At 41.7% G+C, this 67,674-nt stretch overlaps 1 protein-coding gene across 1 annotated transcript; it reads right to left on the bottom strand.

Moving 5' to 3' along the window:
* Positions 1-2,402: 2,402 nt before the first annotated feature.
* On the bottom strand, positions 2,403-49,534 carry ANKRD17 (ankyrin repeat domain 17; the record flags this gene model as incomplete). Its single annotated transcript, XM_010012162.1, has 33 exons — positions 2,403-2,574; positions 4,229-4,393; positions 4,721-4,896; positions 5,973-6,221; positions 6,917-7,114; positions 9,013-10,661; positions 11,145-11,294; positions 11,530-11,685; positions 12,387-12,837; positions 13,503-13,674; positions 14,506-14,622; positions 15,674-15,769; positions 16,470-16,632; positions 17,261-17,436; positions 17,870-18,083; positions 18,777-18,919; positions 20,616-20,761; positions 20,913-21,024; positions 22,581-22,729; positions 30,148-30,903; positions 32,468-32,570; positions 33,137-33,280; positions 33,752-33,879; positions 34,584-34,671; positions 35,461-35,570; positions 35,925-36,116; positions 36,498-36,735; positions 42,192-42,286; positions 44,252-44,485; positions 45,567-45,714; positions 46,501-46,648; positions 48,633-48,789; positions 49,381-49,534. Coding segments are annotated over 33 exons (7,437 nt in total), but the record flags the coding sequence as incomplete, so codon positions are not given.
* Positions 49,535-67,674: the final 18,140 nt, after the last annotated feature.

Raw genomic sequence — 67,674 nt, forward strand, 5'->3', positions numbered from 1 at the left:
AGGGCAGGAAGAAGGGCAGAGCCAACAAGCGCCTTTTGGCAATTAGCGTCTCGTAATTAGCGGGTGCGCTGGGCGGGCAGGGCACCGCACGGTGCTGGGATCCCTGCGCGGGGTGAATCCTGTCTGCGTACCCCTGCCACGGTAAGGAGAGGGGAAGAAACGCCTCAGTGTGCCGAGGCTGAGGGAGCCACTGTAGGCACTCCTAAGCATGGTTTTCTTTCTTTCTCTGTAATGAAGACGCCCTCCCACGTTCCAGAAAGAGGCTGTACCTTATTGGTCAAACAAAAAGCATTATAGTTAAGTATTTTAAAAAAAAAAAAAAAGTGTCTGAGGGAAAAGAAATCACAGCCCAAAAAGGCAACAAAAAAACCCCAAATAGAACTCCCAAATGTTCTTCACACAACTTCCAGATCCCTTCACCTCCCCCGAACTTCCATGTATCCAAACCAACACCACAAACAGGTACTATCCACCCTCCATTGGCCTGGCCCTTTTGAATTTTCAAGCCAACAAAACACACTCTCCCTTTTCCTGACCCCCCAAATCCACGGTTATAATAAACACTGGGCACTATGTCTCCGTGGGATTATCTCAGAGTAACACCACAAATAATCCTACAAAGCACTGAAGCCTTAAGCAAAATATTCTAGCTGTGGAAGGGCACTATTCCCCACAGAAAAGGAATTTGAACTGTTTCTCTTAGCCTTTCTTCAGTTTGGTATCCATTTTGCTACAACCGGGTCTTTACATAGTGTATGTAATTCACATGATCTGACAAGTGGAAAGAAGAGCTTACTTCTACTTAGAGCATCACCTTAGGATATGGACCTGGACATGGGTATGGACCAGACCTTCTGGACACCTGAGAAGTACCACTGTATTTAAGAGGTTCTTCGGACAAGTGTTTTTTTCTTCTGGCCTTTAAAGGAGTACCATAATAAAGACAAAAAGAGCACTTAGTAGCAGCCTATATAACTCATCCGGGCTATTTCTCTCCTAGATCAGGTATCTCAAGATAGTAACTTACACAGAAGGGTTGACTCCAAGTGACAGGGCAAAGAAAAGACAAGCTTTCCTTCAGCCTTCCTCTGTGCAGAATAACCAGCAACAGATGATGCTGGTCTCACCTTGTCCTGCCCAACTATACATTTGATTTGTACCTACAGTTTAAAGTAGAGCTACACAAACCGTACAGGTTTCCTGAATGGCGCAGTCTGTCCCTGCTGCCTTGGTGTTGCCTCACAGAACCCCTGAGAAACCCTCCTGGTCCTGCCATTCACTCCAAGCAACTCCAAGTTGTTGAGTTAGAGCTGGTGAGTGAGAAAGTGACAGCTCCCTACAATGACTGTAAGGGAATTCACACTTGGACTCTCCCCATAAATCTCCATGGTTCACTGGGATGTTCGGAACAAGGTTTGGATCAAAACAATCTACTAGAACAAAGACACTTGTTCCAAAATAAGCTTTCCTTTGGAGCTGACTTTACGAGCTCATGCTAAGCTGCACCCTCAAAGCCTCATCATTGATGAGACTTGTGGTGAACACATCAAGGATGTACCTTCTGAAATGACTTGTAGGCAAAGGGAGGAGCCAGACGAACAGGAGGTCTGGGAGCACTCCTGGAACAGAACACACCTTGCTGCACCAAGCCAAGTGCAACAATAACTTTTTTGCTGCAGTGTGGTACATTGATGCCATTTACGGGGCAAGTAGAGGAGGAGTTCAGTGTGGAAATGACAGCATGTGCCAAAAGGCTGTTTCCTTGGGTGCTTTTTGCTGAAAAGCCTTTCATGGAAGGAAAATGGAAATTCTCAAAAGATCTGGTTCCAGCTGCTGCATGCCTTCTCAGAGAATCCACCACACACATGGGGAAAGCCCTCAGAGAATGCCCCTTTTTCTTTATAATGTACTTAAATTACGCAAGTAGAAAAGTTATGCTTATTAATAGTTTAATGTATGAAGGAAACATCCAGATTTCTGAATATGAAGGTACATATCTCACATTAATTTAAGTCTACATAAAGTAGAGCCTCTATACTGACATATTGAAATTTACTTTCTGCTTAGCCATTTGTTATGTAAACAATTGTACATTTATTTGCCATTCTAAAACTTCAGGATCAAGTTTACATAAGTTTTGCTAAATTTCTGTGTTTGCTCAGAAGCAGTTTACAGTACTAAAACCAACCAGCCAAAGAACAGCTTCAACAGAAAGTTATGTCAAAAAACAAAACAAAGAAAAAAAAAAAGGAAAAAAAAAAACCCAAACCCAAAACAAAAAAAAAAAAGGGGGAAAGAAAAGAATAAAGGCTAACTAAGTTGAAACGTATGATTGTGGGGAATGGGCGGTCACAATGTTCACAGAAAAAGGTCAGTTAGTAAGTTCTTCTGCAAAAAGCCTACACACTTCAGTCAAGCACATCAGTAGAATGATCTGGGAGCACATAAACTGTTTCTGTCACTTGTGTTTTCCTCTGCCAAAAAGGAATCTCAAGGCTAGCAAGTTGATCCCACTCAGCCCAGTTGGTTCATATGCACACTGTTCATGTGAGGTGTCCAAGTTCCAGTCCACACCTGAAAGAGAAAGCTTCATTTAACACCATGCTTTTGGATCACTCAAAACAGAGCAGCAGTCAAAGTTAAACTGCAGTGCTTACGGTTTTCTCTGCACCCAAGCAAAGCCTGACATCAGACAACATGGCAACACATCAAACCACACAGAGTTCCTTTCCACACTTGTTCTATCCTGCTGTAATTCAGGTGAGAAAACAGGGAAATGGGACTTTAATTTTTCTGCCTGTACTTTTTCACCTTGGCCCATCTTCCTCTTCCCTCTTATTTAGTGCAACAAAGTACTCCCACCCGGCCGAACTGCTTCCCTTCATCCCAAAATCAGAAAGAGAAACCAACGCTATTTATGCCCACTAGTTCCCCCATCACAGCAACACTAATATGTATTTTACTGTTCCCTTTAGACCCAGGAAAACAAGTGCTTCCTCTAAACTGCCAAGGAGAAGTAAAAGGACTTTTCATGTGCAAAATTCTTGGCAAGGAGAATGCTTGAAGACTTCCAGCAAGAGCAAGAGACTATCTTTCCTCTTTACTTTAGATTGTCTGAATTTCCAAGAACTTGCTTTCTGGCACCCTGAACTGTTTTCCCCCAGTGCACACCAACACCCTCAGCTCTGGAGAAACCCAAAGACAAGCAGCTAAAGCTTTCTTTGAGGGACAAGGTCTTCTCCCTAAACCAGAAGTAGCCTCATACCAGATATGAGCCACTTCAGTACAATGCATGAACTGTAGCTAAAACCAGACTGCTTCGTCTGCACACTTACCTGCAAGTGCTGAGAGCTGCTCTTAGCAGCCTGGAGGGCTCTCAAGGAAATTAAATCCAGAAATATCTTTATTTAGCAACAGAGCTCACCGGATATAATGTAACAAGAGCTACTGAGGAGCCATTATATTAGTTGTTGGGTATGTACCAACAAGAGATTTAGGAGAACATAATCCCTATACATAAATAACCTTCAGTGGACAAGCCTATAACCCAGGCAAGATCAGAGCAGCAGAGAGAAGAGCTACTTCTCCCTTCCCACGTCAACTGCTACCACAGTGAAGACATCAGACCTTTCAAAGCCTGGCAACAATCCCTCAGAACTAATGCTGTTTGCCCTTCTGGGGAAGGGAAAACTTACCTAACAGTAAATAAATAAAAGCAAGCTGATTGTGTTTTCCCAAATGCAGAACTGCATAGAGAGAAATCACAATCATTTTATACACAATATACAGTGTAGAACTATCTTTTCTATCCAGACTTGCTTAAAAAACATCACCAAGAAAACTGATCAGCAGTAATTAACCAGGTGCCTACCCTGATAAAATAGGCAGCTTCGCTAAGCTCAGATGGAAGCCAACTTCCCAATCCTCCAGCAAACAGGTATTCACTGAAACAAACAGCACAATCCTTAGAACTGCCTTAACTTAATGACACTGATTTTTCTTGGGACACATCTTGGAGAGGTGACTGAAATTTAGAAGTTGTCACTAAACACTGACAAACAGTGCTGTAGTGGTGGGAGGGAGGGGGGGCCTGTATCAGCTGCTTAAAACCAAGAGCAAAACAAAGAAACACCACGGTGTATTTTCATACTAACCATTAAGATCTTATCTTCCCCACACTGTTTCTTAAGTCAAAACAAAATTGAGAACATAAAAACTGAAAACTTACCGTCTGAGGCCCGTTATTATCTGTGGAATTTGAAACCATCTTTATCAGTGAGTTCCAAGATGGGTCAGCAGCATGAGGCCCATTGAATATAGGGCCTCCAGTACCATCTGTGATGGGGGCTACAGGAGGAATCATTGCATTCCCATACACAGAAAAAGGCAGACCCTTAGGGGAGGAAAAAGCAAGAATCAGCTAAGTGTTCATAAACATTGCTACTATAGCACGCGCAGAATGACAAAAGGGGATACCAGTTAGAGAAACTCTGTCTTAAAGCAGTAATGAAATGCCTGAATTTAAGAAAAACCTTTCTATGGATCTCTTTACTGCATCATGGACAAGTTATTTTTTTATTAGCTTGGTGCTTCTGCAGTACTGTGAAGCCCAATCAGCATTTTAGCACAGAAAATGATACCTCCGTGTAGTTCATCTGCCTCATGTGCCAACATGGAAATGGTGTAGTACCACAAGTATCAAGTCCAAGAAGGTCCTTACCCCAACTTTTGGGAAGTCCATGTATCCTGCAGGAACGGGCTGATGGAATGTACCAGAAGGCGTTACAATTCCCGTGCTGTCTCTCTCCATGGCTTGGTGTGAGAACACCCCAGGATCAGACATGGGCCTGTGGATCATGTGGCTCCCCATCCCGCTGTGACACCAATCCACTTTATCTAGCAACACAGAAGAGAGCAACAACATTAAATGACATCTGCTAATCAGCCGTTTTCCAGTCTAAATGCATACTTGAATGTTTCCTAAAGTGGCATTTGCTCTGCAGTTCCTCTGCATCTACTTACATTAAAACTTAGGTGTGCATGGGATGGAGAGAATCAGAAATGGCACCTGCACACCCCCACTGAGCCAGTGCGAGGCATTTTCAACGGCTATATGCAACCTAAGTGTCACCTCTGTGCTTTTTCCTTCATTTGAACGGGAAAGCTGGCATTTGTGCTAACTCTTCCTCCTCTAAAACCTTCAATCCCTTGTGATATTTGGTACTGTGAAAAGGGTAGGTATAAGCTAGCAAAGTCATTTGCTCCACTTCATTAAATAATTCATGAAAGAATGGTAATGAACTAAGAGACAGAGAAGTACTTTTGAAAAGCTAACCCAGCAAATAACCAGCTGGAAACATGTGCTCATGTTCTAATTACACAAATTCATTAGAGGCAGCTTGGTATTGTTAGTACACTTCAAGCCTCAGACACCCAGAAATCCAATTTTTCAAAATAAAACAAGGAAATTATAATTGGAGAGGCAGAGAAAGAATAGAGAAACATTTCTGAAGCCATTATAATACTCAACAAGAGAGGAAAACTGAAATCCCATTTTGTGCAGGCTACTAATTCACGTTAAATATTAGCTTCCGTTGCACAAAATAATCTGTTCACCTACAGAGATAAAATGCAGTTATCTTGAGACATCTTCACTTCCCCTCTTCCTAAATCCAGTGATTCACACTCAGTTCAACCCTGTGGTTTTATTTTCCCTGTTACTTCTTGCTTGGAGTAACAGATCTTCACAGCCAGGGTGTTTCACAACCCCTGAGGCTTTCGGAGACCTTGTTACAACACAGTTACGTGGGAAGAGAGCAAACAGAAGTCCCTGCTCCAACTCCTCTGTCAACAGCACTCCTACATTTTGAGGCACTCACTTCTGTGCCATCTTCCAGCTCCAAAGACAAGTTAGGAAAATACAATATTGGGGTCAAACACAAGCATAGGGACATCTTGTTCCCTTTACATACCTTGATTGCCACCTATACCCTCAAAGGACCAGATCCCACTATGTCCCACTGGAGCTGCTAAGTTGCTCCCAATAACAGATGGAGTAGATGTTCCAGTTTGCCTAATACGTGCAGACCGTTCAGTCCCAATTGGAACAGGAACTTTTCTGTCCTGAGAAACGTTACTGGGTTTTTCTGATCCCAAGGGCACTGCTGAAGGTGTGGGAGATGGTGCTCTTACTCCAGAAGACACCGACTGAGCAGGAGATTCTGCAAGAAGAGCAATGAAAACACTTAGTAACAACAACCAGAATGTCTCAAGTCACCACAAACCTACGCTTAAATGTCAAGCCATATATCGAACAACTGAAACCGGATAGTTTGCTAATACCAGATTCATACAGCAAACAATTCGGGATAATTTTAATGGTTTTACTTTCGGAGCAAAGACACATTCACCATCAATTTACTCTTTTACACTAAACGATTATCCTGCCCTGTCAGCTCAGCTACTGGACACACACCAGAACTGACGACAAGAGGCAGTTCAAAACCTTAACTAAGCCTTACTGTGAACAGCAGTGGAGGACTGAAGGATTATATCCAAAAGCATAGTAAAATAAACCTGTGTTATTGTTGGTTTGGGGTTTTCTCCTGGGTTTTGTCATTTTTCCCAGTAACAGATTAACTTGTTCCCTGAATAAGCCAACACTCAACAGCTTAATTGGGTTTTGTCCAAAAACTCCAATGTGTAGCCAAAACTGCAGAGGCAACATGGGGAGGAAGGTACCAGAACTTGCCCCAGGTATTTTCTCCTGGACACTAAGCCATCGCCATTGTATGCTGGCTTTAGTAAAACATCATTACAAGGTTTACGCAACTCACACTTGGAGTATTACCTTCACAAACCAAAAGCCCAACCTTTTATTTGCAAGGTGACTGAAAGAACACTGACTAGAACTCACCATTTGATGCTGATGAACATGGAGGCAATAAACTAAGTGGGGAAAAATGCTGTCTGTTAAAATTAGCAGCTGCAGGTGCTCCACCAAGAGGAGTCCCAGGTGCGTAGATCTGACCTCCCGAGAGGTTGGAGGCAAAATTACCCAGGTGGGTAGAAGAAGGTGTCACAGAAGCATAGGGTGAATCCATACTGACAATACCTAGGAGAGAAATGGGCACAGGTGACTCCCAGAACCCCAAGATCTCTGCAAAGAAGTCACCCATATCATGGAAATAATGGAGAGAGAAGGAAAACTTTTACCCAGTCAATTGTTGGGAGGGAGTGGGGAATTGTTACTATTTTCCCCAAGGGAACTGGGTGTCTTAAGCTTCATACTCTGTGAGTCTTGTCAGCATGTGGCAGTTGCACTACATATATAAATCAAGAATGATTCTCATGTTACCATGCAGGCACCTTGAATGCAATTAAATTAAGGGAATATAATACACAACTGGACACTGGAAAAGTAACTGGGCATTTTGTTGACCTGGAATTTATATTCTGTATACTTAGATAATATGATTCTGTAATGAGAATGGCGCAAATACTACTGAAGATTTAAAGACTTTCTCCCTTTTTTTTTTTTGACAGAATGCTGTCTATGTACACCATGATCAACATTCCAGTGTTCCTTCCCCCAAACCATGAATAAGTTCTAACTTACTTAAGAAAATGATTTTTTATTAAGACCCCATAGTACCAATTAGCCAAGGTACTCATAATACAGCAATTACTATCCCCTTAATATTAAATCATAGAATGATTTGGGTTGGAAGGGACATTAAAGCTTATCCAGTTCCAACCCACTACTATGGGCAGGAACACCCTCCGTAGACTAGGTTGCTCAAAGAAAACAAGACTTTGATCCGTCTATGAGCAGTTTGTACCCTAACAAGGGTTTGGGGCATAAGAAGTTGTCTTTCAACTCCAGAATCAGAACTTTGGGACCTAAAACTGAAGTCTGAGCCCTTCAGGAGGGGTTTGGACACTCAAGAGGCTGCTTGGACCCTAAAGATGACACAAAGGATCCTGAAGATGACATGCTGGAATCTGAAAAAGAGACTTTGCAAACTAAGCCCAAGACTTTGGACCCTAAAAATGAGCCTTTGAAGCCTAAAATGAGGTTTTAGAAGCAAAAACTAAGCCTTCGGAAAGACAAAAGGAGGCTTTGGACACTATAAATCAGGTTTTGGGCTCGGAAGGCATTTGACAAAAGATTTACATTTGTAGTATTAGTTACAAGAAAAATAATAAATCCCTTCATCAGTGCCAGGCAGAAGAATGAAGCAGCACAGCACCTGCCTCCTCTGCAATCAAGATCCAACCTTTACTTTTGGTCAAATTTCTCAGGCTTTCAGAGGTTACTTTCCTATAAACTAACACACCACTCCCTACAAAACACCCCACAGGTCCTACCTAGAACAGGCACAGATGGTACAAAACTGTGTGTATTCTTTCTGGAAGCTTCACAGAACAAGATCTGTGACAACGCCTTGGCTTCTGTTTGTGCAGAAGTCTCAACAAAATTCAGGAAGTCAACGCAATGAAGCTTTTCTGATCAAATTTAGTAGTTAAGAGAAAACACCTCTTAGTTTAAGTTCACATGAAAACAGCTCTTTTATCATCTTAACACTTTGAAGATGCTGCATATTTTCTTGCAGCCTCAGGACAAGAAGTAGGTTATCACAAACTGGAATAGTTATTAGCTAGTGGTTGGGAAGGGAAGTTGAAACCACAACGAAGTGTTTTTATTATCTGTGCTATGGCAGAAGAGCAAACTGGATGGCAAGAAGAATGCTTCAGCTTGACTTCTATCAGGTCATCAGCTGAGAGAGAAACAGTTATTACATTTGAGAGGTGTTACTTAAAAAGGAAGCTGAACTCAACTTTGCTTACAGAAATAAACTATTATTAGAGCGGCCTTCCATTGCACATTGGACAGTGATTTACTCTAAATGACCACAGAAGCTTAGGCAGAACACGTAAGCGTTCAAAATAAAAACATGCAGCAGTTATTTGGGTGTATTATTAAGGTATGAACACAAAACAGAGGCTCACCTGAGGGACTCGGAGCTGGCCTCTGTAATGGTGGCCTAAAACCCGGGGCTTTGGAAGTATCAGACTGATGTAAAGGATCTGAATTTGGCAAAAATGAAGACTTTCCTGACAGCATCGATTCTGGTGTTGTCTGAGATGACACAACGGAACCACCCCAGAAGGCATGCGCAGACGTTGGGCTGTTCTCAAACAACGTACTAAAGGGCCCAAATGGTAAAGTAGCACTGAAATTGTTACCCATGGACTTGTTTGCTGGGTGGGCTGAATTCTGAGAAGCACTTTGTGTACTTAAGGTAGAAGGGAGCTGCACCGACGAAGGAACACTGTGGGGCCTTTTGATGTGGTTAACGTTGAGGACTGCGACAGAAGAATTTTGCACAGGAGCTGGATTCTTATGGACGCTACCGGTTCCATGGACAGGTGGCCTGATAGCCGGGCTTTCCATCTTAGCTGCAGGCTGAGAAGACCCTATTGATGTCTGAGACATGGGATAGGTCATCAGGGCATTAGCTGGACCTGCCACGGGAGCAGATGAGCTAGTTGCTGCTAAATTCGGAGGCACAACCATGCGAGGATCTGGTGTGGGAACCTGAGGTTGCTGAAGAGGGGGTCTTGCCTCTGGCAGAGGAGCTCCTGAAGGCTGCTGATGAGCAGGGTGCACGGATGAGCTGCCAGTACTGGAATTGGGCTGCCTACTGCTGGTTGAGTTGCTTGTTTCCACTGCTGGAGGACTACCCACTTCGGGATCAGATGAAGGCGCACCTTTGTTGGGAGAGGCTGCTGCACAGTCGGAAGGACTGTTTCTGGAAACACCTGCTGGCTGCGCAGGAGGAGAAGGAGATGAGGGGGAAGATGCAGGGTAGTGTTCTTTGGCAGTAGGAACTGGATACGTGGCGTTCGTAGGCGCTGTGCTTGTGTTGCTTGCTGTGGTTGTCACCGTGGTTGTCGTGGCATTCGATGTCTTCACCACCGTGACGAAAAGCTGTCTTCTGACTGAAGGTGAACTTGGACTGCCATTTGCAGAAGAACCAGGCACAGTAGAAGCCACTGAACTTGTTGTAGTCGTTGGACTAGTTGTCAAAGAACTTGCTGAATTCACCTGAGAACCGCCACTGTTCTGACTGTTATGGCGAGGCACCATGTGAGGTTTTGGTGAGTTGGTAGCTCTTGCAGGGCTCAATGGCCTAACGGGAAACGGGCCCCATGTGGACTGAGCTGGTGGGAAAGTACCTCCAAAGTGTGTCATGGGCAACCGAGGTGGACGGATTTGCTGGAAAGTCTGAGCAGCAAGTAATGCGTGTGCAAACTGTGGAGGAGGATATGCTAATGGAAGAGAGACTTGGAAACCAGGCCGAACGTTATTCACCGGGTTCTTGATGGTTTTGTGAGTGGATGCTGAAGAAATTGCAGGCACGGTGAGTGCGGAGGCAGTCTGAGATGTTGACGAAGCAGCTACAGTGGTCACTTTGATGCCCACGAGAGAACTGTTAGCAGCTGTACTGGCGGCAGGTGTCGATGACCCCATTTTCGAGTTTGCGGCCGAACTTTTCAACCGGTTCTTTGGGATAAGTTCATCGATTTCTTTATCTGGATCCTTAATCAGAGCGTTGATCAACTGCGTGGCCTGCCTTGTTGATTCTGTGCCACCCCTATAAAATGAAGGGAAAAGGGAAAGTGCATCTAAAGCATTTACATACAGTATAGCCAAGTAGCTCCAAGACATGATCCAGCCTATCTTCTGTTGCGCTAACACAGAAAGAAAACCACGCTCCATCTGAAGACTGAGCTCATCATGTTCTTGCTGCTGACAATTATTTAAGCAGCCCCAAACCCCAAAACTGTTAAAATATCTACTTCCCTAAATACATGTTCATGTTTAGCAACATCTAAATAAGTCTAAATGCAGAATCCTAACATTTATGCTCATCTCAAGTCTTTTGTACCAACACGATGGTACCAACTGGCAATTGTTTGCAGTTTCCCCACCCCATTTGTCTCCCCTCAAAGAACTGACTGTCCAGAAGTCATCTTTAAAGGGACAATGAAGTCAAGCCTTTTCATTTTTCCACACAATAAAGTGTTCTACAATGGGTAACCCCGTGCAGAACCAGCAAATCAAGCAGCCTGCTTACCTTATTGTTATTATTCTATCTCCAGTTTTGTCCTTCTGTTTGTCAATGTCTATGTGTGCTCCTGTGCACTCACGGATTGCATTGATGTTACATCCTCCTCTGCCAATGACTCTGGAGATTACAGTTGATGGAACAGAAACCTTCTTGGACCTACACAAAAAAAAAACCAAATAAAGTGGAAAATCCTTCCAACACATGAGGAAATGGGCAGGTTGGTCAAAACAATGTTATAACTCATGATTCAACCTCTTCAGCAGTAACAATCATGAATTCTATCAGGTCTGGTTAAGAAGGTTGTTCAGTAACCTCAGAGAAGGCTGCACTAGAGAAACCATTCTGAAAAAGGACATCAATAAGGAGGAAGTTAGTGGAATATTTTGCTCACCTTCTCACAACTTCCTTCCATCCTTCTTCCCTTTTCTGACCACGTTTAGGACTAGCAATGGTGAGCTTGCCATTTGGAGAAGAAAGGGGAGAAGGACCAGACTTTGTGCATGTAGACAAGGAATTACTCGCCACTTCACTAATAACTTCTGGCAACCTTTAAAAGAAGTCAGATGCCATCATTATGCAGTAAAAAAACCAAAATACATTCTTCAACCCCCTCCCCCATCCCATTTTTGTCTTTCACCACAAAAGCACTATGCTACGAAGAAGTTGCTGAATTGAGACGCTTACATGTCAAAATACTCCAGTAATTCCTTAATTCCACATCCACAGTCATGTTTCATAGCATCACAGAACCATAGGATGGTTTAGGTTGGAAGGGACCTTAGAGTTCATCTGGTTCCAAGTCCCCACCATGGGCAGGGACACCTTCCACCAGACCATGCGGCTCCACGCCCCCTCCAACCTGGCCTTGAACACTGCAAGGGATGGGGCAGCCACAGCTTCTCTGGGCAACCTGTGCCAGGGCCTCACCACCCTCACAAGGAAGAATTTTTCTCTTATGTCTAATCTAAATCTCCCCTCTGTCAGTTTAAAACCATCCCCCCTTGTCCTGTCACTACATGTCCTTTAAAAGTCCCACCCCCTTATATTTCTTGCTTCAGTACCTGTTACCTAAGCTCAAGTTCATACTACAATGTTTATACTCCTCGTACACACTAGAGCAAGGATACACTGCCTCACGCACTTCCTGACAATGGATTAAGGAAAGCAAGTCTATGAAGACAAGGGCACAACATTCACACATAGGGCAACAACTACCTTAAGGCAGCATGGATGGTCACAGCAACTTACTTGATGGATGATTTGCCAGTAGTAACTGCTTTCCTCTCATCCTTTGGACAAGTGACAAGAACTGACGGTTGCTTTTTGTTACTCTGTGTGTTAGTAACGGCTGTGGAAGAATGATTGTCACTTTTGTGGCTGCTGTTGCTATTACTGCTTTCATCACTACAGCTGGAGATCCTCATATTGTCACTGTCACCACTCTCACTAGTACTACTGCTCTTGGATTCACCGTTCACTTTTTCCGGTTGGCTATAGGAAATTGGGAGTTGATCATCAAATATAATCTGAACATTATCAGGAGTCACTTTGTTTTTCCTGTTTTTTCTTTTGGAGCTTGTTGTGGTGATAGTGTTGTTCCTCTTCCCATGGGAACCTGCTAATGTTGTCCAAGTTGCAGATATACCTATGGTGGTTGTAGTGGTAGCACTTGGAGGCTCCATCAGGACCTCTGGATCATCTGATGGAAAAGTTAAAAAAACATAGTAATTTAGTTGGCTTGAGGAAACTTAAGTGAGTTTGTCTTCCAAATTGCACCTGTCCTATCAAATGACTCACAAGTTAACTTTACAACAGCTCAAGAAACATGCATAACCACTAGCTATGGGGACATCTATCATACCATGGAGCCTCTCCCCTTGTTTATCCTGATATACAATTTTTTTTGAACAAATGCAGCAGCAATTTAATAACTGTGAAATGGAATTCAGACATGGGAAGACAGACACAAGCAATAAGGGTACAAACATACGAAACAACAAAATAATTGTCACATCCTCCCTTTCTTTCAGCATGTCAGAGTGAGGGAGTGATCAGTGAAAACCATTTCTCAGTACGTGACGTGAAACTCATTACCACAAGATGCAGAAGAAGCAGTTTTCTATAGATAAGAGACTGATATGGAATTTCCATATTGCCAGTTTTTCATCTAATCATTATTATCATTCTGTTTGTAAGCTTATAATTGACCTGGTTTTAAGTATCGGGACCATTGTGCTAATCTACAAACTTAAAAGAGAAGGTGAACAAGAGCAAAACTCAGGTCCTAAGAAAGTTTACATTCCAGTTCTGACAAGAAATACCAGGAATACAAATCAAGGCTGTGTTTAAAATATTTCAAGTCACCTTCTGCTTTTAGCTTCTCTTTCTCCTGAGCAGCTTGAAGTTCAAAATTCTCTTTATTTTTTGCTTCTATTTCTTCTAGTTTTCGTCTCTGCTCTTCTTTTTTCTTCCTCCTTTTCTCCTTCCTTTTCTCTCTTTTGGCAGCCAAAGCCAGTCTCCTGCTTTCTTCCCTTAGCTACAAGTCAAGCACATGGAACAGCATTACAGCACGTCCCATCCATTTCAAGAAATGTTTTCCATTTCCCCAGGAAGCTGAACTTCCATTTTAGATTAACGTATTTACAAAATACAAGCTAAATTCTCTACCATACCATGTTTTTAGATATTTACTTCTTCCAAACAGATTGCTTGCTCATGTTAACAGAAGGTTAGTGTAGAAACAGAGAACAGACACCATCTAAACTGAAGTCAGAGTTTGCCATGGTATGCATTCAGGATTCTTTGTGTCTCAACAGGGTAGTCCAAACACCACCCACCTCCCTCTCAAAGACCAGACATGAAATGGTTTCACCTAGGTTGAATATGAAGCATGTGTCCATTTAATGCTATACTTGTACTTTTAAATTTTCCCATTAGATTTCTAAATCAATACTATGGTTCTATTAACATTATTAGTATATTATTTTTAATATTTAAGACACAAAATAGGGTTTAGACTTAAAATCCATACCAGTGTGTCTGCAAAATGCCCATCTGTCAAGCACTTGACAAAAGAATACACTCTTTTCAAAAGAAAACTTCTTTTGGTGTGTATTCTTCTTCTGGAATAATATTATCCCAGAAGAAATAGTTTTATTGGACTTTCTTAATCCAATTTATTCAACTCATAGTAAAAGCAAAGTTCAAAGCTCACCTGAACAAGATGCTCAGCTCTACACTCCAATTACAGTACTCACACACACTCCACACTTTAATATGTATTTTCATCGATCTTACAAGCTTGTAGAATTGTGAAATCGGAATTTTATCAAATAAATATTCACAGCTCCAAACTCTTTAAACTTGCCTTCTCCAAGTCCAGTTCCTCCAAAAGAATGCTTGCATTTTTGTTGGCTTCAGCAGCTTGTCTGTCTTTGGCTTGAACAATTGATTCCATGCACAGGTGGCATTTCTTCAACATCTCCTAAAATGATGAAATATTTCAAACAGAGAGCTGATTCCCTCCAGTAAGCTCCTCTTCAAGCCCAGCCTTACAAACTGATATTCCAGTCACAGATGTGATGTACAAAGGCCATTCATAACATATGCCCATAATCAAAACCAAAAATTTTAATGATATATAAGGCTAAGGGTCTGAAAGGTGAAGCAACTGTAGAAATAAAAATATATCATCAAGCAAGGTCAGGGTTATTTAAAACACCTGGGAAATAGGTGAATATTCTAGTACTGCTCACAAACCTGTACTAGCAGTATGCCAGTGAAGGTATGTTAATTCAGAGGCTGCCTAGAATCATGGAAGCAGACAGTGATCACAACCACTGGCAACATCACACATACCAATTTAAACATTAGCACCTCTTCAGCCTCAACATTCTCGTCATAATTTGATGCCCAGAAAGAAGACAACTCAACTGCAGCACAGCAGGGCAGTGAAGAGATAGAAGCATTAGGACCATATTTTTGCACCAGCTGCTATTCTCCTTTGCCCTACTACAAAATAGTTTTTGCCTAGTTCATGTGGACTGAAGATAAACCAAATAAACCCGAATCTCCACAGCAAAAAGCAGCATATGAAGTAAGAAACCACTTTACTGCCAATCATCTTTTTTCTAATACAAGCTTTTCATACAAGTTTGTAAATCTTCATACTGAAGCTCACAAGCACTCACAGCCTAAGTTAATTCTGTAACCTCCAGCCCACTGCAAAGCCACATAAATTCAGTATAAACTTGCTCAAAAGGGAGGAATGCAGACCAGAGTGAGGTAATGGCTGGGAGAACACTTGAAGCAGAGATAAGAAGCAAAACCTCCTTTACTACTATTCTGACACCACAGAAGTTTTGTCGGTGCGTGTTCCTATTTTTTGCAACATTTTTTTCTGAAAAAGCCCAATGGGATTCATCATTTGGCTGAAATCCGGTGTGCCAGGAAGCTAAAGACCATTCATAACATCAACTCTAAAGGTGAGTCGCAGCACTAGTCCTTCACAAGTATTTCCCTTCTTACAATCTCACCTTATCAGTAATGGTTGCTATGTATCTCATGCATTCCGAGTCCGATGGGAACTGGTTTACTTCTTTGACTAGGTAGCGCACCACTTTCACATGACCCTGAAAAACAGATTTCAAGGACAACATTTTGTTTCATGCCAGCTGCTTCTACTTTACTAATAAACACTTTGTTCCAAGTACTCTTTGTAAAATATTTATTTTTGCCTCCTTCAAACCATGTCCTCAACACTCACTTTTTAATCTTCATCACCTCCTAAACTAGGGAGAAATGTCTCTTCATACAAAGGCAAAGAATTACAGTACCTGTTGTCAGGTTGTCCTTGCTCCAGTCATATTTTCACAAACTTGTGCCTTTTATTTTGGTACTCATCAAATGCCCAACTCTGGTAATTAAATACCTGCAGGCTTCTGCAGTCATCTGCAATTTTTCAAATACCGCAGTACTTGAACCGAAACAGGCTAAGCCACAGGGTTTTTGACAAAAGAGCTCATCATCTCTTGCGTAAGAAACCAATCCCATTGCCCCCCAGTTTCATCACATATTCTCCCACTTCTGCACAAATACACTGCAATTTTCACCTCTCAACAGACCCAGAAGAACCAGCCTATAAAGCCAATTTCTAGACAACTTTAACACAGGTGTTCCACTGGTGACAAACGTATCTATTTTTGAGGATTCAATGCCAAATATTCAAATTAGTTGATGTATTTTTAAAGATGTCATTCCTGTCAGCTACATTCTATTTATAACAACTGCATAGGGATGATTCAGACAACACGTGTAAGACCAAACCCATACCTTTCGAAAGGCTGCCATGAGAGGAGTTATCTTCCTGTTATCAGCAGCATCCACATCAGCTCCAGCTTGAACTAGCAGCTGGACAACATCTAGATGGCCTCCGTTGGCTGCCAGCCACAGTGGAGTGTTCCCCTTCTTGTTACGCACGTCGATGTGAGCTCCTCTACAAAAACAAAGACTCTCAATCAGAACTCTGGACCAGACTTTTATTTCTTGTATCAACTGGACTGATAAACTGGATATGCAACATAAGAACAATAGGGTAAAACTCAGTACTCCTTTTTGTATCAAGCATATGCATTCAGCTCCCAGAATTGCTTTTGTTTCTTCTGATGCTGTCAAAAGCCTCTACTCAGCCTAAAAAGCTGCTCAGGAAACATGATTACACTGAATGTGCTTCATGATCAAGCTAGAAAAAAAACAACCCAAAACATTAAGTTGCATGCTTTGTGTTGATTAAGGACTTTATGCTACCATCTATAATGGCTCTGCCTCATGATTACGAGTACCATGTCTGTAAACTTCACAAGAAGTTGTTTATTTCTAACATTTATGATTCAGTGAGACAGAAAAAAATTAGTCAGTCCATTTGGGCGAGGCACTCTAACATCAAAGAGAACTGATCACTTCTGATGGATAAAAGTACATAGTGATGGTCAATACACAGAGAACCCTTTCCATTTCTTACCCTGTAGCGTAGAGTGGAAAATACTATTGTATATCGGTAAAGATTAGTCTAAGGTCAAATTCCAGATGTTTTTCTTCAAGCAGCACACTTGCAAATACAATACCTGCTAATGAGGAGCTCACAGAATTTGTAGTGCCCTTTGTCTGCTGCAATAGTTAAAGCTGTATCTCTTGAAGAAGGTACTGGAGGAGCATTTACATCTGCACCCTTGTCCAGCAGAACTCTGCCCACTTCTGCATATCCACCAGAAGCTGCTTCCATTAATGGTGTGAGACCAGTCTTAGATAAGCAAGCAAGAAAAATAAGCAATTAGTTGGGTGCTTACTTGAAAGCAGGATTTATTTCAGCTTCCAGCAACATATTTCTACCTCTGGTGTACAGACTGCAATTATTACCTATTTTTGAATACACTGAAGCCTTCTCTTTTTTTTTTTTTAAGTTAGTGGATTATTCTTCTTACATTTGTATTAAATGTAAAATTAATTAAGGCTTCAGAAGAAATACTTATTTTTTGACAAACCACCAAAATACTAAATATTTTGTACACCTTAAGTACATTAATACAGCCATGATTTTCTTTACAATATATGGTTCCAACTGACCTAGAAGAAGTCAACCTGCACAAAAGGCAAGGAAAATCAGATAACCCCAGAGAAGTGATGACTTTGCAAGTATTTGTTTTTGGACACTTATTCAGCCATTTGCTCCTTACCTTAGCTCTATGTTCCACATTAGCTTTTCTATCAAGCAGCAGGCTAACCACTTCAGTTCTCCCCTGGAAACAAGCCAGAGTCAGGGCTGTGTTCCTGTTGGTCTCTATCTGGGCATTTATATCAGAGCCCATGTCCAGTAACAGCTTGACAGCAGCAGTGTGTCCATTCATGGCAGCCAGCATTAAGGGAGAAATGCCCAGTTTACTACCAGTTCTGAAAGAGAAGGAAGGAAAACCAAAAAACTCCATAAAATGCTCATCACATTTCTAAAATGACTTTAAAAGAGGTAACGAAGGCAGAGTACTTATCCAAGAGCAAAAACTCAGCCACACAGCAATTATTACTGAAACTGCAAGAGGTTCTCCATGGTATCACCGCTTAGGACAAGCATTTCTGTTTGGAGATACTACACATTTCTTTTTCATTGTTTTAAATTTAAAGCCATCTCTCATGAAGTACGTAAGTTTTGCTTGAACCTTTCATTTGACTTGTGCAGCACGGGGCAATTTTCTAGCTCACACTGAGTGCACACACACACAGAGCAAAAGCTTTCCTTAAGCTACAGAGGAAAACCAATGGGATAAAACACAACCTTGATCTAACTCTGAACTAATTCCAACCCAGGTGGCCAACCAGACTAAGAAGAAAGACTTTTATCTTTAACAAAAGATGATTGATTGTATGGTATAGGAAAGAAGCTCACAAAATACAGAGGGAGATGGAAGTTAGAAGTTCATCAAAACCTTTCATTTCCAACTTAAAAGAAGCCTGCTACAAATTAAACAATATCTTGGTTGTGACCAGGTAGGAAGAGTGAGATTTTGCTCCAGAGAGTTTAAGAAATCCTTCTAGAAAGGGCAAAACCACTACAAAAGCCACAAGAGAAGTGGTGAAAAGGGAACTTGCCTGGAATTTATTTCTGCCCCAGCATTTAGCAGGATCTTAATAATGTTCACGTAGCCACCTGACGCAGCGAGGCTTAAAGGTGTGTAATCAGAAACATTCCTGTGCTCCTTGTTTGCCCCTCGAGCTAGCAGCAACTCCACCACCTGCAGCATCGTAAGACATAAAATCTGGTTTCTTGCTTTTTGTCCTCTCAATGTTCACTATTAATGTTAACAACATCCTCAAACCAAAGCTGTGGAGCAACCAAGAAACCAGTTCTATCTTGGTTGCTCCACAATGCTTCTGAATCTCACATTCTCTGTACACACCACTACATCAAGAAGCATGTCGATTGTCCACAGGTATCTCATGCAAGAGCCATTAGTAAAATCAACATTTGCATCCCTTGCTGGTTTGCTCTTTGCATTACCAAATCCAGCACAAATACGTCTTACATTAATTATTCCTTCCTTACAGATTCATTTACAGCCCAAGCAATTCATAGCTTCCCGTAGTCTACAAGAAACTTGCATTCTGTAATGAAGTTTCTACAGATCATTTGACAAGAACCTAAAGTGACTTAAAATCAAAGTGAACACCAAGATGACAACCCACTGTCTCATCTCCAGTGCAACGTTTAATTTGCTCCACTTTCAGCTTTTAAGCTTAAAACATGTTTAGATTAGACCTGTGCAACAAAAGCCAAGGGCTTTTCACTCAGAGTATGTTCCTGTAAAATCTCTGGACAAACATAGTATCCAAAACAAAAACTGGGGGAAAAGGGCCTGCTAACTTCATCTCTACTACCCAACGTCCAGCATTTTCCCATCTTTTTCTCAAAAAAGTATGAAAAAAAACCCCATTCCTCAATAACAACTGACCTGTTTGAGAAACACAGATCAATTAACTCTCTAAAACAGTAGGCTTCAATTCACCTCTACTGTATGAGCCTGCAAGGACAGAGTTACTAAAAGGGATGCCTCTCCCTTCCCCAGAGAGCATGGGATTCTCATTGTAGCTCATTCCCCCAGTGCCTAAAAGCTTCTGGATGGCACTAAAAACAGGGCAGAAGAGCTCCAAGTTTTCAGTAAGGTTTTGTCTAGGGAAGTAATCACCTTTTAAATACAACAGTATCACTGTTCAGAAAATCTGTAGAAGCAGGAGAGGTGTCCCCAACCTCATTAATTTCCAGATGGCCACGGAGGAAAATGACTCTGCACCAGATTATACAGCTTCCACTGTGGCTTTTGCAATTCAAATAGTACAAGCATTAACAGAATTATACACTTAAGATCTGTTCAGCAACCATCAGGAAAAAAAAAAAAAAGAGAAAAAAATCTGCATTTCGATTAAGTCACATAAATCAGTTTTTCACCCTACATTTACTGTTGATCAGTCACTTGAGAAGCTATTTTTGTGGTTTTAGTGAGACACACTGGAGTCATCTGTAGTATTCCAGTATCCTATGGCCTATACAGGATCACTAGAAAACCCTCTTAGCTCATATAGGGATCTGATTCATGTGTAACTCCAGCTTCTCAACAAGAACACTCCTCACACTCGCTTTCATATCTACATTTAATTATACTGATAAGAGTCCCTTAATGAGCCACTGGTGATTACAGTCATGAGGTCATCTGTATAGCATCAGTCCAGTTTAGCAACCGAGAAAAGCAATCTCTAAAGACAGGCTGCAATCTAAAACTTGGACAATGTGAAGCTCTGCATCCTTTTTAAAGCAGACCATCCTGAAACAAAATGGTGAATTAAGTTATTGTAACTTTTCTTGCAGACTGCTTCAGTACACTGACACAACCTGTGATATACAGAAGGCTTTTGAAGACTTAAGTTTTACTTCACCTCTTGTCTCCCTCCTGAACAAGCCAAAGACAACGGAGTGTCCTTAGTTCTCTCAGACTGGGCTTCAATATCAGCTCCATTATCCAGTAAGATTTCAACAACACCCACATGGCCAGCTGTAGCAGCCAAAATAAGCGGAGTAAACCCTGAAATGAAAAAGGATGTCTGAAGAGTCCACATTCACAGCATAAAAAGCAAGTCTAACAGCTTCACATGAAGACTATGCTTATTGTGTGTTTATTTAATATGATACTAGAATACCAGACAGGGTCTATATTGCCACAGTGAGGTACCTACCTTTCTTGTCCCTGTGTTCAATATTAGCTCCTCTCTCTAGCAGTGTTTGTACTAGCTCTTCATGGCCACCAGCACAAGCAAGTGTCAACGCTGTGTCATGATTACTCTCAGTCTAAAAGAAACAGACATCAGATACACAAAATAAGTATTTCCTTTTCCAAATACAACCCCTTCATATTGCACATTAGCCCAAGTAAAACTATACCTGACACACAACAAAAAGCTTCTGTAAGCTTAAGACACGTCTATCGATTACTTCTCAGTTATCTTTTGTGCTCAAGTTGGTAACAGGATTCTAGTTCTCACATCTCTCAAAAGAACTGATGTTAAGAACAACTCCTGATAAGAACCAAGGTTCTTCAAGAACAGACATCTCATGTGTGCTTTGATAACTAGATCAACTTCTTTACCACTGCTCCAATGGGATCATTAGATGGTATAATGAAGATAAGAATTCATCTTTAGTTCTTTTTTCTCTGTTGACTCATACACAATCTCCAAGTGACCACTTCTAGTGGTATATAGCTCTCGATAGTGGCACAGAGCCTCTATCAACCTTGACTCTGCATGTGGAACACTTGCAACCCAGTAACTTGCATTTCATTTCTCAGTGTTGCCAGAACCCATATAAATGGCCACCATCCTATTTGAAAGAGCAACTGAGAAATTTGGAGGACTCCTGGCACTGTTAGTTATAGCACAAGGACTGACTAAAATGGCACTTCTCTGTTCTTAAACAACAAGCACTGAACAACAAAACCACCCCAAAGCCCATAAACACACACACACATTTCTTAACTGCTCTGAGAACTTACTTTTACTTTACTCTGTTATGACCCAGGGTAGTTGGCAACTTATCACAACCTTGATCTGCACTGGTGTCTACCCGCTAACAATGAGGCCGGTCAGGTTACGCCAAGAGCTCCTGGACATGGTCACAGCAGAGGCCAAGCCAAGTGCCACAAGCAGCTGAAGTAGCCAAGACGCTTTTCTAGAGGCTTCTTTCCCTTACTTCACAATCTCACACCTTTCCTCTTCTCCACACTGCCCACATGTTAGCCATGTTACATGTAGTTTAGACCTATGCATACACGTATGCTAGTTAGTATATGCAACTGGTTTGGGATTTTTGACGGCCAGCTAGCTGCAAGTCAACATTAAGTAGCCCTTTTTATAATCACTTGCAGTAAGAAAAAACCTTTTCTTTAGTGGAAATGAGAGCTCGCATTACTTCCTCTTGCTAATAGCTTCAATACTTTCCTACTCCTGTCAAGCTGAGTGATCAATGGCCAACAACCTCAAGCACAACTGGAAAAACATGTGCCATGTTTTAAGGTTTAGTTTTTTTGTCTTAGGAGATCAGCACAGAAAAATATTTCATTTCTTTCAGAAGACAACTTTGCTATTTCTCATAATCAGCCTGACAACAAAGAAACAAGAAATGCAAGTGTTCAGTCATTCAAAGACTTTCTCTTGTTCAGTGAGAGCATGGAGGAAAATGGGTTGCAACTCTCCAGGGAGTCAGAGAGGCCTTCTAAAAAGCAGCAAATCAAGTTTCTAGAACCCAATTCATTAAAAAACAGAGCTGGTGACTGGTGCTGAATTTTTCAGGCCACAGAAGCAGAACAGCTTTGTGTCTCTGTGCCACAGGGACAATTGTGGGCTTACCTGTGCATCAATATCTATAGCAGGGTAGATTGGTAGCATGGCTGAGGGAGAAATGATAGGACTCGGAGTTGGCGTCTGAGGTTGGGAGACAGAAGTTGCAATGCTGTGGGTAGGAGTGTTTGACATTGCAGATGCTCTTCCGCTCACTGCTGTTGAACAGAATAATTACACTCAGTAAAAGCAAAACACTTCAGTTCTGAAGCTGAATGTGACAAGTGGACAGTGGGACAGAACTCCCACTGGCAGACAGAGCTCTCTACAAAATGTTCCACAAATACTTATTTTCCACACATTTAACCCAATCTTTGGACCTTTAACTCTTCCAATTTAACAACTATGAAAAAAGTTAATTGCATGCAAAGAAAACAGTGAAGTACCAGATTGGCATGTGTTCCAGAAGCCCACTCTGTGTGTGTGTATATATATATATATATACACACACGTGTGCGTGTATGTGTGTATATATGTATACACACATACACACACACGTATATGTTTCTTTTCAATTCAAATATCTTTCCTCCAACAGTTCAGTTAATTGGACCAGGAGTTCCATACCTTGAGAAGCAGGACAGCAGAGCAAGTCCAGTCAATGGGTATCTATTCAGTTTTTCTTAAAACAGTTTAAAGATACTCATATAAGGGTCTGTCCAACCTTCACCCCCCATAACATTGGAAAAAAAAAAGAAAAAGAATAGAGGGAGAAAAAGAAAAAAAAGAAAAAGGAAGAAAAGGGAAAAAAAAAAAAAGAAAAGGGGGAAAGAAGAAAAAAAAAAAAGAAAAAAAAAAAAAAACCAGAAAAAAAGAGTGCTAGTGTCAGGATGCTCACACGGCAGAACTGGTCGAAACCAGAGCAGTGAAAGCTTCTTAACAGCCATTTTGCAGAAACTCTAGTCATGGTTGTTAGGAGAAGCAAAAGGTAATACCATTTTACAGTTGCTGACAGCAAATGGACATAACACGAAATAGCACTGACTGCCACACTTCCCTGAAACTCATTTCATATATACAGTGTTTAAGAAGAGAAAGAAACTTGAACCTAAAGCAGCCTTTGAGGAAAACCTCTCATTTTACTCCTCTTTTCTTTTTCTTCCCCCCTCTGTAAAATAACTCCATGGTTTTCTCCCTGACTTTTCTCCAGGTCTTTATCAGGTGTGATCAGCAAAGGACAAAGTGAAGTACAGTTCCCTTCTGGTTTTCCTGTTCCCCTTCTCCTGTTGAGTTGATAAAAGCACCTTTAACTGCAAAAAGAAAGACAGGCACTTCCCACACACTCTCAGTGTTCATCTAGTACATACCAGTGAGTATCCTCATGGAACATGAAAATAATGCCTCTTATCCCCCAAATCTTCAAGTCCTGTTTTTTCAGGTTTTTTTTCAAACAGGTTTAATAATCCCTAACTACCAGCCACTGATAAATACCTTCTATATCTCATGTGAATAAGTTTTTGAACAAATGCTACAAAAATTATATCCTAACACACCAATTTGTGTACTTCCACCTCTGCAAGGTTTTTCATCTATTACTGATTTCATTTCTAGACTTCCCATACCAAACCCCAGAAAAGAAGCTAACAAATGTCACTGGGAGAATCAAAGAACCTTCAACTTATATCATAAAAATCACAACCTTATATTTAAAAGTAAACAAAAATTCAAACTCTTTGATCTCTCTATCAGATGTCTTCTGAAAACTTTTCTCCTGTTACAGGACAAATCACACTAGGTATGGATTAAAAGAAACACAGAAGCTAAGGCAAAACACTGTGACATAAGGTGAAAAACTATGGTCTAAGGGAGTTACTAACTAAAGATTAGAGTGAAATATCCTTCAGGGGAGCATCTAATTGAAACTGGTCTCATTCCTTATCCTGACTGTAAATTAGAGATATAACCTGAAATCACAGCTTCAAATTGGTCTTCAGACCAATTTTCAGAAGTTCCCAGCTTCAACTCATGCTCTCTGCTTTACATCTATGGTCATAAAAAGTAGCTGAAAAATAAGCATATCACCCTTCTTCAAGTACAAAAAGGAAGTTAAAGCAGCATAAACCAGCAAAGGAATAATAAAGGATCATGATTCTTGACTGTCACATGTAGTCCAAAAGAACCTGATAAAGACGGTAAAATGGACTGGAAACTAAGCAAGCTTGCTTAGCTTGGACGAGAGAAAAGCACAATCATCAAATAATCCACATATGGACAAAGTGAACCATGCAAAGTAAAAAAAAAAAAAAAAAACCAAACCAAAAAAAAACCCCAAAAAGTAGTTCAGAAGGTCTCAAAAGTCAGGTAAAGTCTATTTTTTATGCCAGTGGTGTTGCAATGATAGGGAGGGAAAAAAACCCACAAAAAACCCCCAAAGCAGAGACCTGTTTAAAAGCCACCCTCCCCTACTTTCTACAAGGAAAAAAACCTTTATTGTACAACCCATATATAAATGTTTTTATGTATGCTAGTAGAGAATATGTATGTTGAGTTACAGCTCTCAAATTAAATGTATTTCAAGTGTGCTTATAGCAATAACTCACAGACAAATATAGTTCATATCCCCGTAGCACATGTCACTGAGACAAGATATTAATTTTGATGGGTGATGCCTTGCATTATATTGACTTCACCATCACCAGGGCAGAATTCAGATTGATAATGGAGGGCAATGAACAGAATCTTTACTGTGTCCAAACAAAAACAGGGAAGTTTTCAATAAGCCAAAAGATTTTTGCAACAGTCTTGAGCAGCAGAGAGAGTAACCAAGTAGCCTTAATCATCCAACCTAATCACATTGACAGCCAACAAGTATCATTCCCCTCTGTCCTCCATCTACCCTAATGGACCAGTGGTAACTGTTAGCTAGAAGTCTGTACTTGAACATAAAGACATCATGACTTCATGCCTGGGATAACAAAGTGTTCAAAGCTAGTGCACCACTAGAATATCGTAGTACATACACAGCTTCATATGGGACCAGCTACTAGTGTTAATCACATTACAGAAAAAGGACAAGCTTTGTCAGAAAATATCACTCGAACCGCCATTTCACTACTCTGGTCAAAGTCTTTTACGTTTGTTTGATTACAAGACAGCCAGTTCTGTGCTTCCTGACATCAGGAGCATAGCTGCTCTTCATCTTAATTTCTTTCTGGTCATCTCAACTTTCTCTTTCCTTACAAATGTCCTGGGTTCAGCTGTAACAGTTATTTTCTCCTTCTTAGTAACTGGTGTAGTGCTGTGTTTTGGCTTTAGTCTGAGAACAGTGCTGATAACACAGCACTGCACCAGCTACTAAGAAGGAGAAAATAATTGTTACCATGCATTGGATTAAGAAGGGGTGGATGGTGAGTGAGTGGCTGCATGGTTCTGAGTTTCTGTCTGGGCTTAAACCAGAACAATAACAAAAAGAGGACACCCTTACAGCTGCTACCTTCTCCCCCATGCCCAACAGCCCAAGAAAAGTATTGGGCTTACAAGTTCTGCCCCCATATTAGGGGAGGGACACTGACCAATTAAAAAAAACCTGAGAACTAACCCAACAGGGTTTTTCCCCTCGCTCATCTGCATGTCCTGAATCAAACCATGTGTCTGGAAAAAAGCCTGACATGTTCCTGTAAGGAACATGGAGCAGTTCGCACTGTTCAAGTTCGCTACTTCCTTGAATACTTTGTATTTTCACCAAGTGCAAGATGTTACAGAAACCAAGCACCTTTATAATACCATTTCATCTTTATATCAACCATTAAGTTTCTTACTAGTGTTGTCTGATCGTGGCCATATCATTTTTTTTTCAACTTATTTATCCCTTATCTCCTGTAAGGTCAACAGCAGATGTACAAAAGAACTGTTTCACATTTCACTGCAATAAGCCAAGATGAGGGACTGAAAAAATGAAATTCCTTACAAGAAATGTATTAGATACCTCAGCTTTTTCCAACTTACTTCAAGCCAACTCAACAGGCTTATTCCACATGCAGTTCCTTCCCCTCTGCTCCCAATTTCTCTGTAGTATCTTAGGTTATTAAAAGCTACATTCCTGCCACACACGCTTAAAAATCAATAGCACTTCAGATGCATAACATGCCTTGAATTACAAGAGCCCCAGTTATGGTCTGAATTGAAGTACAAACACAGTGTGGCTTTTATGAGCTAACAGCTCCATGGATGCAGCCTGAAAACTACCCCACACCAGTAGTCAGGATGATTATTAGGTATTTTTATAAATATTGGCATTTATATTTATATATATAGTTTTATATGTATATATATTAGTCCAAAAGGGAGGCTATCACAGGCTCTGTCCCGCTTAAAACCAGCTGCCTAGCAACAGATGGAAGTCTCTCAATATTCCAAGGACAAAGGTTTAGATGCATTTACCATACATTTGCAAGAACAGCGTAACCATTGGCAGCAACCAGTTGCAGTTACACCAGGGCATAAAAGCTTTCATCCTCAGTTTTCTATGGCTCCTGCACAGGTCACAAGTGGGACAGAACCTCACAATTTTTCTGTGATGCTGGTGCTTTTATCAGTATTGAGTTTCTTTGAAGAACTTGCAGTCAAAGCATATTCTTTCTTAGGTATTTAGACAGTTACAGTTAAGACAGACTCATCCCACAAGGCAGCTTCCAGGAATTAATCTTATCAAGTGCTTCAAGATTCCTGAAGTTCCTTTGTGAGGCTCCTCTACTGGACATAATCCTTTGAGTAGTTATTACTTCTAAAAAAACGTCCTGTTCAAACAGAGATATTTTTTTCTTTATATCCTTAACACACCATTTAACACATTTTTTATTCAAGAGTTACAAAGCTAATTCCTGTTCACCAGCTTCACTGCAAGCTAAGAGCTTGTCCAACAAGCTGAAGAGGAAACTTTTTTTGTGTCATCCATTCTAGCAGGATCAGGAAGGATCTCAAAGATTAACCTGAAAGATTATTTACTATTTCTTCAACTCATCCTACTTCTTTCCTTGGAAAAAAAAAACCCCAAACCAAAAAACAACCAATCAAACAAAAAACTAGCACAAACAAACCCCAAATTCCTCAACTTGGTACATTCTCTCACTGTGTTTCCAGCCAAATTTGTAGCACTCTGGGAACATGAATTTCGTTCCCTAATAGCAAGGAATCCTACTTTGGAGTCCCCGAGTTGATCTAGCAACACCACTTGACCTCTACATCAACACCCATGTCTTGTACTCACCTCTGAATCACCAGCATTTGCACACCTAGCCTTGTTTTAAACGAGTGCTTTAAATGGGGAAATTAAACTCATCATTTGCAGCTAATTAAGCAAAGAGATGAATATTAAATAGAACTTGCACAGTCAAAGTGAAGCTTTGTTTTCATAACCGGTGTTACAAGCTGCAGCTCTGTGATGGAACTAAACTCAAGTCATCTCAGGAACAGAGATTTTAATCCTTGGAATACTCTAGAGGGTTCCTATTAAAGAAACAGACAAAGCTGATAAAATAGACATAAAATATGTAGCTGCTGTTTAAGTGCTTCGTGTTACACTAAGTCCATTTCAGTTCCACACTAAATTCTGATGTGTGGATTCAAGCTGGCACTTAAGTTGTGTACTCAGGTCTGTGCCTATTCTTGTTTAAAAAAAAAACAAACCCAAACCTAAAATTAGCCACCTCACAGAAAAGCAAAGATGTAATTGCGTCTGCACAGCTTTTCATAGACTTGCCACAAATGCCTTCTGGAGCTCCATCTGCTGGGGAATGAAGAGATCGAGAAAGAGTTGGGGGTGCTGGTGGATGAAAACCTGGACACGACCTGACAATCTGCACTCCCAGACTCAAAAGCCACCTGCATCCTGAGCTGCATCCAAAAAAACGTGGCCAGCAGGTACAAGGAGGGGATTCTCCCCCTCTACCATGCTCTGGTGAGACCCCACCTGCAGTCCTGCCCAACACAAACCATTCTACTATTCTGTGAATTTAGACCTCATGACCAATTGCACATGTGCATGCACATACTAAGAGGTGGGACTAAGTAGTACAGAAACCTGACCTTCCCAAAAAGCATGCATGAGCATTTGGGTACGTGGCACATGACCTAAAATTGTAGATTCTCAACATGTTATATGCAGTTAAGCACATAAACTTTTAGTTAGGACACTTGGTAAGTTATATGTAAAACACAATTAAAATGGTTGCACAGACTCTGCGTGAGTAACCCACAACTGTAACTATGCAATCTCCTGAACTGAGTAGCTGGTATTGTTACGTAGCCCAGCAGCTTCATGTGAGAGAAAGCTTCACTACCAATACATGATGGACATAGTTGTATATCCTTTTTCATGCATCCAGTTTGGATCCATTTTTGCATCCACTGACAGCTTCCAGTCTGTATGTCTATGCTTCAATTCTAACACCAGATTGTCAGAAAAGAATCTCTATAACTCCCATAAGTTCCAGTCATCTTTAATGAGAATTTATCTTAACATCAGGTTACTCATTAGATGCCTAATGTAAAAAAGTGTTGCTCCAAGTATTTTCAACCATCACCACCTGGTATTTTTAACTACTATTTTCTACTCACTCTGCACCATTACTGCACTCCAATAACTCTTGCAGCATACACGCAACCTGCACCTCTGGCCTAAGGTGTACTTGGGAGACCTGCCTTTTCTCTGACCCATGCCCCTTATCTCAACGTGTTTTACAAAGCAGGCTTGTCAAAACAGACATCACTTTGAAAAAGGATAGTTCACCAGTAAATTCTCATCAAGTGATGTGATTTTTAATGGTACTATATCCTAACAGTTAACCTGTATTCAGCTAAGGAGTCAAAATGAGTATTTCAGCGACTGCTCAGACACGGAAAGGGGTTTTGCGCAACTGAAATGGGCATAAAAGAAAGTAACACTAAAACCTCACATTTACTACGTTATTTAAAATCCATTCCATTATTTTACTACTTAAGGTTTAAAGCACTGGCTAAAGATTCTCTGAAGTGATGAAGACAGCTTTGGGAAAGCTAAATTCGTTTTTTGCTGGCGAAGCAGCCATTTTCTGAGTAGACATAGAGGATTATCATCATTTTTTCCAAACAGAAGTAAAAGCTTCCAACAGGTAGACTATTCAAGGCCTACTCAAGCAGCTGTCATCCAAGAGACAAGCCTACAAGTTTCTTACACATTACAGGCTTGATGTGGTGCTATAGCTGCTCAAAGACTATTCCGAGGTGCTTCAAATCAATTCTCAGATAGTCCAAAGTACTAACTAGTATTGTCAAGATGTTGTTCCTGAGCTACAAACCTGCTAAAATGGAACTATTAGACCCTAGCGCACACACCCCCTAAACTGAAGAGTTATAAACACCACTTCCAACATACCAACCTGACCCACAGGCACCAGTTAGCTCAACAAAAGGAAAGGCAACCCTGAAAATGGAAAAGTTAAACCTAGTTTTCTGCCCTCCTCAAGACAGAGACCAGCCGGCTAATGGAGCCTGGTGTAGAGCTAGTGGGAATACACAAACACACACACACATAGAGAAGTGGACATACCCTCAACTGGTCAAGCAAATATTATACCTGCTCATAACAATATAAACCCACCTGCCATGATGTCATCCAGCGTGTCATTGAGCGTCTGAGCAGGGCTGGCTACCATTAACCCTTGCTGTGTTTCTGTCAGTATTCCTTGCCCCAGCCCTGCTAGTTGTGCTTGGCCCAACACTGGCTGTCCAACTATAACACCTTGCAGTTCTGTAAGATTTGCGATGGACCCTGGAGGTAAGGAACCTGCTGCCAGAGGCAAAGCTTGTGGCATCGCCAGAGGCTGAATTGGTGCAAAACCCGTCTGCGCAGCAGCTTGCTGGGGATCATCTTTAAGCAAGATGGGGTCCACTTGCTGTAATCGTGCATAGTCTCCCTCTGAGAGTTGTTCTCCTACCCCAACAGGAGTCAGTAGTCCCAGATGCTGGCAAGACTGTTGCTGCTGCTGCTGCTGGAGCTGAATTCTTTGCGCTTTTACCTCTAGATACTGCTTTTTGAGCTGCTGCTGAGTTTTCAGCTGTAACTCTCGCTCCACTTTCTGCAGTTCCTCCAAAATCTTTTGCTTCTTCTGAATTTGTTCCTCTCTGGTTTTGTTCAGCTCCTCAATCTTCTCTTTGGTGAGCTGGTCAGCATGTGCCAATTCCAGGGACTGCAGCTGAGCGTTCTTCTCTATGGCTTCTTTTATCCTCTGCTCCAGCTCTGTCAACTTGCCCTGAGCCTCTTCTACAATGCTCTCTGGAGACTGATTGGTGATGTAACCCTGTACATCCTGGTTGTTTGCTGGCAAATGACTGCTGGACTTTTGTTTAGAAGCAGCTGTGTGAAAAAGAAACCCCCTCAGAACCAATGGAAGTGCATACGAATGGCATCCTCATTACAGAGCTACTCTTGGGATGCTACATGGCCGGTTATGCACCAAGACACAGCACCCACAGAAGGTCAGCGTGCACTGTAAGGCCCTCCAAGAAAACTCTCATCTTTCACTAGCAATTTGAACACAGCAGTCAGACTGCAATTAACAGGACAGATTACTGCATGTACATCCCAAATAACCCTGTGCTATAGGGACACATTTACTCCAACAATTGTTAAGACTTTTGCCCAATGAAGCCATTGTCTCAAGAGCTGCTGCTATCAAGTGGTGCTACGAGATAAATGGAAACAAAAAGAAAAGGATATGCTGGCTCCTTACTTGATGTTTTGTGCCTGGTATGGTGTTAAAGACATAAATGTACGGCTACAGCCCTAAAAGCACAGCAAAAGTGATGCAAAAACATCTCACAGGACAGGTGACTTGTGCTGGGCCACTGGTTTTGTGAGTAACTTGGTAAGTTTTAGGATGCACTATGCTTCCTTGAACTACTGAATTCTTTCACTACAGGTATCCAGCTTTGCTCAGTTGACAAACAGCGCTAGACTCCAGAACAGTCATTTATAGTTAACATGATCTAACAGGGTATGTTTAGCCCCTACATTTTATCCCTAGCAGACATGACTTTGCCTGTGTCAAAACTCAGCTCTCTGCCCAGGCAAGGCAAATGTTTCAGCCTTCCTGCAAGAATGAGCGATGGACTCATCCAATTCATCTTTTATGAAGAAGTCCACAGTAACACAGCTGACATGGTCTGCCATACCGGTTGCAGAAGGAACAATCGGTTAATTTTGAAGGGCGAAAGGCAAATCAAAACTCAGGATCTGAGTCAGTGCAGGTGCCCAGTTTCTTCCAGTCATCCTCGCTGTATTTCCAGAACAATACAAGTGTACACACAGCATTAATTTTTTTTTTATGACATGCACGCCTGTATTTGCACTACTGCTGATCCTTGATATAAATTGGTTTTGGAAGAGAATTCTTAAGGACAGAAAGTGTTAAGTGTCAAAATGGCAATATCAAAATAGATGCAAATTTAGTCCTTGCAGGACGTGAGCCACATCAGACTCAATGTTTTCTAGCACAAGAAATTCCGCCTTCAATCCAACTAATCAAACCCACTCCGAGACTACTCTCCTAAGTAAGCGCAAGTTATCAAATCAACTACGATACTGAGTTTAACATTTGTTTTTACAACTTCCATTATCAAATTTATATAGGCTTCTGGGTGACATTTTGCATTAGTCCAGTATGTCAGACTAATACATGTTTTAACATTTATTTAGGCAGATTTCTTGACGCTTTATGATTACAGGGTTAGTGACTGATACTTTGTATTTGGCAGATAAGCAACTCCTTCAAAAAAAAAAAAAAATTACCAAAAAAATTGCAGTTCCCTTGACTGAATCCAGAAACACGCTTCACAGCAACTACTCTGCCACAAGTGCAACCCTCTGTCTTCTAATTCGGAAGGATATTTAGAAAATAAGCTCCAGAACTAAGACTGACCTTTATTTCTGATGGGAAGGGTTGTGGCGACATTAGCAGGGGGTTTGTCAGGCTCCTGAGGTGGGACGACCATGGGCAGCGCCTGCACTGGTACACGAGGAGCCTAAAATGTTGGATACTAACAGATTACTTTTCTCATACTATAATCCAGTTAGGTAAATAAAACCTGTTAGAGAAGCAGAGTGTAATGGTGACTAGTAACATTTAATATGTTTTTTTCACATGCCAAGTTCAACAGTTAACCATTTGAGATCATCTGACTTCCATATACTTTGCATTTTCAACCTAAAAAATGACTTGCCAAGCACTACTGTTCTCAGCTTGGTACAGTGCTCTACACGGTGAAGCAAATACAAGCCACAACGAGCTACAAATGTAATTCTCAAGAGCCTCATTATTTAAGCAGACCTTTTTGCTTGCTGGTTTTTTTTTCCCCTCATGATTTTTTTTCCAATCATACTTCTAAAGCAGCAAGAAGGACAATGAAAGCACTACACAGTGATGCTCAAAGAGTCTTCACCATTTTCACAACAGCTCAAAGCCATTTTCAGTGTGTTCACCTACAGTTCAGTAGTTCATGAAAAGACATCACTTAACTCTTGAGTAAACAGTAAAAAGAAAGGCCAGAAAGGCCCTCAAACCCACAGTCAGCAAGCCCCTAAATCTTACCCTATTTAAATCATGAGATGGTGGGGTCAGCTGCGTAGCATCAGGCGGAGGAGCAGAAAGCAAGTTGTTTGGGTAATCGAGAAGGTAACAAACCACACTGGTATGACCACCTTTTGCTGCCTCTATTAACATAGTTGAGCCATCCTAAAGAGGGAAAGATCACACTATTAGAGAACAGCAACATCAAAACCTGGCAACACTGAAGAATTTTGGAAGACACGGCACTGTATCTATTAAGACTGCTTTAATAAACATTGATTCAACCTGCAGCAGGTGCACATGTAAATTTAAGGACTTTATTAACTCCCAAAAATGTAGCAGTTGTTATAATTTTCTTTCCTTTTCCACAATTTTGACCTTAAAACTGCAGTACAACCTTTACATTCTTGGTAATCAATTAAGCTGCACTCCTCTTAACTCCAACTTCTATAAACATGTTCATGAGCACAATGCCTGCTGATGTAATACCAGCTCTAGCATCTTCTCTTAAAACCAACCATGGCATGTTGGGTCAGTTGTAGGGAACACACAAGGACAAAATTTGTTCGACTTTCATTAGTTTTAAGATTAATGAGACATCACCTCAGTGGAAAATAAGGCAGTTAAGCAACAAACCTTCAATCTGTGTGTAGGATCAGCACCATGAGCTAACAGTAACTCCACAACTGCCAAATGACCTCCAGCACAGGCCAGTGACAGCACTGTATGATCGTTGTTAGCTGTGGTCCTATTCACATTTGCTCCTTCAAAAATAAGAGGGGGAAAGATTATTTTAAGAAACTTCAACTGGTTCTCCTCTACCAAAAGGGACAGTTAAATTTCTTATTAAATATGGAAACTTGGTTCTCCATGGCTGCTGTCTTACACCTAATAAATAGTCAATTATTACTATTATCAGACTATTTAACACATCACAAAAAGAAAAGCAACCTTACCTGCACTAGCACTCCAAGCTCACTCTTCAAATGGCTATTCTAAGTATGGAACATCACACGGCAGGTGAACCTACTGCTTTTAAATTTGCCAGCAACCGTGCCAGGACTGGGCCTCTTTCAAATACAAAACAAAAACCAAACACTAAGATCCAACATATGGATCCATGCATCTTAGCAAATGATTGATTGCAGCTTTGCCTCTTTCCTCTACAATCTACACAGGAAAATTACAACACACTAGAAGCTTTAGGTCAGTCCTCCTCCATACAACGAAGGTCCAAGAAAAATCCATCAGCATCAGATCAAGAGGCAGAAAACAGCAGTTCCAAACTCTGCATTCAATAATCTTGCCAGAAACCAAAGGTGATCATTACATGCCTAATTTGAGAATCAATGAGCTACGTGAGTTAAAGCATTTGCAACAAATCCAAGCAAGATAGGCTAGAACTGACATGCTCCTAACCCTGAGTATTTCTAACAGCAGGAAAACCAAAACCTTTTCACACTCTTACCTTTGCTAATCAAGAACTGAACAGTGCAAACGTGACCTGCCCTTGCAGCTTTCATGAGAGGAGTTCTTCCGCCTTCTGATTCATGCTCCTAGAGCAGATAGAGAAAGGCTTAAAGTTCAGAAGTAGCACAGGTCAAAGGATGCAATTCAGCCCTGTGGATTTTTGCATGGAAAGGCACCAGACATGGAAGATCCCTCTTTAATGTTTCACAAACTACAGATGCAGCATTTACATAACATTTGAACCGAGTATATTTTGCAGACCAATCAAGCTACTTTCATACAGGTCTGAGACTCCAGTACAAGAAGCACTCAAGCACATGGTGGGGATTTGACCTAAACATAAAGTGTTCAGTCCTGCTTAACTGCAGTTTTTGCTAACACACTGGTTACAAGCCTACTGATATGTAAAAATCCATTTACTTCTGTTACCTTAATTCCATTACAGTACACAAACAGATTACCTCAGAACGGAACTATTGACTGCTGCGTAAGGAATAGAACAAACTTGAAGGCACAAGTGCTAATGCATCATCAGCTCAACAATTTAAAACTGAATGCTGTTCAGGACTGCATATGACAGAACCACTAAATCCCCTATTTCTCTGTAGAGCCACCCTGAATGGCTTGGAGATGCTTTAGAGCTCAATCACCAAAGTACTGTAACTGACCTACACACTTCCAGGTAACTGAACAGCCTAAAATCCATTAGAAAACACCACCAACTCTCACTTCATTAAAAGAAAAAGGTTAAAAGATAATTTGAATACAATTAAAATAAGTAAACTCAGTAAGTTTTCAGCAACGCATCCAGGACAAAACCAGAAACAAAGAGACATTTCTAATTTTGTTTCCTAATTAAGAAGGTAACGACTTACCAAATCCGCACCTGCCTGCAGTAAGACATCTGCTACATCAGTATGGCCATTTTCACAGGCATATGTCAGTGCTGTGTCCCCTGTGGCTGTTGTTGCATGCACATTAGCCCCTGAAGCAATAGTAAAGAGTAAGTAAGCTTTACAAGATTCATCACAGAAAATATGCAAGTCTCTTCGTAACCTTTACCACATCAGACAGCAAGTTTTTAACTTCCATCTTCCAATCAAACATGTATGAAACTGAGAACTTAATCCTCTGGATAGGATTAGAAAAAATAAAAATGAACTAGAAGTTCATTCACATCAACTTCATCTTCAAAAGCTAAATTAGAGTCCAATTAGTAAATTACTCAAGGTTCCACAAACCTCTGCAACTAATGAAAAGGTTAACAAACATGGGTAAAGATCTTTCTCTCAAGGTTACAGTAAGTCTCTACAAAACTGTTACCAAAATTACTTCATACCTGCAGCTAGTAAGTATTTAACCAGCTCCAAATGACCCTCTTGAGCAGCTTCCATCAAAGGGGTAGAACAACCAAGTTCAATGTCAGCTCCTGCTTTAATGAGGAAATCTGCAACCTCCAGAAAACCTCCACAGCAAGCCAGAGTTAACGCGGTTTCTTGTGTCTCCTCTGTTTGAGCATTGATGTTTGCTCCTTAAAACCAAACAAAACACCAGCTACTGAAACCAGTATCAGCAAAGACAGTTCCTGATGCACAAGGCATCTTCTTATTGTGTATCTCATTTTTAGAATTGCAGAAATTTTATTTTAAAATCACAGCATATCAAATTACAAGATTTTAACTTCATTGAACTACTTCGGAAACTCCCCTGAGCACCTCAAAGCACTTCTCTACAGCTTTTCAGCAATACCACCATCTCAAGACAGGCCAAGGTGACCGTGCAAGAGTGCAATTTACCCACATGAACTGTTCACTATTCAGTGCCTGTTTGAAAAATGCCAACCTGTTCTGAAGAACATTTCCATGCAGATAGCTACTGAACTACAATCCATGGAAGGCCCCACAATAGTTACCTTGACCAAGTAACAGTGCCACCATCTCTTCATGGCCTTCTCTAGCTGCCTCCATTAGTGGTGTGTATCCTTCATCGTTGACCTCTTCCAAGTTAGCTCCACGTTCAATCAACAATGCTGCCAGTTCGACATGCCCGCCACAGGCTGCCAGAGTCAATGGAGACTCAAAAGAGTCCGCAGGCATGTTCACCTGAGCTCCACTGTCAAGCAGTAATCTTGCCACTTCCACATGGCCATCCTAGGAATTCAGAAAAACCAAGATCAAAAGGCTGTCAAAAGAGTAAAATTCTTCCTCTTCTCCAAAGCTCTAAGTAGCCACAAACATAAACAACAAAGCAAAATCCAACCAGTTGACAGGGAGCTCAATGAGAAGCTTGCCTCCTCCACAAGAGCAATACCAAAACCCTCTAACACCCACGATTCCTCTTGGTTAAAGACTATGCTAAGTTACTTAAGGAACGCAAATTCTAAAAACTGTTATCAGTCAAATCTATTTCTTCTTGCATTCTGCCAACAAATTTACTACTAACACCACAGGTGGCCTAATACATAAAGGACCATTACGAGAACTTCACTTAAAAAAACCCCCAAAAACCAAAAAACAAACCAAACTATCTTCTCTTGGATGTAATAAGAGGTTTTGATGTTCTTCCTGAAGACTACAAAACCTTTACGTTGCAAACAAGTCACTGAATGAAACAAGTCACTCAATGCCAATGCTCCCTACTTTGACAAAGAGAGGGAAATTTGTTTTGAATCCAACTTTTGTTTTGAATCCAACATGCAGTTGCATTATTTGTTCAAAACAGTGTACTTTGTTACAAAAACAATGCACATCAGCAACACAGTTTGTCCTCACATCCATGCAGACTGCTAGTGTCTCAGTATTTATGTTAGACTCCCAGCTTTTGGTGAAGGAAGAGAGGACAGGCTTTAAGGTCAACAATTTTGCTTCCTTCCTTTCTTAAAAGGGAGTGGTGCACAGTAATGCTGCTTGTCTCTTGGCACCTGTAGAACTACTTCACTGCTCAGTTTAACAGCAGAGTCAGGACTCTCTCCCTCCAAGAGAAGAGCCAAACCCAAAATTTGTTGGTTTTTTTTTTTTTGGTCAGGGGTTCCTCACACATGACAGGAGCCACCTGAATTCTGGCCTTCCCTTGGCAGGATTTGCCATATACCATTACCATACTGTCAAACTCATTTTACCAAAACCTTGCTCCTTAGTTTACTTTCTTCCTTTAGAAACAAAGCCAATATTTGAGCATACGATCTTTGTCATGTTTTCAGTATACCATAAATCCAGGAACTATTTGAAGTGGCTTTTCAGCTCGATGTTTACCCTGGAGGCCTGACAGTGACATATCCAACTGCCATGCAATCCTGCTTTGTTTAGATAGCAGCAGAGGCTGGCTCAGTCGCTGCAGCCCGACAACAGCAAAGACTCTCCAGGCTGGTTTTCTCCATGAGGAAATTGCCATCATTCCAACATGGAGTAACTATAATGGGAAAAGGTCTGACACACAAAACATAAGAGGATGGCACAGAAGAAACAGCAGCTTACCAGAAACACAAGGCTGTCCTGTCCCAAGGCTGTAGCTGAACAAGGTAAGTACACCTTGATCTCAGATTAACTGGTAAGAGGCAAAAAACATGCCTTGCAAAGCTAGAAACCATAATCCCAGACAGTTCTTTTCCAGACGAAACACAGAACTGACATTTTTACACCTCATTTTCTGAAGTGTTTTGTACCTTCTTCTGAGATCCAGGGAGCAAGATATCCTCTCAGAAAACTATCTAGGACACTAACCAGGATGTATTCACCTTGAAATGACAACACTGTTTTAAGGTGAAAAACTCCTAGACTCCATAATGAATCTTTCCTCAAGGAAATGCAGTGTGCCTCAACCATCACATGCTCTGGCAGGACAGCTCACTCCTCACCCCTGATGCAGAACAAGCATGGCAGACAGCAGGAAGAAGATGTGCTTCAAAGCTGCTGATGTGGGACAAGCAGCCCTGAGAGTCATTGGTGGTGTTCAACCTCACAAAGGAATTCTATCCATGCTCTGACCAGCCTTGCAATAGGGTGGTGCCCTTCAGCTCTTCTACAACAGCTAGGAAAACCCTTTTAACTGCTATGAGATCCCAAAAAATCATCTGACCAGGTATATTTTACACATCTACTGCAGCGGGCAATTGGTACTCTGACCTCCCTGTGGAGAATTAGGTTACTTCAGTAAGAGGAAGCTCAAACTAGACAAACCTGCTTTTTGCTCCCACAAGGCAAGTCCCATTGCCCAACAACTCATCTGCATTGAACCCATGTTAACTCTTACCCATAAAAAAAAGCTCTGGGTCAGAAGTCTTCCCCAATGCTTTGTAGAACAACAGTTAAACAGTTTCACTGGTTTGTATGTAAGTGTAATATTGTCCTGGGTTTGGCTGTAACAACAATATTTCCTCCTTCTTAGTAGCTAGTGCAGTGCCGTTTTTGACTTTAGTCTGAGATCAATGCTGGTAACACACCAATGTTTTTAGTTGTTGCTAAGTAATGCTTACCCTGATCAAGGACTTTTCAGTTTCATGCTCTGCCAGTGAGGAGGGGCACAGGAAGCCGGGAGGAAGCAGAGACAGGACACCTGACCCAAACTGGCCAAAGGGGTATTCCATACCACAGCACATCATGCCCAGTAGATAAACTGGGGGGAGTTACCCAGAAGGCCCAGATCGCTGCTTGGATCGCTCTGGGTTTCCCTTATCATTATTATCATTGGTGGTAGCAGCAGTAGTTTCGTATTATACCTTAATTACTGGACTGCTCTTACCTCAACCCGTGGGATTTACATTCTTTTGATTCTCCTCCCCATCCCACCAGGAGCAGGAGGAGAGAAGAGAGGGGAGTGAGTGAGCTGCTGCATGGTTCCGAGTTACCGGCTGGGCAAGTGTTCAAGGCCAGGTTGGATGGGGCTTAGAGCAACCTGGTCTAGTGGAAGGTGTCCCTACCCATGGCAGGGGGTTGGAACTGGATGAGCTTAAAGGTCCCTTCCAACCCAAACCACTCTGTGATTCTATGATACATTCAAATTCCATGCTGTTCTAGAAAAGGTAGTTTCCTTCTGCTACTGAAAAGCAACAACTGCTTCTGCAGAAAAAACGCTTTAAGTGCCTGAATGTGTTTACGTGCTGCTACAGAAAGCTGCTCCTTCTCAAGCAGAGCTGAAGGTATTGAGACTCTCTCACCTGTCAGTTTGAGCAGCAGCGTGAAAACACCTATTAAGGAAGCTTCCTGCATAAGTAAGGGGACTGATTGCTTCCTATTGCTCAGTAAGTCTTCATAAAAAATGGGTCGCAACATTTCTGCAAGTCTGATGGACTTTTAAGTCTGTTGGTGGAGGGAAAAGGGGCAAGAGGGTGGTAAGGAAAAGATGCCTTGCTTCATAGCTCCATGAAATACCAGCTTTTTCTGCAAACTTCTGACCTGTCAAGAAGCTGTCCTGATGAGAAGGCTACTGCAACATCAAACAAAGTAATTTTATCATCACCCACCAGGGAACTCACCACAAGGACAGCACCCATAACATTTGTAAGGCTAACTTATTCAGATTTCAGAGCAAGAGAAACACTAGCTCAAGTCCCATTTACCTACATGCCTTTCTTTCTAAGGACTTCTTGTGAGTGCATTGGTTTCTGTTAAGGATTCCCCTATCTGAAGTCACTTACTCCTTCAACTAGACATCACTAGCTGATTTTAGCACCATTACAGTCTTTTCAGGGAAGGGAAGACTAATTATGGGCTCATGGCACTGCTCTATGGGCACTGTCACTATACCAGGCTGATGACACAAAAAACCCAACCCATGAGAAATCCATTTAGAGAGGAGGGAAAAAGGGAAACCCAAGAGACAAGTTGTCAATTTTACATGCAAGTTCCATGTTTAGATGAAGGATTTGGAATATGTTAGCATAAACAAATTACTGACCTACTTACACATGCTGCAGCCATGCATCCTACATAGTAGGGAATCCTCCACAATAAGAGTTGTGAACAGCCAAATGCAATTCAGGGTCACAATGGCCGAGGGAGCAGTGTCTAGAAACAGAGCCTAATTCTGCTGCATTTTGTGTCACCTTCCTTTCTCCAGCAGGAAAAGCTCTCAGCTCCAGAAACACCAACTGACACCTGCTAGGTTTTCCACCCTGCCAACTCACCCCTTGGTATGGGGCAGGGTTAACACACTTATGGCAGTGTATTCACTTAAAAGAGTACCAAAGGCTAAACAATTCCTGGAGAAGAAATCAAGGGAATAAATGGGCACATTTACCCCATCATCAAAAGAAACTTCCACATGAAAAGCCCAAAGCAATTGAATCCTATTACTTGAGGTAGTATGTAGGAAATAGAGTTCACATAGGCTGTGTGCTTTTAAGAAGATGCAGATACGTGAGACTTACATAGCCTATCTCCTTCACACAGAAAACTATCTATCCAATTAGTAAGTTTTCTTCACCGTAAAAGCCTGGAATAATCTTCAGTGCAGCATCAATTATACCATTCCAGTGTTGAAATGTACCCATACACAACCTTTTCCAGGGAAAGCTTCATATATCCTGGTGTTCTGTGGCAAAACACTATTATCCAAGAACCAGAGTTGTTCTCCGGATCTTACTAAAATTTATAAAAAGGTTCTCCCATCTACACTGCCATCTTCTACTTGCCTCAGATGGGCAAAGCAGCAACATGGAAGTACTCAGCGGTATGAAGTTAACAATTTGCCCTTCCATCTCCAAATTGCTTCCCAACAGCTTCTGATCCTGTGCTTTAAAGGTGCATTTGGTTCTGTGAACCATATTAACACAAGTTGCACACACGCCTCTGTAACACAACCATCTACACCAAAGACTACTTGGCTTACAAACCCCTTACACAAAACACTAGTACACTAAATACCTCTAACAGCCATGTTATGACCATATTCACTGCCCATATTTAGCACATTAGAATTGTTGAAAGCACCACAACCACCATTGGGAATCTTTCACTTCAAGTTATATAATTTGGACATTCCTACATAAGGGATTTTCCCATCATAAACTGAAAGTTGCTCACCCAGAAACCTGTATATTTACACAAAGCAAAACCCAAAAAGGTCCTGTTCAAATAAATTACTATTATTTACTTTTGGCTATCTCCAACTCATTAACTGAACTAGGATCACAAAAACATCTGTTTCAAACTAGGCCTCTGTGATTATCAGAGGGACAAAAAGCAAGTAACAAGTGACATACACCACCACAAGGAAGCTACAGAAGCTGCTTTGGGATAGCAAGCATTGAGTTATGACACTTAAAGGAAAAAATTTAGTGTCCTGGCCATCCAGAAACCTACTCAAAGGGTGGGTTAGCAGAGTTGTCCTGCTACTGCTCATGTGCTATGAAGTTTTAGTCAATGTCTCTGAAGAATTCAACTACTTTGTCAGCTGCCAGAGGAACAAGTTCAATTTTGCTGTTATAGGAATTATACCTTTTCAACCACATATCCCCCCTTCCCAGATTTCTTCTGCAAAAGCACCTAACATCAAGAGAACCAAAGCATCACATAGTTAGGTTCTGGACCAAAAGGAATCACTGTGTTCATCCTTCAGGAAGTAAAGAGAGAGCACGTATGCCTCACCGCCCAAGCCATCCATCTCTTACCATGCAAGCCTCCATGAGCGCAGTATGCATTTCATCTGTCTTGTGTTCCTGGTCTGCACCAGCTTCCAGAAGAAATCTCACCATTTCTAGATGGCCTGCGTGGTGAAAATATTTAACAACCATAAACCACTTTAGAAAGCACATTTTGGCAGTCAAAGAAAGGGTCCAACAGATGACATGAAAGTAATAGAAGGCCATGTTACAACATAAAACCAAAATCCCACAGAGCACTCTTGAAAAGCATGTTCATATTTACTCGTCCAATGCACACAGAAGCTTAACAGCACAGTTAAGCTGTTACACAGACACAATCCAATTCACCAAATTTCTGAAAGCATGTCTCTACTACATGCGTTCCTTGAGGTGACATTACAGCTCAGTAGTGTGCATTCCAGCAGCTTTACAAGGGTGATTTAATTTGTGCAAAGATACTGGCATTTTTTTCATCTACAGAACGTTGGATTTTCGTTAGGGGCTGGGGTTTCCTCTCTTCTTGCTTGACATTAAAGATTTAGGATTAGTGTTTTTATACATGGCATTGTAACCAGGCCCAGAGCTCACACCAACCTTCAAACCATAAAACATAATTGAGCAGATGGACCTCCACACTTCCAAGAATACTCTTGGAAATTCAACCATCTGTAGGAATCTTCTATATCAGAACACATAACAGGTTTTTTAAAATATTTGCTATCAACCATTCCATTAATTCACAGCTCCTGTTCGCCAAGTCCTGTACATGTGCCAAGTCCAGTCAACTTCGTTACACTGCCATGACCCAGCATGCATATGCAAGCATACAGAAGCAAGTCAAAGGAAAAAAATTGCTGTTACATAACTCAACATGACCATGGCTGAACTTTAAAACTAGAACTGTACCTAGCAACACGATGAACAGCACAGACAGTGCCCAATATGAGGCTACGCTGCCTTTCCGCCCTTGCCCCTTTATCTGGCAGAAGTTAGTGACCTTCCTGGTCCCAAGTACAACGTGTTATTATACTAGCAATCAACATGAGAAAATTAAGAGGTTATTTTTATGCCCTACACATGAGATCTGGAGTAACACAGAAATGCACAAGAGGCAGACAAATTGTATATAGATAAGGTGAAAGGCAAAAGCCTGAATATCTTCTCTTCTGTCCCACATATCACAGTGAACAACTAAGCACAGGCTTACAAATTTTCATCTCTGCTTTCCAACCTCACTTCAAGATTCAGAACCCAAGCACATTTTCTCAGGGAGAGAATATCTTGGGGTCCCACTCCTCTCTTTCAAAACACAGCCTCTGCACAAACAGTCAGCACCAAAGAAAATTACCACAGCTTATGAGGGCCTTCAGCAACAGCAAACCAAGGAAATTATCAAGGCAGATAAAAGGAACATAAATAAAAAACTTCTACTGCAGTGCCAAAGTACCACCCCTGGCACTTGTATCAGTCTGTGATGCCAAGAGCCATTCTAACAGCTCTAATAAAACACATCCTAAGTGACTGTAACAGCAACTGCTCAGCTGTGTGAACACATTCAGCCTCTTAAACATCTTCATCGTTGGCTGGGGATGCAAAATTGCTGCCTAATACTCTAAGGGAAGCAAGACAGGCCTGTTGCCTAAGCACTGACACCTAAAAGCCAAGATGCTAGATTCTGCATGTTTTCTAAGTGCTAAGTCCTTGAAAATTAAATAATTTCTAGATCTAAACATAGATACCTTCTATAACACAGTTATAGTACATAAAGTTTACCTTACTTACTCTGTGATAAAGGGTATTAGTTCCTCATCTCCCAGTAAATTTAATAGAGAACCTTTAAAAGCATCACAGCAACTCAGGCAAGAGGTTTGTAATCTCGATACTTACACTTTCCACACCGATCACCATTTACATACAGCACATACATGCTTACGTGGTATAACAGAACCAGAACTCTCAGCCTTTAAATTCATTTTAACCTGGACAGCAAGGCTGCAGAAATACATGTTTGAGAAGACTCTTCACATTCATCACACTCTTCCGTATTTGTTACACCTTGGTAACAAGCGTGGTATTTGGGACTATACCTTTGTAGCAAGCCAGTGTAAGCGCGCTCTCCTTGAATTCATTGGAATGCGTATTTATTCCTGCTCCGTTTTCCAGCAGCACTCTGGCCACTTCCACATGGCCAGCACTTCCTGCTTCCATCAGAGGAGTGTGACCATTCTCATTATGGTCCTCAATACTGGCACCAGATTCCAGCAGTACTTTCACAACATCAACATAGCCTCCAGCACAGGCATATGTAAGAGCTGTATTGCCTAAAGCCAGAAGAGAGAAAGGGTCGAAACCAGGATTTGATAGCATTTCTACACTGGGGGCTTCAACTTCTGCTCCATTCCATCCCTTTTACCTGGCTACCTTACGAAACAGGCATTTTTTTCAGGCTACAGATCAAGACCTATGGGGGGCAAGGGAAGCAAAAGTAGCTCAGTGCTGGCAGACTGAAGTCTGCTATGTGCCTGGTGACTGTACTGAGGCACTTTTCCCACTTCCATCCCCGTTTATCCCAGCCTCCGTCACAAAAAAACATTCCTTGTCCTGTTAACCAGCAGGAACATACTATGCTGCAAAATGAAAGCTCAAAACAAGGAGCAGAACGAACTGCTTCTAAATTATGTCTTAAACACCTCTAAAGGGCTAGTTAAAAAATGTCCACAGTCTTCACATAGAGATGAAAACAACTTCCTTGGAAAAACTATAAAAACATGTACCCGAACAGAACAAAGACTCTGCCTTTATGGAAGACAGATACCTTGAAAAATGTTAAAGATCAAAGCAGTGTTACTACTCAGAACTACTTCACTGAAAAAAGTAATTAAAAAATAAGGTGTCTTCTGGTATCTCAACCCTCATTCAGGGTCAGTACTTCCTTTGTCAGTGACTGTTGACTACACACAGCCTCTCCACTTCAAGGCTGCACAAACTAAGAAAATCTCCCAATTTGGTCACTTCAACACAAATGCCTACCCAACTGCAATGGGGAAGGGGAGGCATCTTATGTTTACTATTTTCCCTTTGTTTCCTAGACCTGACACAAAACAGCTTTCTAGCACACACAAACTTCCTAGACTGTGCCTAAGATACTATGTGACATCCAATCTTACACATGCAAATACCCTTCAGTTACTAACTGACCTTATCCACCTTCTCATGTCTGTATCCAACTATTATTTTATAGTTTCATTTAAAGAAAGAGAGAAGCTAAACAGTGAAACCACAAAGCAGCATTCTGTGTTGCTTGGCTGAGAGCCATTCCTCCCAAATTTCCACACAGTTTCCTGCACATGCAAATCTCAGTTTTCCAGTAATTTTCAACAAGCCCTGCCACACTTCCTTTACCTGTTGACGACTGGGCATTCACATCAGCACCATGAGCTAGCAGCAACTTGACAATTTTGACATGTCCGCCATTAGCAGCAGCCATGAGAGGTGTGATGTCTCCTTTAATACCACGGTCCTCAACATTAGCATGCATTGCCAGAAGAACCTGCAACAGAAGGGTGGTCAACAACACTAGCAAGTGACAAAGCAACACATCAAGATGGCTGAAACACCACATAAAAGCCCCAAACCTTCACCAACAGTTTTATGTTAGAAACACTTAAGAAAAGTAAGCACGGAGAATGCATTAGTGACATTCAGTGTACGTGGAAGCCTTCACTTGCCAGTTAGCTGGTATTTCCCACTACCTTAACATGGCAGCGGACATGGACCTGCTTGAGTGGATCCAGAGGAGGCCACGAAGATGCTTTGAGGGCTGGAGCACCTCTGCTATGGAGACAGGCTGAGAGAGCTGGGCTTGTTCTGCCTGGAGACAAGAAGGCTCCAGGGAGACCTTAGAGATGCTTCCAGTGCCTGAAACGGCTACAAGAAACCTGGAGAAGGGCTTTGGAAAAGGGCCTTAGGAACAGGACAAGGGGAAATGGCTTTAAACTGATGGAGGGGAAACCGAGATTACACATAAGGGAAACATTCTTCCCTGTGAGGGTGGTGAGGCCCCGCCACAGGTTGCCCAGAGAAGCTGTGGCTGCCCCATCCCTGGCAGTGTTTTAAGGCCAGCCTGGACGGAGCTTGGAGCAACCCGGTCTAGTGGAAGGTGTCCCTGCCCATGGTAGGGGGTTGGAAGTGAATGAGCTTCAAGGTCCCTTCCAACCCAAACCACTCTGTGATTCTATGATTAACACTGCCTTCCAGGTGCATAAGACTGGTACACATGAACTCGACACTTGGTTTTGTACAATACACACACACTAAAACCAGTGAAGAAACCAACCTGCGCAAGCTCATAATACCCTGCTGAGCAGGCCAAGCAGAGGAGGCTTTCCCCTTCTTCTGTGTGCTCATTCACACTCCTTCCTTCAATCAGCAACTTCCGCACAGCATTTACATCTCCTTCTGAACAAGCCTCTGCCAAGCTGCGGCTAGTAAGACAGAACACATGTCTGTGAAAATGGACTATACTTGAAATGCTCAATCTCTGTGCAATCCAACGTGCCATGAGCATGCAGTCAAAGAGGGAAACAATCTAAAGTGCCCACAGCTAATTAAAGAGGTGCTGTTTTTACACTTGAGGTTCTCCTCATAACTTCTTTGAAAACTGGGTAATGTGTACATGCAATTCCTCCCACTACTGTTTTCTAATTGAAGTTTACAGGAGAAACACCTGTGGGATGGCCATTTAGGTTACTAAATTCTGCATTACATACAACTGAAGAAAACATGTTGTGAGAAGACAACCGTGGACCTGATCTACTGTTCCAGTTTGAAAACACAGGGTTTGTCCCATTCACTTTCTGAAGCAAGGTTCAAAGTAGAACTGGTTAAATCACAGGAAATACTCAAGAGTTGTATCCGTATTCTCTTTTACCGCAGGACCAGAGGACAAGGGAATTGCCGTTCCATCTTAACAGGGCTTTAACTTTAGTTCAGCACTGTTAATTCAACTAAGACACATAACTTCCGTGACTTTTCTCCTATATCAAAATTAACCAGTTCCCCTGTCCTGTGCTGAAACCCCAGAATTCTGTAATACCACGTGATGTTTCAGTTGTGGCCCTAACTCAGACAAGCAGAAAAGTATAAAATTCTTCTTGTTTGATAAGCCCCAAGTCAGAGTACTTGTGCTTCTCATGTCACAAGTTCTTCACTTCTATCATTCCAATTCTTTTTCAGTCAAAAAAAGGAACTAGTGGAAGTGTACTTTCAATCCCATCAATTCTGTCTACGTTGCCTTCATTCCAAAACAGCTATTGCCTTGTGCAAATAAAAATGGAACTCCGATATACTTCCCTATTGTTCTACAAATAATTGGATCAATAATAACAAATCCATGACTGCTGGCCTCACCCAACCACTGCCTTTTCATTTCTCCTCCATTCAGGAAGTCCCACCAACAGAGAACTAACTCAAAAGGAAATAGAAAAACGAGGTAGTTGATAAAAATGTTGCAAACCACCTAACTCAACGTGCATACACGCAATTCTTCAGATATTCAAGATGTAAAAGCTGGTATTTGTGTAGCAAGGTCTTACACATGTATGTTGTACCCAGGACTCCTATTTAACTTGTGCTATATTTATTTCTCATATCCTCTGTCTTGCTAACAACTGTGGCCACAGCCACCATTCCAAAAAACCACACTCAGAATAGTAGCAGACATAACCCCAAATTATTCTGCTCTTCATATGTCCTGATCAACACACCAAGAAATGCTTCCTTGGCATTACTCAGTACACAAGGAACAAACTGTCAACTGTCAACTAGCACAGCAGCCCCTGGGTGTTCCTGCTAACACTCTGCTTCTATTGTATTGAAGCTTAATGACAGCCTAGAAGGAAACTTTCATTTTCTTTCCCTCATAAAGATCCCGGTAAGGCAAAAGCCCCCACAAATTAAGCTAGGAAGTCCAGTCAAAAAGCGGGGATTCTCTGGCCAAGGTCCTACACAACACGACAAAGCTGCTGACCACCTTGAAGCTCCAGGCACTCAAAAAGTGTTTTCCTTAATTAAAAAGGCACTCAAGTTCTCTAAAACAACAAATGAAGAAGGTTTGGTCACAAAGCTTTTAATATCATGCTATTGCTAAATGACCCATTGCAGGGTTTCTGAGTACGATTTCAAGGCCCATACTATGTAAGAGCTTAGAAATTCTGTTTCTGTAGCTGGTCAAACAAAAATTATTTGGCAAGTGATTTCAGAATTCTAAGCAGTATTAATTGATTCCCTCCTCACTGCAAGACCTGACAGTCCAGGAAAATTTAACAGGAGTATCACAAGTGATAACTTGGCACCAAGTCCACTTGAATAAGAGTTTCATTATCCTGGAATCGGAAGCGATACAAAGAAAAATTGCTTCTAAAAGTAGCAAAGTACTGAATACAACCCCCAGTGTGAAAGGTGACTTACTTGTCTGTCTGCCCTGCATTTGCTGTGCTTTCTGCTCTCATCCGGGTAAGTGCAGCAGCAGCTTCATCCAACGCGCAACTGACCGAAGAAGTCAGTCTGCGAAGCACCTCAGGATCTGCAAATGCTTTACCATCAGCTGTGGACAGCTTACCTATTCCTTTCATTCCAAATTACAACACATCAGGAGGCATGCCAGAAAAGGAGAGAACAGAGAAGTTGAAATTGAGCCTATGAGATCTGCTGCCAGAAGCATTCCAAGCATCATGAACTACAGCTTCCAAACCGAAGGGATTAACTGTTTACAACACGACTTTAAAAGCTGCACTCTGACGTGATGAGCGTGAATGAAACCCTCCAGTCCACATAGACAACTCTTGACAAGTACTTTATGTAAGCAACAAGTGAAGCTTTTCATCCAGTAATTATTACAAAACAAAGTCTCACTGAGCAATTTAGGTTTTTATATAGGGCTGCAAGCCCAAGTCAGGTGTCAATTTTTACTCAGGCTTTTAGAAATCTAGCATTGGAGGAATCCTAGCAGAAGCAGGAAACCCTGATTTTCCAAAGTTTGAAATGCTGTAATGAACTTCTTCCTCTTCAAAGACTTGCAAAACCTTGCCAAGTTCACATCTCCTTACAGTCTGCATTTGCATCGTGCTTACACAGACTCGACTTATGCAAGCAGTTACAGTAGGGTCTCATGTGTAAGGGCTTTGGGGTTAAACCTGCATGGGACATGAGTATTTACCTGCAGCTTCAAGTAAAGCTTCTAATCTTGCCTGGGTTTCTGGATCTACTGTTCTCAGGTCAGCACCATCAGCAGTACTTGACAAAAGGAGTTTAGAAGCTGTTTCCAACATGGGGTTTTCGAGATCATCCTGATCTAAGATAAATGATTCCACCTGAAAAATAACAGAACTGGTTTAAGAATGGTATGACTGAACAAAATATACTTAAAACATAAAAACCACAGAGTTGTAGTTATCACTTAAGCATTTGCTTTTTAAATACTTCGTTAGCCAAACTATCCTCAGTTGACCCCAAAGGGTATTTCATCAACGGAAACAATGAGATTTTCCAAAAATGACATGCCAAGAATGTACCTTTTGTCATCTATTTGCTCTGACTAGAACCCACCTGATATACTACAAAAGTTCAAAATAGCCATCACATCTCCACACTGCACTTTACAGTTTTCAAGTCCAACTTAACACAAGGAGGGAAAAGTGAAAGAATAGGTCTCACTCCAGAAGGCCTAAAGGTGGCAGCTACCATGAGTTTCTTGCAAGCTGTTGGCCTTATGGGATTCTTTCCCTCTGCAAAGCATGACAGATACATACAACAGGCACAGAACCAATCTATTTCATACAACCAAGCCACCTTCGGAAGAAGTAACCTACCCTGAAATGGCATTAAGCACTACTAGCACACAAAGCTAGAAAAACAAAGTTGTCATTATTTTCATGTCAATTGCTCTGACTTGCAGACAAATTCTTTCAGCTATCTCACTCTTTCAAGCCTGATTCCTCCCAATCCAGTATTTAAAAACACAAAAGGACCAGCAACATGTTCCAGATCTAATCAACTCAAATGCAACACACAAGAGCTTCACAGAATATTCCCAATAAAACATTACCTACAGAATATGGAACCCATTATACCTGCTTTTTTCAGAAAACAAATGCTGAGTGGTCTAAGTTCTTCTCAAGATCCTGTTTTTCTGTACTATCCATTTGTTTTGGTTGTGAAACACATGGAGATTAAGGAAGTGATCAATGTATTAGAGAGAAAAAAGCCCCTAGCATCCATTTGTGTTTTACAGCCTGTAAAAGGAGGACTGAGTCAAGTAGTTTAGACACTCCTCTCAGATCTCCATGAACACACCTCTAAGCCTTTGAACTAGCCATCAAGCCATTTATTAGATTATAAAGACACAGTCTAAACACCCCTCTACAAAGCTCAACAGCCTCAAAAATCTACACCTTCAAAAAAGCAAAGAAATAAAAAGATAAAAATCAATCCCATTCCAGAATCAGAATCAATTGGAAGGCAAGGCTGCCAGACAAACCAACCCCATGTGCCAGCCACCCCTACAACATAACCATTCAATCATCTTCAGATAAATGCAGCTGTTGCCCATAGTACAGCAGTAATTTACTTCCACGTGGAACACAGTTCATCAAGATAGAAATACGATTTCTTTTCTTCATGTGTGTCTCTGAAGTTTAAAAGCCATCTCATGAGCATCACAAGTTCAGATTCCTGCCAATAAAGGCCCTAGGAATCTAAGCGGCCAGATACACCGGAAGAGTGACTAATCCATTCCAGGACTCCCAAAGGTCTCCCTCCATCCTTCCATCTGTTTTCCTGTCAGAAGTTAAGAGCTCACCAACAACTTCTCCTGCTGTCCACCTCAAGCTCAAAACTTACTAGGATATAGTACTAGTGCACAGCCTGAATTAAACACCTTGGTCCTTTAGGAAGGCAGACCAAGAACTCCTTCCAAAATTACCTCAATTTATCACTTCGATGATACCATTGAGAAACAACATCCCATCAGACAGCTGTTAGCAATACACAAGTACACCCCTCAAGGGTATCTCTGAAGCCTCCTTCCACTCCTCTGCAGCCTCTTTGCCCTTCTTCTTCACACCCAGGAACACAGCAAGCTGAAGGGGATGAGTTTTGACTTGGGATGAAGATAGTTCTGATTTCAACAATGGGACAGTCATAGAATCACAGAATAGTATGGGCTGGAAGACATCTTAAAGCTCATCCAGTTCCTACCCTGTGCCATGGGCAGGGACACCTTCACCTAGACCAGGTTGGTCAAAGCCCCGTCCAACCTAGCCTTCAACACTGCCAGGGATGGGGCAATACTGCCAGGGATGCAGTACTGCATATTGCTCCTCAGCACTTCTTTTTCCAAGACATGATACTCACACTGGCTGTAGCTTCCCAGTCTGGCACACTAGTAAAGGCAACTCCTAGTTTCCTCCCCAGGTGGAGGAGCTCTACTCCATTCACTGATGTTGGTTTTAGGCCATTTCTGGTTCATCTGAGGACTCGTCATTTGTCTTCTTCGAGAGGACTAAGCCTGCTGCAGCAAGCAGCAGGTGAAAGGAACTGCTCTGCTGTTCAGGCGCCAAGCGACAGATTTCACCACTGGGAAGGAAAACTACTGAGCAGCCAGAAGGATTCTTGGCTCCTCCAAATCATGAAAAATCCCTACTTCTCAAACTGAAAAAAACACCTCTGAGTGAGACACTTAACAGCTGGTTGCAGTTCTTCCTAGCACTATGAAATATTTGCTAAGGAAAAAGTCAAAATAAGAAAACATCTCTCCCCACTCACATCCTCTCCTCTCAAATTAGGTCTTTTACGCAGTTTAAGTTTCATATGGAAAAATCTTATTTTCCTTCCAGCTAAGCATATGAGCATAGTAGGATTTAAAAAACCAACTGTAACACCAGGAGAATGGTGAGAAAAAGCAATCCACCTACAAGCATCACAGCAGCAATGCAACCACAAGATACAGAATCACAGAGTGGTTTCGGTTGGAAGACACCTTAAAGCTCATCCACTTCCAACCCTGGACACCTTCCACTAGATCAGGTTGCTCAAGCCCCGTCCAACCTGGCCTTGAACACTGCCAGGGATGGGGCAGCCACAGCTTCTCTGGGCAACCTGTGGCGGGGCCTCACCACCCTCACAGGGAAGGTATCTAATGAAAGCTTCTCTTGCAACCAAGTTTTGAAACTCTTTATCTGCTGTCATTTAAACCACTTCAGAGCAACAAATAATCAAAATAACTTATTAACAGATTTTGACTATTTTATGACATTAAATATAGCTGGTTCTCCTTTTCTAAGGGAGAAGAGACATATTCAACATGCTGCTTGCAGAACTGTTCATCAAGCCTCCAGTTACACTCTTCTGTAGTTTTACAACTGCCTTTTAGCTGAAGGACTTAATTTGGCTCGACACAATACAGAACACCACACAGAGTGATTGCAACAGACACAGTACCTAGCAGTGCTGAATGAAACTGTATTGTATTTTGGTTGAGGCTAACCCTCCATTTCCCTTTCTCAGAAAATCCTTCCTGCTCTACAGAAGCTACATACTGAAAACAAAGCATTTCATTTACCCAGCCAAGTAAACAGACACTTCCTTTAGTGGTCTTCAGATGTATTTTATTTCCCTTAACTAAAAAACTCATGTAGAACAGCCCACAAACATTTCAGCTTACATATCAGAATATTTAATCTGCCTTTTCAGTCAGTATTTCTCCAATCAAACAATACTCCGACATAACCCAATTGTTTAGGCAGGCCCCAACAGAAGGCCTTTTACAAGATTTCTCCTCCTCTCTCATCCTGCAATAAAATCTCATGTTCTATACTTGCCCGAGTTTACTTTGCCCATAATCGCCTCTACTGTATTTTATGCTTCTACAATCAAAAAAGATGCTGGGAGCACAGAATGACGAAGTTCTGAGTACTCTCAAACAGAACAGCCCACAGTTTTGATGCACTGAATACAACTGTAAAGAGGTACTAAAAAACAGCTTAGAAAAGCATGGCGTTAACAGGTATAGAAAGACAAACCTCAAGGAAATGTCATGCTACAACTACCTCAGCACATGTTCAGTGTCCCACTTTTCCAGGCAAAAAAACGAATTAGAAGTTTTCCAAGTAGTCTACAGGAGGGGCTGCATCTTTTCTTTCCTAAAGAACAGTACTTCTGCATTTTTGGTAGTGTTTTATCATCTGGTCCATGGATATACAGACATCTCAAACAGTTACAAGCTGATCCACCAGGACTCATGTCTATATACACCTTGAAGAAAGCCCTGAAAGATGTCAGTAATCTTACGTTTTGACCATCAAATACCAGATAGTGAGCATACATTTTAATAAATGCCATGTTAGAGCAGAAAACCAAGCACAGCTGTAACTGGCATGGCTTGCCACCATGTGATGCTAGATCTACTCTGGAGACATAACTTAGTTCTTGACACTAACTCAAGCTTCATCCACCTCTTCCCATCAAGCCACACACATCTAAAACTGTCATCAAATAGATCTCACTGCAGACACACTGCTGTAAACAGCATCACAGAACAGTCTGGGGGGGAAGGGACCAGTACCAAGCCCCTGCCACAGGTAGAGACACCTTCCACTAGACCAAGTTGCTCCAGGACCTGCCCAACCTGGCCTTGAACACTGCCAGGGATGAGGCAGCCACAGCTTCTCTGGGCAACCTGTTCCAATGTCCCACCATCCTCATAGTGAGCATCCCCCATATTCCTATAGCAGTGTCTTCCAAGCCTATACACATGCCTCCACATCGTCTCCCAGATGTAAACTAAGGAGAAACAACAAACTCCCATAGTTTCCCTCAGAAAACAAACCCAAAAAACCCTCCACCATGCAAAAAGCCCTATGCATTTGGGTGCTTTAAAGCAAACAACTCTTCTAGAGTCACACTATCAACTAAGGTATCAACCCACCTATGTCTCTTCACTATCTAAATGGGTACCCAACACCTAAAATTAACATCACAAGCCTAATCTTGCTCTCAGCCAAAGTACCAAAATCACATATTGGCAATTTATAGTACAAAAACTTCATATACATTAAACTATAAAAACCAGCACTTCACATCTGACCACACCGTGATTCGATTCTGATATACTACACAACTTCACTGGTAAGAACTTCTAAACTTGTTCGATGCTGCACAATGAAAGGACCCAAGAGCAAAGCTGATCCTTTAGAAAAAGCTCTAAACCATCATTTTCTCATTCTCTCAGGTTCTCCACCTGATTTTAAGAGCCCATTTTGCTGATTCTATTCCCTAGTCCTCCTCCGTATGGCCATCTTGCATGCATATTGATGTGCTATTGCTTTCCAGCATTTAGTCAGAAATTAGCACAGAGTAAACATTTGAGACTTCATATTCCATATAAATTATTAAAATTAACATCATATTACTATAACACATCCAATCTGGCAGTGACGCAGAGAGATGGAATGCACCAAACAGTTCTTGAATTGTATGGTGCACTTAGGCACAGTGTCATCGTCCCAGCCTAAACACTTGCTCTGAAAAACCTGAACACCACTTGTGGCCACACATCCCTTCCTGAAAGCAATGCAAGTTCCTAGCTCTGTTTTAGCCTTTGTTGGTAATAAGAAAACAGACATCATATTTCTCTTTCTTGAAGCATCACATGAACACATGCTCATAAAAAGCAGTAAGCAGTTCTTAAAGTACTACGGGAGCAGTGAAATGCAGACTGGCTGTCCAGCAGGTAGGCTGCAAACAACAGACCTTGAAGGCTGCGGAAGAGCAAGGTGGATTCATTAACATAATAGGATGAAAATTTTTTAAGCCGTAGCAGTTTTAAGCTCTGAAACCTCATTTGGATGACCCACGCTAGCCCAGACAAGCATTTTTAAAGGCCCCCAAAACACCCTTCGTGAAAAAAAGTATTTTCTCTGCAGGTTTGTGTCTTATTCTTGGGACTGGCCACTATTTTCCAGGCTTACAATGCAACAGCAGGTTTGTTTCTCAGCTTCTGTTAGATGACTCCCATTACCTTACAGATCACCTAGTTCCAGCAGTTTCAGGATTTGCTCAATTTTTACCTTGGCACTTGGACCTTTGGTGTTTGATAGCCTGAGGAAGAACCAAAACTTACTACAAAGCCTTTCTGAAGAGCCTAGCATACAAGGAACAGCTAGTGGCTGTTGTCATGTAGAGAACTTCACCACCTCAAGTAGACTTTAACCAACAGTCCTTTTAGTATTTATTATTCTTTATTGAGGGACAGAAGGACTTGCACTCCAACAGTTGATTTTCCCTAGCTCCTAGGCTTTTGGAGAGCAGCAAAAGGGTTTTAAAGACAATATAAAGTTTAACAAGGATTTTCAAGTCCATCAGGTATTGCAGTGCCATCATCAGACCAAATCGACAACAGTTACCAGGTCAGTTCATCAACTTTAGTCCAAATTACTAGCTTGAGGAGTAAGGAAGCTTCAGGTTCTTCCCTTCCATAGCTAAAAATGACTCTGATGCAGCAAGCAGTTTTAATCCCAATTAGGTAAGGAGCTACTCAGGTGAGCAGAAAAGCCTGTCTCACAGTTATGCTACCTTCCCCTTGCACTCCAGCAACTCATATCCAAGATGATCTCAGCTTTCACTTTTCAATTTTAGCTCTCACACCGGCAGTGGCACATCACTAATCATTTCTGTCCTCACCCTTCATCTCACCAAGAGAGCAGATGGGTTTTACAGCCAATATAATTTATTTATTTAGAGCTGGACCTTCAGAACTTCCACCTCTGGAGCAGAATGTGCAGACGGGACAGGCAGGAAGGGCACAGGCTGGCACACAGATCAACCTTTTCCAGAAGATACCAGACAAGCATATGAACTTCCCTGCACCCTGGGATCTAGACCCCTCTCAGGGTTTTATTCTGCCCACCCTTGTATGAAAAATGGTCCCCAAGTATTTTTTGGCTGCTGCTGAGTCCACTAAGCACCTGCTGAGCACTTCCTACAGCAGTGGGGATGACTGTGAAATTGTTCCAAGTTATTGCAAAACACTGCACGACAAAAAAAAAAAAAAAAAGAAAACAAAACAAAACAAAAACCAAAACAAAAAAACCCAAAACTAAAACACCCCCCCCCAAAAAAACCTACCTCCATCTTTCACACAACTTGAAAATTTGAATTCCTTTAAATTAAGATTTTCCACTGCTTACTTCATGAATATACCCTGCAAATCTGAAAATAGCCACTTTTATATCACACCTTGCAACTGCAACGTACTAGAGGAAATAAACCAAGTGCAAGAACAAAGCCCAATCCTTACTAAGAAAAACCTGAGTTGTCTTTGCACAACACTGCTCCCTATTTTTCATGTCTTATATCTAAACACTCCACACACATCAAGGGATTGGTGAGGTAAGAGGGATCGAAATAAAGGAATGATATATTTGGAACGTGGCAAGTCAGGCCAAGTATCCCAAGCACCAAGTTTTCACTTCAGCACCCAAGAGGCAACCCCAAAACTCTGCAAATTAAGATGCATAATTCCAGCATGTTTTTGACAATAATGGGTTATCGAAGTCTTTATATACAGCTTTCCTAATGTCAAGAAATCAACTGGAGTCTTAGGAGACTCATTCTTCCAAAGGCACTTGATAATGCCCATGCCATGTACATGCGCTGCATTTCTGTTCATCTCAGTCACAGGTCAGCTTAGTGCAAGGAACAGTCAGAAATTTTTTCAGCCCCTCACATGCCCCACACTAAATCAAGAACTTCATGCCTGCTCTCTCTTACCCCGATACCTTTTAGCCCTCAGAATATCAACTCTTACACTCTCAAAATGCATTAATGCATCTCAGTTGAAAGTCAGCTGACTAGAAAAAAAAATAAAAAATACTCTGACCTAAAACACCAAGACAAAACAATCAACTCACACACATCTTGAAATAAAGCACTGGGAACAGATTAGGAGTTTAGCAAACTAAATATATTAAGGCAAAGTATATGGTTCTGCCTTTCCACCTAAGACTACAGGTCTTCAGGTGACATTACCACTTAGTTAACACAGGTTTCAAGCCATCTTAAAATGTAGATCTTTACGGGATTAATAATGTTACCATATTAAAAATTCCACTCCAAACTTGACTGAAGACAAGCTTCTGGCATTACTTCCCATTCACATGGGGACAAAACAGAACATCACAACCACCTAATTTAGATGACAGAGCTGTGAAGTGCAAGTGATGGCTTACTGGATATTTACACAGGACACCGCTTTCTTTAGCTAAAGATGAGCTTCCTGGTCGCTGAATGCTGAAGCCCAGTGAAGCAGCCTATTCTGCCTACTCCATTTCAGCTTCTCAGTGTTTAGGTTATGTCTTAGAATCTATTTTCTAACAGGGACAGGCTGCATGAGCTCCCTCACCCTACTCAGCTAATACAGCAGCGCTGTTGCTGCAAACACTAAGTCTTACAGCAGCATTTCCTCCCCATACAGTGAGGACTGCTTCCCATTCTCTGGGATACATAATCCCATTTGTTGTCTTCTGAACATGCAGTGACCCTCCCCAAACCTAAATGCCTTGTTCAGCAAAAATCCAAAGCCCAGCAGCTGGAATGTCTCAACGGTGTCTTCCTCCATTTTATTCCATCAACTATAAGCCCCATTTCTCTTGCTGCTGCTAAAAAAATACAAAGGGGGAGGGAAGAAGGGATGAAGGACGGTGAAAAGAGTAACAGTCCATACTGCCGAAATGTCATTAACACTGTCCTCATGACTGGCACCACCAGAGTTTCTGCTGCAGGGACACCTGCATTATTACTGCAGTGTGTTTCTGATGATGAGACAGGTGCTGATGTATTCACATGAAAATTCCCTCCTCTCCTCTGTAGTCTCTATCCCCAGCATTACAACCAACAATAAAGAGAGGCAGGCAGACAGACTGAAATCTATAGCTCCAAGGATCTTGTGAAAATACAAGGAACACTACCTTCAGTTTAACCTTCTTTTCCCATTTCAAATCTCAATTCCAAACACTTGGCATACTTCCACACTAAATGAATTCATGCATTAACTGGTATTCCGCTGCAACTGTTCATGCAAGACAGATTTCATGCCAGTGTAAAAACACCACCACCTCAACTCAGATTTTAAGTTCCCTGTCCCAATTTCACATTTATGTGGGGGAAAAATAAGATACAAGTTTTAATCTCCGACGTAAGTAATAGGGTATTAAAATCACAAAAACCAAACAAACGAAAAAATCATCAAAACACCCTAAAGCTGCCATCATATTTCTGAAAGCTCAGTTTCAGACAATACTTCTCCATCCAACAAGAAAAAAACTTCCCTATTTCCAATCCAGTTACCTGGACAGTTGCACACCTTCTCTCCCCCCAAGCCCCACAAAAAAGCTGAGCTTGAACTTTTGACAGAAACCATCTCTTTGAGTGGACTTGGGTAGAACTGACCAAGAAAAGAAAACCAAGCTTTGACAGCATGAAATAATTCACATGGACTGTGACTGTCTCTGCAGCAACCCTGAGATGTGATAGTCTGCATCCACCACTGATTAATAGGTAACACCTATAACAGAGGCTGTTCCCATACCTTTCCAAACCAAAATAGAAGCTGCTTTCTGCCAAACAAGCCTGACAGCTGAAGGATGCTAAACAACCAACCTGATCCTACACAGGTAATTTCTGCTGCCCTTAGCAAGTAACCTGTCATGTCTCTTCCCAAACAGTGACAGTCTGAGACACACAAGAAAGGGAGCACGGAACCACCATGAAGACAAAAATGATTCAACTGAGAAACACCCTCTCCCCTCACCAGTGAAGTCCCCCAATGTCACACCTGAACCGCAGCCCACTACGACTCTCTCAGTATCTGAGGTTAAGCATCGCTTAAGCTACTTAGCAAGTTACTTATAGGCTCACCCAAGCCAGAGCGTACTCCTTACAGCTGTATAAAGCTTAGAGGGGTTATGCTGTCTCTGACTGCACAGCCAATTTTTCAACCAGCCTCTATCACAGACTATTCAAGACAAACCTTCTGAGCCAGACTGATGGCATTTTAGAGTCTTCCCACTTCTCTTCCTCCTTAAGGACAGCTCAAGGATTCTAAACCTCTATGGAGAAACTTGTACTTAAAGCACATAGCAAGAACCTAAGACTCAGACTGACACCTAATCACAACATGGCCAGCTTCCATGGATACAGTAGCAAGACCTAAGGAATACAGAACAACCCAGCTTTACAAAAGTCTTTCCAGTTTTGTCATTCAAAATGTCAAAATTGGGCAGTACATGAAGCATAACTGCTCTTAACAAAACATTTTGGCCATGAAGAACACCCTGAGACACAGTACACTAACACCTCTGAACAACATGTGCACTACTGAGAAAGGACTAAGCAGTCCTGCTGTGCACTGCTACATCCTATTCCTCACTGCCCTACTTCCAGGGGACTAATTATTCTCCTAAGCCTTGTTTAAGGAAGGTGAGCTCACAAGAGAAAATCCTTCTCTAACAGTTGCTCACATTCCTTTTCCAGTGGACTCGCCTTCTGCCTTGACTATATACTCCAAGGATAGATTTAATAGATGCATTCTCAAGACAAGCATTTCCAAGCCTCCCATGAAATGCCTCACTACACTGACAGATCCATGTCAACTCATTTAAAATCTTGAAGCATCCTCCTTTTAAATGACACCTAAATAAAATGTAGGAAAATGAAACCCTGAGCTGTTACAAGAACAAAAATGCATTGTTTCGATTCCACTACCTCTACAAGAGCCAAGCTTGAAATCCCAACCACCATTCATTACCTTTATCAGTGGTTAACTTCAGGGGGCATGTCTGCACGCTTGTTGCCTGCAGAGTCTTCAAGGAGAAGTATCTTGAGCTTTCTGTTCACAGCTCAATAAGCAGCCATTTCTCTGTCATGCTCAGGCTTTGTTGTAACATATCAAAGACCCTTAACTAATCCTTTGAGAAGAGAGTTTAGAGCAGCTTAGCACAACCAAAGGCAGCCCAGCTTCTCACAAGCACTTGTCCCACAGTATTTTTCACCTCTTCCATTTCACTTGAAGTTCCAATTCAGAACTGTGCACACCCATCCATTTCCCGCTCAGACAAGTTGTTATTCTAAGGACTGCAGATCAGCACAGCTGAACAATGGAAACACAACATCGTAACTTCTGTGTAGACAAAGCTAGCAGTAATAAAGCTTGATGCAGAAACAGCGCCATGGGGCCTTTCCTTCATCCACATTTTCTAAAAGCATAGTTAACAGGAGAGCAGTTCCCTCAGACTTGAATGCACACTTATTTCTCATGATGAGGCCAGGCTTCAGATGACCCAGACCAGCATCTGTGGTCACAGAGTATCAGACTGGTTTTGGTTGGAAGGGACCTTAAAGCTCATTCAGTTCCAACCCCATGCCACAGGCAAGGACACCTTCCACTAGACCAGATTGCTCCAAGCCCTGTCCAGCCTGGCCTTGGAACTCTATGACAAAGAAGCTGTAGAACTTAAACTATACAGATTGAGTGAAAAAAGAGGACAGGTGAGACCACCCTCCTACCCCTCTCTATGTATGATACAAGGCACCAGAATCCTACGTCCATTCAAATGATTTTCCAAAGGGAAAGCATCCATTCACACTGCTACCTGGCAAGTTCTCACTGACAGAATACGCTCTATTTGTAAGGTCATGAAGAGGGAAACCACCAACTTTCCCAGTTTGCATGAAGAGATACTTCAGATTTGCTATGCTAGATCTGCCAGAAAGCATTTCTCTGTCAGCACAACTTTCAACATTCAGCCTCGTCAGCTTGGCTTCTTTCCTCCCTGCATCTGCAAGTGACTACAGCAGTGGTAAATCAGTTAAAGACCCACCAGGAGTTTACTTCTGCTCCTTAACTGTTCTCAAGTGACTTAATTCTGTGTGTTTCCCAACTCATCTTAAAACCAAACTCAACCCCAGAAGGAGGGACCCTCAGTAGCTCATTTACATCACAAAACCTCCCAACAGAAGACAGACCACTCTACTGTGCTGGCCCCGAACTATGCAGAGAGAGATCCTCCACTCCCTGAAGCTTCCAACATGCAGGCAAACTATTAAGTGAACAGTACTTTGCTTCAACAATATCAGAAGACAATCGGTCCACACTCATACACATATTTTCATCCCCCTACACAGAGATATGCTGGGAGTTGGAAGTAGATGATCTTTAAGTTTCCTCCCAAACCATTCTGTGATTCTATGCCATAGATTGATCAGATCACAAAACAAGAGAAATACAAGGAACAGAAATAAAGGTTTACACAGCCTGTATTATGTCACAACGAGTTACTGTTACTCTCAGGACTAAATCTCAGATCTCCGGATACCTAAAATGCACTGCTTTACTGATTACAACACCATGTTTTCCAGCTCTAGGAAACTCCAGAGCAATGATGAATACTACTCATTCTTGTTGTGCGAAAAGGAACTCACAACACTACAAAAGAACTCCTGCTGCACAAACAACTCCAAACTTATTTCTCTAGTGACACCTTGGACTCCTCATGTCTAAAACCCACCAGGAGGGTTGTCCTCAATCAGAACTGCTGGCAGGGGAAGTGTGTGTGTCACCCAACTACAGCATCTCAGAGGTTTATAAACCCCTGGACAGTATCAGGCTGGCACAGAGTAAGACACAAAGACACAGTTGGTTGTTTCCCACTCCTTTTTTTTGTGGTCAAGATCAAGAACAGGTACCAAGCATTTACATCGACTGCTTCCTAGAGAAATCCTAGCAGAAGTGCAGTATTTTAATAGAGTCCTGCCTGAAACCAACTCCCCTTCAAGGAGGTGAACTAGACAGAGGCAATAAAGCAAGACTGCCTGGCCAGAAGAGGCACAAAATGGCTCTTACCAGGGGTTTACAACAGCAATTTGCTTTTTCAGATACACTTTTTGACAACCTGCACTACTGGCACTGTGTTGCCATAACTCCAGTTATTTACTGTCACATGTTGCTTTTAGCGCTTGGGGCTTACCTGAACACAGACCACAAACTGCACATGTGTGTTCCATCAGTTTTTACAAGGCTTAAGAGAAGTTTGTAGCAGTTACACTGGTATCACTGTATATAACCAGAGACTATTAAGCAAATCGCTTATACAGTAATGAAGGTGTACACCAAAAACTACATCTGAGTGGAACAAGCTGAGGGTAAAAGGCTAAAGCATCCCATTCTCTCTTTTTAATAGAAGAAGATGGGGAAGTTAGCATAAAGCTTCAGTAACAACAGCCAACTTGAAGTTTGCCATTTACAGGATCATATACCAGCACAGAGACAGCAAAACTGCATTTGGTGGGGGTTGATGAAGCATGTCAGAGACCTTCCAGCTTCAGGTACACGTACCAGCTCTCTCCTTGCCTTGTCTTCCATAGCACTGGAGAGAGCACAAACCAAAGCCAAAAGTCCAAAATATCATCAGGGACTGAAGAAACCTTGTTGTGCACTACATAAAACCCTGTCACACAACACACTCAAGTCCAGCCCATCCGTCCCCTTCATGGTGGCAGACTGTCTCTTTGCTTCTGCTCAGATCATCTACTTCAGAGGACAAGACACATCAATGGCAGACATCCATCTCTCCCAGCACAACAAGGAAAAAAAGCTGTTTGCCTCCCACGCCAGTCTGCCTGTTTTGCCCACTTCGTATAACCTATACTCCCCTCCACAACCATTTCAATCCTGTAAGACAACAGCCTTGAAAAAAAAAAGAAAAATATAATATTGAAAAATTAAAAAGATAGCAATTTTGGAAAAATAGTATTTTCCCTGCCCTCACCAGCACTACCACTCCTCTGTACATAAGCTGCCTATTTCTTCCTCATTGTTCCTGCAGAAAAAAAAAAAAAAAAAAAAAAAATCCTTTTAGATTGACAATTCTGATCCCCCTTGCACATACTCCACCACATGCATTTCATTTCAGGTCTACAGTCACCAAAAGGATCATTCACTGTGGCTACTGAGCATAAAGCATAGAGACCAAGTAGCCTGAGCAGCCAAACAGCAATTGGTTTTGAAACAGAAATAGTTTTAAGCTGCCCACATATTTTCTTACACAAATTTGGCAGGAAATCATTCCCATCTGTAAGTGGTTTTGGTTGGCTATTCTTCACAATAGCAAGTGCTCTGCAATGAAGAAGGAAGCAGCAGAAGGGAATGAGGACATGTGGAGAAGGGATAGGATGAACACACAAACAGCTAGTCTGTGAGAGTCCAACTCAAGAGTTCCCTTTGGCATGAATGAAACTAGTGTGTTCATGGGCTTGTTCACAGTAATGCAGCATCAACTTGTGTGCAAAGATGTAAAACCAAATGCAAGAATGCTAGAACCATTTTTTCCTTCAAGCAATGCAATGTGTAGCTTAGTATCAGTTTTCCATTCCCATCCGAGTGATTAGAGCATCACTCCACTGTTCAGGGCACTGTACAAGTGTAGGATGACTCCATCCCTCTCTTCATGGTCTTAGTACAATACATTACTTCGGGGACTAAAAAAAAACCAGAAGAAACATTATGCAAGTCCCACAAGTTATCTACCTTGACACTAGGTGGCAGCTCCTTAAGTCAATCCACGCTACATTGCGACCAACAGAAAAGGGATGTGGACACTAATGCACATTAGAGACAAGAAAAATGACTCAACACAGGGAAAGTTGAGTTTTTTTGACAAGTAAGGTCAACAACTTGGGGATTACTTCAAGATCTTCCGGTTCAGTTTACTGCTATTTATTCCCATCCTATAAAGTTAAATGAATAGCTCTGCGACCATCCCAAAACAACCGACCATGCTCACACACAAAAAAACTGAAAAGGAACCAACCAAAACATCACGTGGATTTCCTTTCCTGGCATTTTTGTTTGGGGTTTTTTTGTTAAATAAAGGAACTGGTATGGCCTAGTTTACCAGTCTTCTCTGATGAGAAGCAAGAAGATAAAGTTACAGTAGGAGACAGTCAAGTTCAGTATCCAACTCAAATTCCTACTGTTACCACTGTAGGAACTGAGCGCAGAAGGAGTTTACTTGTAATAACTTCAACTCATTTGGTTAAAATACTGACAAGCTTGAGAGTCACTGAACTCTTCCTTCAATGCAAACTACTCTTAGGCCCAATACCTAATAAATGATTGTCAAATTCTCTTTGCTCTATTTGGCACACCCAACTGAAAGCTTCCGCATATTGAATAGACAGGTTTTGCATACAGTAAATTGTCAGACACGTGAATGTAGCCAAAGCAAAGGACAAGTATTTGACTAAATCCAAGTATTTGCTTACACCTCTCATTAAAAAAAGTCCTATTAAAAAAAGAAAATAAACCAAGGTTTAAGGGCCAAGACAGCAATTTAAGTGGAGTCCCTCCATTTTGCTATTTGCTTTTCATGCTAGATATAAAATCCACACCTCAAGTTCCTCCAAATCACTACCACAATTTTGATTTCTTCTCTCCAATTAATGCTTCTGATCACACTGATATTTTAGCTTATTAATTCAGTGTTTACATGAACATAGCTCCAGGATCAGCTCCTCAGTAGGACACACTGCATCACAACTCATTCCCTCTTCTTCTTTCCCCTGAGCAAAAAGGACACTCAGCTATATTCAGATAACAGACAGAACTGCTAGTACAGAGTTCCTTTTCCTATTACAACATGTGTTGTTCCTCTCTCTGGCTGTGGACAAGCATCTCTTCCTAAAAGAACATCTAAGATGCCCAAGTCCATCACCCACCAGCATGAATGTTCTGTGTCAAGTGCAATGAAACTGAAGAAACCATGCAAGAACTGTGCAGTCTGGGAGATGGTGGCCATAAAGTGGCAGATAACCATCATTCAGATTTCCTTCTTGCATGATTTTGATGCTCAGGCAGTGTAACAGGTTGTTGTTTTGAGTGTGGGTTTCAGTTTTAGAGCATGTGACTTCCTTCTGGCTAATAAAACCTGCGAATTCCAGCAAGGCAAAGATCTGAAGAGATTTTATGTGCATGCAGGAAAAAAGGGACAAGTACCCTTGCCACAGAAAGAACCTTTTGACACGTTCCTAAAGAAGTTTAAAGACAGGTCATGTGGAGGAAAGATCTCTAAATATTTTCATTAAAAAGTCTCTCTCAACTCTCTTAATATCTTTTTTAATAAGTACCTGATTTGAATGACCATCTTACAAGACAGAAGAGCTGAGGTTGAGAGAGACCTTTGCAGATAATCCGATTCCACCTGCTAGTGAATGCCTTGGTCAAGTTATTCCAATTAGCAAAATACTCACTGGCAGACACAAGCAATGAATAACGTTGACCTTATAAACAGCAGTCATCCAAGCACAAAGTTAGTTATTGCCTTAAAGGTTTCTCACAATAACTGTATTTTCATATTACTGAAAAAGAACAAACCTGAAAAAGAGAAGCAATAGAGCATAAATAAGATTTATTACACCACTTACACCATCAACTTGCGATCTCTTTCTGCAAGACAGGGAGAAACAGCTTGAGACCCAAAGAAATCACATCTACCAGCTTTTAATTCTTGTTTGTCACACATAGGAACCCAGATCTAGCAGCTGAAAATGAGCTCCTCACCCTGCAAAACACATTTACCAAATTAAGTAGGTGGAAGAAAGTGACAGACATCAAAGATAGGGTTTGCTTTTCTAGAGGACTCAACATACACACTTATTCTATCTAAACTCTGCCTCACACCAAAGGAAAAATAGGCAGAGGAGGCAGTATTAGGGAGGAGACTGGTTTCAAGGGAAGGGGAATTGCCTTTTGTTTGAAAGCACTAGATGATGATACAGAAGAGCCCTTGGGAACCAGTCAGCCAGTTTCCACTCACCTCTGAGAAGCTGCAAGCACAGGAGCTACCAGGGCCTAGGTGACTGCCATCACTGCTGCTCTGTCAGACTGACACCATTCCGTCAGCTACCAACCCAGGGAAGAAGGCGGCAGCACAAAAAGCTTTCACTACATAAATAGTTGCACCGCAGATCAGTATGCTGAGTAAGTATCTCAGCCTGTAAGCTCAGAAAGCCTCTCTTTTCTCCAGCTGATACAGAGAGGGGAAAAAACAAAACAAAACAACCAAACCAACAAAAAAACCACACCAAAAACAACCAACAAAGAAAAAAAACCCAAAAACCACAACGACCACCAAAACCCCCCCCCAAAAAAAAACCCAAACAAAAAAAAAAAAAACCAAACAAACCCAAATCACAATAATTTTTCCTCTACAATGTCCTAAAATTCTAATGATACTAGCAGCAAAACAAGGATACGGTACAACTTGTAGCATTCCAGTCTACCTACTCACCTTCAATGTACATCACAAGGGGCATTAATGCCACCTCCTCAATATAAGATGGCTGATGAATTTTAGCCTTATATGTCAGCACATTCAGCTTGCCTTCCTTCAGGCCAGTATTGCTCCTCTGAACAATACTCCAACAAAGCATACTCAGCTAAGATCAGTTCTCACTCACGCAGAGTGCTCCTGGAATGCAAGTTCACCTCAGAACCATTTACTCACACAGACTGAAACAGCAACCAAAGCGATCTGCTACTCAAAGTTTGGGCAAACACAGGTACACTGACCAGACAAATGACCAACCAAACCTAATGTCGCACCCACTCTCCAGAAGAACATGCATCCTGATCAAGAGCTCATTTCTATTTCAGGCTATCACGCAACTTCAGAGCACCACAGCAAGCATGAATCCAACTCTTGACGTACTTATAGCACCCTGTCCCTCATTTGTGCTGTCTTGCCACAAGCTTCAACTAAACCTATTCAACATCACTGGGGGGATGACCTCACAGCATTTAAGTGTGGGTCTTCTTATTAACATCAGCTCACCACTGCTTAGGAGTAAACCTTAGAAAAATGTACTATCTTGGACCCACACAGGAACATAAGCTTCCAATACTCATCACCTGGGGTTTGGACTAGATGTAGCCCAGACTTAGTAATGAGGTTCCTCGATTGTGTGGAAGGCAACTTCCTCTTGCAAGTAATAGTGGCGCTGACAAGGAGAGGGGCCATGCTTGACTTCGTCCTCACCAACAGGGAGGGACTGGTTGGGAATGTGACGCTCCAGGGCAGCCTTGGCTGTAGTGATCATGAGATGGTTGAGTTCGAGATCCTCAGGACAGTGAGAAGAGCATGCAGCAAGTCCGCTGCCCTGGACTTCAAGAGAGCAGACTTGGGCCTCTTCAGGAACCTGCTTAGTAAGGTTCATGGGATACAGTCCTAGAGGGCAGGGGGGCCCAAGACTGCTGGTTGATATTCAAGGATCAACTGCTATGTGCTCAGGAATGTTGCATCACGACTAGAAGGCAGTGCGGCAGGAGGGCCAGGAGAACTCCATGGAGGGATAAGGAGGTGCTAAGGAAACTTTGAGGGGAAAAAAGCAGCTTATAGAAGGT

The sequence above is a fragment of the Nestor notabilis genome, unplaced genomic scaffold, assembly GCF_000696875.1.
Source record: "Nestor notabilis isolate BGI_N333 unplaced genomic scaffold, ASM69687v1 scaffold15633, whole genome shotgun sequence".
NCBI lineage: Eukaryota > Metazoa > Chordata > Aves > Psittaciformes > Psittacidae > Nestor > Nestor notabilis.